The sequence below is a fragment of the Salmo salar genome, chromosome ssa13, assembly GCF_905237065.1.
Source record: "Salmo salar chromosome ssa13, Ssal_v3.1, whole genome shotgun sequence".
Taxonomy (NCBI): Eukaryota; Metazoa; Chordata; class Actinopteri; order Salmoniformes; family Salmonidae; genus Salmo; species Salmo salar.
The window spans coordinates 81,493,448-81,564,866 of NC_059454.1; the positions used below are offsets into that span (position 1 = coordinate 81,493,448).

The 71,419-nt window shown below is 42.6% G+C and overlaps 3 protein-coding genes and 2 long non-coding RNA genes across 10 annotated transcripts in view; 2 read left to right on the top strand and 3 right to left on the bottom strand.

Annotated features, from left to right (window-relative positions):
- Positions 1 to 3,846: 3,846 nt before the first annotated feature.
- On the top strand, positions 3,847 to 12,655 carry LOC106567915 (uncharacterized). Of its 2 annotated transcripts, XR_001320194.2 has the most exons (5): positions 3,852 to 4,090; positions 9,337 to 9,489; positions 9,621 to 10,030; positions 10,679 to 10,749; positions 11,022 to 12,652. It is a non-coding gene; the product is annotated as an uncharacterized lncRNA (long non-coding RNA). The 2 variants fall into 2 exon arrangements; XR_001320193.2 differs by having other exon boundaries at positions 3,847 to 4,090; positions 9,621 to 10,749; positions 11,022 to 12,655.
- Positions 12,656 to 15,028: 2,373 nt separating this feature from the next.
- On the top strand, positions 15,029 to 30,071 carry LOC106567911 (mitochondrial intermediate peptidase). 4 transcript variants are annotated; one of them, XM_045692252.1, is made up of 19 exons: positions 15,029 to 16,047; positions 16,287 to 16,460; positions 16,572 to 16,660; positions 16,769 to 16,855; positions 17,105 to 17,168; positions 17,358 to 17,540; positions 17,688 to 17,844; positions 17,969 to 18,035; positions 18,164 to 18,224; positions 18,340 to 18,392; positions 18,644 to 18,797; positions 18,978 to 19,055; positions 19,148 to 19,352; positions 19,655 to 19,764; positions 20,250 to 20,324; positions 20,403 to 20,519; positions 22,039 to 22,160; positions 24,093 to 24,166; positions 24,349 to 24,467. In XM_045692252.1, exons 1-19 carry the CDS (start codon positions 15,910 to 15,912, stop codon positions 24,351 to 24,353), a joined length of 2,013 nt encoding a protein of 670 aa, XP_045548208.1. In that variant the 5' UTR covers positions 15,029 to 15,909; the 3' UTR covers positions 24,354 to 24,467. The 4 variants fall into 4 exon arrangements, with proteins under 4 accessions (XP_045548208.1, XP_045548209.1, XP_045548207.1 ...); XM_045692251.1 differs by lacking the exon at positions 24,349 to 24,467 and adding an exon at positions 29,720 to 30,071 and having other exon boundaries at positions 15,030 to 16,047; XM_014137795.2 differs by lacking the exon at positions 24,349 to 24,467 and adding an exon at positions 29,720 to 30,071 and having other exon boundaries at positions 15,033 to 16,047; positions 17,987 to 18,035.
- Positions 30,072 to 30,507: 436 nt separating this feature from the next.
- On the bottom strand, positions 30,508 to 41,114 carry LOC106567912 (tumor necrosis factor receptor superfamily member 19). Its single transcript, XM_014137799.2, has 7 exons — positions 40,799 to 41,114; positions 40,603 to 40,713; positions 39,944 to 40,122; positions 39,765 to 39,850; positions 31,719 to 31,880; positions 31,433 to 31,540; positions 30,508 to 31,270 (listed from the first exon to the last, which is right to left on the bottom strand). Exons 1-7 carry the CDS (start codon positions 40,859 to 40,861, stop codon positions 30,996 to 30,998), a joined length of 984 nt encoding a protein of 327 aa, XP_013993274.2. The 5' UTR covers positions 40,862 to 41,114; the 3' UTR covers positions 30,508 to 30,995.
- A 91-nt stretch (positions 41,115 to 41,205) lies between these two features.
- On the bottom strand, positions 41,206 to 58,374 carry LOC106567913 (gamma-sarcoglycan). Its single transcript, XM_014137801.2, has 7 exons — positions 57,960 to 58,374; positions 57,436 to 57,537; positions 48,156 to 48,246; positions 43,554 to 43,673; positions 43,284 to 43,356; positions 42,131 to 42,254; positions 41,206 to 41,927 (listed from the first exon to the last, which is right to left on the bottom strand). The coding sequence occupies exons 1-7, from the start codon at positions 58,155 to 58,157 to the stop codon at positions 41,754 to 41,756; spliced, it is 882 nt and encodes a 293-aa protein (XP_013993276.2). The 5' UTR covers positions 58,158 to 58,374; the 3' UTR covers positions 41,206 to 41,753.
- A 12,121-nt stretch (positions 58,375 to 70,495) lies between these two features.
- Positions 70,496 to 71,419, bottom strand: part of LOC106567910 (uncharacterized) — a 2,956-nt gene continuing 2,032 nt past the window's right edge. For both annotated transcript variants that reach the window (XR_006758357.1, XR_001320192.2), the window contains exon 3: positions 70,496 to 71,151. This is a non-coding gene — a long non-coding RNA (uncharacterized lncRNA). The remainder of the gene's footprint in view (positions 71,152 to 71,419) is intronic.

Below are 71,419 nucleotides of genomic sequence, written 5' to 3' on the forward strand. Positions count from 1 at the left end.
CAATAGAAAAATCTATATACAGTGTGTGCAAATGGAGTAAGGAGGTAAGGCAATAAATAGGCCATAGTAGCGAAGTAATTACAATTTATAAAATTAACACTGAAGAGATAGATGTGCAGATGATGATGTGCAAGTAGAAATACTGGAGCAAAAAAGTAAATAAAAACAATATGGGGATGAGGTAGTAGTTGGGTGGGCTATTTGCAGATGGGCTATGTACAGCTGCAGCTATTGGTAAGTTGCTCAGATAGCTGATGCTTAAAGTTAGTTAGGGAGATATAAGTCTTCAACTTCAGCTATTTTTGCAATTAGTTTCAGTCATTGGCAGCAGAGAACTGGAAGGAAAGGCCGCCAAAGTGGGTGTTAGCTTTGGGGATGACCAGTGAAATATACCTGCTGGAGCCCGAGCTACAGGTGGGTGTTGTTTTGGTGACCAGGGAGCTGAGATAAGGCGGAGCTTTACCCAGAAAACACTTATAGATGACCTGGAGCCAGTGGGTCTGGCGACGAATATGTAGCGAGGGCCAGCCGACGAGAGCATACAGGTCGCAGTGGTGGGTGGTATATGGGGCTTTGGTTACAAAACGGATGGCACTGTGATAGACTGCATCCAGTTTAGTGAGTAGAGTGTTGGAGGCTATTTTGTAAATGACATCGCCGAAGTTAAGGATCGGTAGGATAATCAGTTTAACGAGGGTATCTTTGTCAGCATGTGTGAAGGAGGCTTTGTTGCGAAATAGGAAGCCGATTCTAGATTTCATTTTGGACTGGAGATGCTTAATGTGAGTCTGGAAGGAGAGTTTGCAGTCTAGCCAGACACCTAGGTATTTGTAGTTGTCCACATATTCTAAGTCAGAACCGTCCAGAGTAGTGATGCTAGTCGGGCGGGCGGGTGCGGGCAGCGATCGGTTGAAGAGCATGCATTTAATTTTACTATGGTTTAAGAGCAGTTGGAGTCCACGGAAGGAGTGTTGTATGGCATTGACGCTCTTGTATACAGAATGGTGTCGTCTGCGTAGAGGTGGATCAAGGAATCACCCGCAGCAAAAGCGACATCATTGATATATACAGAGAAAAGAGTTGGCCCGAGAATTGAACCCTGTGTTACCCCCATAGAGACTGCCAGAGTTCCGGACAACAGGCCCACCGATTTGACACACTGAACTCTATCTGAGAAGTAGTTGGTGAACCAGGCGAGGCAGTCATTTGAGAAACCAAGGCTGTTGAGTCTGCCGATAAGAATACGGTGATTGACAGAGTCGAAAGCCTTGACCAGGTCGATGAAGACGGCTGCACAGTATTGTCTTTTATCGATGGCGGTTATGATATTGTGTAGGACCTTGAGCATGGCTGAGGTGCACCCGTGATCAGCTCAGAAACCAGATTGCACAGCGGAGAAGGTATGGTGGGATTCGAAATGGTCAGTGATCTGTTTGTTAACTTGGCTTTCGAAGACTTTAGAAAGGCAGGGCAGGATGGATATAGGTCTGTAACAGTTTGGGTCTAGCGTGTCTCCGCCTTTGAAGAGGGGGATGACCGCAGCAGCTTTCCAATCTTTAGGAATCTCGGACGATACGAAAGAGAGGTTGAACATACTAGTAATAGGGGTTGCAACAATGGCGGCGGATAATTTTAGAAAGAGAGGGTCCAGATTATCTAGCCCAGCTGATTTGTATTGGTCCAGGTTTTGCAGCTCTTTCAGAACATCTGCTATCTGGATTTGGGTGAAGGAGAAGCTGGGGAGGCTTGGGCAAGTAGCTGTGGGGGGTGTGGAGCTGTTGGTCGGGGTTGGGGTAGCCAGGAGGAAAGCATGGCCAGCCGTAGAGAAATGCTTATTGAAATTCTTGATTATCGTGGATTTATCGGTGGTGACAGGTGTTTACTAGCCTCAGTGCAGTGGGCAGCTGGGAGGAGGTGCTCTTATTCTCGATGGACTTTATAGTGTGTGGAGGTATGACTTAAAGATTGCTGTACACCAGCGGAACCCATCCAACTTGAAGGAGCTGGAGCAGTTTTGCCTTGAAGAATGGGCAAAAATCCCAGTGTTTAGATGTGCCAAATTTATAGGCATACCCCAAAAAACGATGGCTCCACAAAGTATTGACTTTTTTTTTTGGGGGGGGGGGGGGTGAATAGTTATGCACGCTCAAGTTTTCAGTTTTTTTGTCTTATTTCTTGTTTGTTTCACCAAAAAATATATTTTACATCTTCAAAGTGGTAGGCATGTTGTGTAAATCAAATGATACAACTCCCCCCCAAATCAATTTTAATTACAGGTTGTAAGGCAACAAAATAGTAAAAATGCCAAAGGGGGTGAATACTTTACATCTCGTGTCTGAGCAGTTGAATTGCAACTCCACCTTGTCCCTGTACCGGCATTTCCCTTTGTTGATTGCCTTGCGGAGGGAATAACTGCACTGTTTATATTCAGCCATATTTCCAGACCTCTTTCCATGGTTAAATGCGGTGGATCGTGCTTTCAGTTTTGCGCGAATGCCGCCATCCATCCACGGTTTCTGGTTAGGGTAGGCTTTAATAGTCACAATGGGTACAACATCCCCAATTCACTTCTTTATAAACTCACTCACCGAGTCAGCATATAGGTTGATGTTGTTCTCTGAGGCTGACCGGAACATATTCCAGTCCGTGTGATCAAAATAATAGTGAAGCGTTGCTTCTGATTGGTCATACCAGCTTTGAATGGTTCTCGTCACTGGTACATCCTGTTTAAGTTTCTGCCTATAAGACGGTACAATCAAGATAGCGTCGTGGTCAGATTTGCCGAAGGGAGGTCGAGGGAGGGCTTTGTATGCATCACGGAAGTTAGAGTAGCTATGGTCAAGAGTATTACCCTTGCGCTTCGTGCAATCAATATGCTGATAGAATTTAGGCAGCCTTTTTCTCAATTTTACTTTGTTAAAATCCCCAGCTACAATAAATACAGCCTCCTGATATATAGTTTCCAGTTTACATAGAGTCCAGTGAAGTTCCTTGACGGCCGGTCTTGGTGTCTGCTTGAGGGGGAATGTACACAGCTGTGTCTATAACTAACATTCAATGAGCTTTCCATTTTCATTGTTTTTTTTTGTTGCCTAAAAACCTTCAGGCCTACCAGAACTGCATTTCTGCCCAGCCAGGAAAGAGTGGCCAAAAGGGTGTTTAGCATCACCAGTGTCTCTGCAATTGTGGAGAGTGTATTCTCCGCTGCTGGCCTGCTCTTTATACACCATCGCACAAGCCTGAAGTCACAGACTGGTCAAACTCGTGTTTCTAAAAATGAATTCCAAGTAATTTTTCATATAATTTGTATTTAATTCTAAGTAACACACAGCCTATATGCACAATTTATAGACTATAATGATTTAATACAATGAAATGTTTTTTAAATGCTGAGCTCTTTATGTTCCTACCAGCCTATTGTGTCACACTCACAAATGTTTCACAATGTGTTTCTTTGTAGGCTATAGTCTTGAAATAATTGAAATAATATAGCTTAAATAATATATTTTTGTTCCTTCTTAGGCTCCCTGTCTAGCTCCTGACCTATTTAGAGTGTTTATATGCTGTTTAATATGACATGTAGCCTATTTGAAATTATGTGCGCTTCTTACATTCACCTTTCATGTTCATAGTCAATACTTTTCATTCAAATCCATATGGTTTGGTTTCAATACTTCCAAACCAAATGGTGTGTCCAGAAAGTCACACAAATCAATGGCTGTTGGTTAAATTGTGATTTTAATGAATGGAGCGAATTTGGAGCGGCCGTTTTTTTCCTGTGAGCGTGGACCTGTTTTTAGCTGACGGCCCATGTACACCAGCACAAGATGCTGCTTCCCATTCATTTCAATGGAAGGAGAGTGGTGAGAAGCGGAGAGGGCGGGAGACCTTTGGGTGGTGCGAAGATGGCGTGGGAGGCGGTGAAAAATATGAACTTTTCCCAACTTTATGCAAATCACCAGCAGCGACCGCTGGGCGATGACCAATCATATCGAGAGATTCCCATGACGAATTTGACACTATGCGACCCAAGGCTGGAGACTTTCTTTCAGCAAAGATGGCTGACAAAAATACTAGGATTGAAGCAAATGTAAGTCATTATAATGTCATAACGAATCATGCAAAAAATTTTACAGTTGACAGGAATAGCTAACGTAGAGACAAACAATTATGCATATTTTTTTGTCATAAAGTTAATTTACGAAAATCGCGATTTAATAAGCTAGCTGACTAGCTAAAATTAGCCAGCTAGCTGGCTAGCTTTACGGGTGTTGTGACATGAGTATGACATTGTAATTCTGATTGTTTAATGTTTTAGGGGCTCCTGAAACAACCAGCAAACCAGGCTGTTGTCTTGTGAAACAGTGGATGTAAAGAATATAGCTAGCTAAAGCATTTACTGCAAATTGAATGTACAATTGTGTAAGCTTGCCTTGCTGATATTTGCCATGTGATGCAGATGAAATAACTTAGCTAGCTAACTAACTATTTTCTTGCTTACTGTGTGTAACCGATGTGAAATGGCTAGTTAGTTAGCGGTGGTGCGCGCTAATAGCGTTTCAATCGGTGACGTCACTCGCTCTGAGACTTGAAGTAGGGTTGCCCCTTGCGTTGCAAGGGCCGTGGCTCTTGTGGCGCGATGGGTAACGATGCTTCGGTGGGTGTCAGTTGTTGATGCGTGCAAGGGTCCCTGGTTCGAGCCCAGGTTGGGGCGAAGAGAGGGACGGAACCTACACTGTTACATGTGCAGTGGAGGATAAAAATACCTGTTTTCCAAAATACCGTTTGGAAAACATATTAGTTCAGAACCTAGCTATGAACCTCAGCAACTTCAAAACAGTCTGAATGACATTATCGCTCAACTACCCTCACATGCTCTGCACTGACCAAAGCACCCACTGATGGGACCCACTGATCCTTATTGTCTTTGTATTGTATTGTTGTTGTTTTAATGATAATACAAATAAAAATAATAACATTACATAGTTAATCCAGAGATTATTACCTTTGCCTCGATTCAGCAGTCTCGTCCAGATTATCATGGCCCTGGTGAGTGATGTGAAGCTTGAGAGGCATTTGTAGTTTTGTATGATAGAAAGCTAGTATGAGGGTTTGCGTTCAGGCTAGGATGAAAGGCGGCAGGTGCTTGGGAGAGAAAAGAATATCTGAAGAATTCAAAAAGTACTCACTCTAAACCATGAAAAGGGTTAGCCCAAGGAGGCCGAGATGCAAAAATAATATAAAGTATAAAAAATAAAAAAGGAACGGAGCATATGTTTTGGCCTTATGCCTTCATCAGTGCTGTCATGAGGTGAAACATATGCTCTGTTCCTTTTTTATTTTTTCTATAGCATCTTTCACTTTTTTGTATTATTTAGAGCATGGATTAAATTAATTATATAATTTTTGTACCTCAGCCACCTTGGGTTATTCCTTTTCATGGTTTTGAGTGCGAGTACTTTTGAACTCTGTAGTTCTGTATGATAGCCACATTAGCAGCTAATGAGCGTTTCATTTGGGGGGGGGGGGTAATTACAGGCGATTATATATTGATCAAAGTTACCTTGACCGAGAAAGATTTACACAGTTATCAAAACGTCACGCGGTAAGCCTATACAAAACACAGCCCTTATTTTAAGGGTTTCTACACTGAACAAAAATATAAATGCAACATGAAACAATTTCAAAGATTTTACTGAGTTACAATAAGAAACTCAGTCTATTGAAAAAATATATTAGGCCCTAATGTATGGATTTCACATGACTAGGCAAGGGCGCAGTCCTGGGTGGGCCTGGGAAGGCATAGGCCCACCTACTTGGGAGCCAGGCCCAGCCAATCAGAATGAGTTTTCCCCCACAAAAGGGCTTTATTACAGACAGAAATACTCAGTTTCATCAGCTGTCCGGGTGTCTGGATTCAGACGATCCCGCAGGTGAAGAAGCCGGATGTGGAGATCCTGGGCTTGGGTGGTTATACGTGGTCTGCCTTTGTGAGGCTGGTTGGACGTACTGCCAAATTATCTAAAACGACGTTGGAGGTGGCTTATGATAGAGAAATTTAAATTAAATTAAACAGCTCTGGTGGACATTCTTGCAGTTAGTATGTCAAGTGTACGCTCCCTCAAAACTTGAGACATCTGTGGCATTGTGTTGTGTGACAAAACTGTACATTTTAGAGTGGCCTTTTATTCTCCCCAGCAGAAGGTGCACCTGTGTAATGATCATGCTGTTTAATCAGCTTCATGATATGCCACATCTGTCAGATGGATGGATTATCTTGGCAAAGGAGAAATGCTCACTAACAGGGATGCAAACAAATTTATGCAAAACATTTGAGAGAAATATGCTTTTTGTGCATATGGAACATTTCTGGGATTTTTTTTATTTCAGCTCATGAAACATGGCAACAACACTATTCGTGTTGCATTTATATTTCTGTTTAGTATAAAATCCCCTATGGGAAAACATTTCAACCATTTTCCTGTTTGACCGCTACATTTTATGGGTCTTATGACTCATACTGTGGTACTCTATTGAGTCTTCACATAGGAATGATTGGTGTCACGTGACCGATGGCTTTGTCCATTCATAGATACAGTCATTGGTCTGGTGTGTGTAGAAGGATGTGAGTGCTTGTGAAGAATTTATATTGCCGGATTGGGTGTGAAGCTAGCTAGCTGTGAGTTCTTTGGTTTTGTTTTTGTAGCTAGCTAACGTTTATGGTGAGAACTGAGAAGCTATCTACAACAGCAGATTGTTACGTTCCCCAGTTTCTGTGTTGTGGTTTGTATATTTTCATGTAGGTATTTCAGGAAATGGCTTCCTGAAGTTCTCCAAGCAGCTGATTGGTCAGCCCCATTGCTGATTGGAGAGCTGACCCCGCCCCCTCGTCAGGACGCAGCTGTCTCCAATTACCAACCCCACCTTAAGCTATATAAGCCAGTGTTTTGTTGCTCAGAGAGAGAGATGATTGCTGAGAGAGGAGGCTAATGGCTTAGGGTTATAGCATGTTGGCTGTTACTAAGAATTTTGCTATGTACTGTGTTCGTTGTTGCTGAGGGAGCTGATTGGTTGTCTGTGTCAATAGGATGCAGTGTTTTGATTATTGAACATCTGTGATATTCTGTTTCATTTGTTCCCAGGGGGGAGGGGAAGGCACCTAGGGAGTGCTTAGGCAAGAGGCCTGCGGGCATACATAACCCGTAGTAGTTTATTGTCTATGCACACTAGGAAAGACCTGGGCGGACCATCCCCTGTATTTTGGTTAGTGCACCGGGTGGTGTTAGTTAAGTAGTGGGTAGGTAGGTAAGAGAGGGGGCTTTAATATTTACTTTCTTTGCTTTGGTTCCGTGCAGCCCCTTTTCCCCCAAACTTACCGTGCGAAGGAATAAATTCCCTGTAAATGGTATTCTCTGCCTTTTTGTCATCCTTACTCACACCTACAGTCCATACCTCTTTCACACCACGGAGAGTTGAGTTGTAGCAGGGTGTTGCGTTCCCTCTTACTCGAGGCGTGCGTAACACAGATTAAGACGGGTAAGTAGTATGTTAGGCCAGAACTCAAGATATGACTGTCAACAGTTTTTTCTTTTGACCCGCACATTTCTCCCATAGACATCAAAAACAGTAGATAGCGCTAGCATCATCCACGTTTCATATGGAAAACTCCCGATGACGCCGAAAGAATTTGAAGAGTGCCATATTGCTGAACGGGGCTGAATGACACCAAAAAAATCGCTAAGGATCACGGTGAAAGTGGCCATAACTAGCGAAGGATCATGGTCAATGTAGTCGTTATCATCCTGCCTGAGAGAGTCAACAGGGAGCAGCCTCATAGGCCCATGATTGGTCTGTGTCTGTACGTGGTCCTGTGTGACTACATATGTAGTAGTCAGAATGGATCACTATTTAATTAAATAGCTCGAGTTGTAGCGAACTTTAAATTAATTCACCATGGGCATCGTACTTGATCATAATAAAGTTTAGAGCCAAAAACGCTGTCTACAATTTTATGTAATTTACATAGGCTTTCTAGGGCAGAACAGGGCTTTTTCCACTGCTAGATTGCTATGCATTAGCCGACCAGCAGAGCTGAGGAGTCCCTAAGTGAATGCCTAGGCTTTACTCAGTGGGTAAACAACAATGTATTGTGGTGCATAGATTCGAATCCTGATCTATCACATTCTCAAGCTCTGCACAGTAATCAGAGCAGGATGGGCTCTGCTCTGAGTGTCAGACTTGTGCTTCTGCGCAGGTTCTGTCCATGGTGCTGAATGTAGTGGGTCCCTCTGTAAAACTATACCCCTCTGTTTACTGGGATCCTACACATAACATCGAGGTATAGAGTGAAATCTTCCCAAAATATGAATCTACGGTCAGTTGCTTTTTAGGTCAGGAAAGGTGAAAGGTCAAATCCATATCTGCTCCTATGGTCAACTGCCTGGAGTATCTACCTCAGCTAGATCAACATGATTGAATGTGCTGGCCTATTGTTCCTTCCTTGCAGCTCTACTTATGTATTTGTTCTGTGTCAGCTCCCTCACAGGAGTGTCAAACTCATTCCATGGAGGGCCGGCGAGTGTTTGCTGTTTTTATTTCCATTCAATTTGTGTCCAATCCAATTAAGAAATAAACATGAGTTTCTTGCTAATCAGTGACCTTAATTTATCAATTAAGTACAAGGGAGGAGTGAAAACCTGCAGACACTCGGCCCTCCATGGAATGAGTTTGACACCTGTCTTGAAAGGGGGGCGGAACTTCCTGATTTCAGCTTGATCGTTAAGAAATGCAGCAGCCATGACTGAAGCCAAACGAGAGTTGTCTTTGGGGGGTGGTTTAATGTGGGTGTCCACACGGGAACAGGGGTGTCCCTTACAAAAATGAATTTGTTGCGGCAAACTTCCCGCCAACTAAATAGTGTGGGAAATAGTTGGCCCAAGTTTTTCTTTCTGGAAAACAATTCTATCAAGATTGTGTTTGAATCTGTGGCAACAACATTTATTGCCACCAGTGGAAAACAGTTTAACAGAAGCCGTTTCTGATGAACACATAAGTTCCAAGACTAGTAACTGTTGAAATCTGTTGGAAAATTGAAACCAAACTATATACACTAGCTAATGTTAGGTATCATATTTTTGCATAGTTAATATCATAGGTGACTATTGACTTGCCTGAACATTTATATTTTTAGGTGAATACGTTGCTGTATTTTAATACCAATATGCATGTCAATATGTTAATGTCACAGTGCAGCAGCATGTTAGCTAGCACAACAGCTAAGGTAGCTAACAACAATATGAGTTGATTTGACATCAAAGCAAAACTTCACTTTTGCAGATGGATACTATACCCTTTTCCCTACCCGTGGTGTTGGAAGAGGTTGTATTGGGAGGAGGATGCATCAACACCCTGGAGATATGTTTGTGGTGCACTCACTCATAACACTTTCTTTTAGTAACGAATGAGTGTAATGTCTTCATGATTGATAATGTAAGAAAATACATGTTTTATTCTCATAAATGTAGCCCATACATTCATTCTTTGTAACAATTAGATCTTTCATTGCTTTAAACTAGCAACTAGCTCATCTTGATCATGTGTTGTTCCTTCTCTCTTTCTAGAACCAATCAGTTACAAGGCAAAAATACAGATTGAAGCCTTCAATTAAACTGAGTGAGGACAGCGAAAATATGTATACATCAGACCAGTCAAGGCTTCTTCCATGCATGGGTTTGAGATGTAAGTTACATGCTAAAAAATGCTGGGTTGTTTGGATGACCCAATTGCTGTGTGCTTTTCTATAAAAACAGCAAGATTGGGTTGCTGGTGCTGGGTTATTAAGGTTGGGTTATGGATATTTGACCCAGCCAGGGGGTTAATTCCCCCGCCACCAGCCTGTGAAGTCCTCCAGAATGTGAGCAAATGGCGAGACGTGGCAACTTGCAAGACTTTTAGTGTGACTGAGTGGAAAACGGCTAACGTTATTTTGACAGACTAAGGGTGTTTTGGCTGACAGAAAACCGTGAAAATGGTAAGTAACAAACATTCCGAATTATGAATTTGATGGTCATTCAGGTTAAATATGTTGGTTGTCCTATCATCATTTGGTAGCTAGCTAACGTTAGCTTAAGCGTTAACTAACGACCATAAGCTAGCTAGCCATTTTCTGTGCTAATGTTCGCGACACTAGCTTACTGAAGTGTTGTTGCGGAATACAGCACAGCTAAATGTATGTTTTTTTTGTCAACGTTTAGCTAGCTAGTTAACTTGGTCAGTGTCTAACGGTAGCTGGCTAATTATCTAACTAGTTAGCTGCAGCACCTTAACTAGCTAAGTTTGACACTTCTTCTGGACTGTCTTAGACACTGTTTCACTCGTTAGCTAACATTAGTTAAGTTACCATATCTAGATTTTACTTCTTAATCAAGGTTAATTTAATCAAGCTATTTGGCAGGTTGATCTCATGCTTGCATGGTGATTGAGTGAGTTACTGTACTGGTTTTCAATGGTTTCTGACAGTGGCAGCTTTAGTCAGACGTGTGAGGTTGAGGATGGATGCAAATTCTGTAAGCTAGCTGACGTTAGAGTTTACCGTATGTTTGATGTAGTCAACTTAGTATATCTAGCTAACTATGTTTCTAACATTAATTCATTTCTGTAATGAAATACAAACGTCAAGGCCAATGGACAGCTTTGAAAAGGATATGATGAATGAGTGGAACCTGGCCTCTTTGATTCCAAAGTTTGAGGGTAAGTAAAACTAAGAAATTCATTTTTGAGAGTGGGGACAGAGCTTTGGGGGGGAAACACTGATTTTCATTGACCCTTGTGTTAAACAGAATCTAAGTCTTCCACATAGTACTATTGGTTATCAATGACAATCTTAATAGAAACCTGAAGGACTTAACTTCACCAGAGCATCTTAGAACCATGCAGCAACTTTGGGACTAGATACTGTACATTACATGCACAGCTACCATAGATAGTCTGGCCTTCATTTTACCATACTTGCTTTATTACAGATATTCTGTCACAGTGACCAACCTGACATACAACACACACATCACAGGCTGGGAGCAGCTGATGGGCACTTAGGGGTAAAGTGCCTTGCTCAAGGGCACAACAGCAGTATGTAGTATACAGAGATATTGTAGCTGGTAACCCTCTGACTGCCGGATCACTTGCTGCAGATCTCCCTGCAGGAAGCTAGGGGTTCGAACCGATAACTCGCCAGAATCAACCTGCCTTTCTGGAATCGGCCTGCCTTACTGTTTTATTTCTCCTCAATTTCATGGTATCCAATTGGTAGTTAGTCCTGTCTCATCGCTGCAACCCCCGTAAGGACTCGGGAGAGGCGAAGGTCGAGAGCCGAGCATCCTCTGAAACACAACCCAGCCAAGCAGCACTGTTTTTTGACACAATGCCTGCTTAACCCAGAAGCCAGCTGCACCAATGTGTCGGAGGAAACACCGTACACCTAGCAACCGTGTCAGCGTGCATTGCGCCCGGCACAGGAGTCGCTAGAGCGCGATGGGACAAGAACATCTCTGCCGGCCAAACCCTCCCCTAACCCGGACGGCGCTGGGCCAATTGTGCCCCGCCCCATGGGTCTTCCGGTCGCGGCCGGCTGCGACAGAGCCTGGACTCGAACCAGGATCTCTAGTGGCACAGCTAGCACTGCGATGCAGTGCCTTAGACCACTGCGCCACTCAGGAGGCCTGGCCTGCCTTGGAGGCTGTTTGTTAATGCAATATTCACTCATAAATTGTGCAACAGTGTTTGATTGGTTCTCTGAAATTAGAAAAAAATTGAGTTGAGATTTTTGGGATTTGAAAATCCAACTTTTGTAATAGTGGGCGGCGCTTGGGGTCTGGGTGTGGCAGTGCGTGTGCAGGGGCGATTTTAGCATGTAAATCTTGGTGGGGCAAACTCCCCTCGAAAATGTTAGATGTATGCCAGCAAAGCCACTACACAACACTAAACAATACATGAATTGCACTACAACGGTGCCCACAAACTGTTATGCCTAACATAAAGCTGTCCCAACAACAGAGCTTTCTTTTCAGCACCATGGAGTGAATCCTTACAACCGCTACACCTGGCTATCAGCAGAGCCTTGTCTGGGAGCAAAACAGTTAATTCAGCCTCATTTACTGCCTTTAACAAAGTCAAAGAGGTCTCTTTCAGAAATATCCATAAGTATTACCCTGAAGGAACCCAAAATAGACATGAACAGTAACTGTACATTTTGTGTTGAGCATCCAGAAACAGTTTTGTATTCATTTTGGCTTTGTCTACATGCAAAGAAATGATGTCAAGATATTTATAGTTTTATAATTGTTAATATTCTTGATGACTTTTGTTTATTATGGGAGAATGTGCTGCTCGGTTTCCTTAACTATAATAAGGATAAAGAAAAACTATTTTACATCTTAAACCTCTTACATCTAGATGTTCCGCTAGCGGAACACCGCTCCAATATCCAATGATAGGGCATGGCGCGAATTACAAATTCCTCAAAAATCCAAAACCTTCCATTTTTCAAACATATGACTATTTTACACCATTTTAAAGACAAGACTCTCCTTTATCTAACCACATTGTCCGATTTCAAAAAGGCTTTACAACGAAAGCAAAACATTAGATTATGTCAGGAGAGTACCCAGCCAGAAATAATCACACACCCATTTTTCAAGCTTGCATATAATGTCACAAAAACCAAAACCACAGCTAAATGCAGCACTAACCTTTGATGATCTTCATCAGATGACACTCCTAGGACATTATGTTATACAATACATGCATGTTTTGTTCAATCAAGTTCATATATATATCAAAAACCAGCTTTTTACATTAGCATGTGACGTTCAGAACTAGCATACCCACCGAACACTTCCGGTGAATTTACTAAATTACTCACGATAAACGTTCACAAAAAACATAACAATTATAGATACAGAACTCCTTTATGCAATCGCGGTGTCCGATTTTAAAATAGCTTTTCGATGAAAGCACATTTTGCAATATTCTGAGTAGATAGCCCGGACATCACAGGCTAGCTATTTTGACACCCACCAAGTTTGGCACTCACCAAACTCAGATTTACTATAAGAAAAATTTGATTACCTTTGCTGTTCTTCGTCAGAATGCACTCCCAGGACTTCTACTTCCTCACCAATGTTGTTTTTGTTCCAAATAATCCATAGTTATATCCAAATAGCGGTGTTTTGTTCTTGCGTTCAATACACTATCCGAAGGGTGACGCGCCGGCGCGTATCGTGACAAAAAAATTCTAAATATTCCATTACCGTACTTCGAAGCATGTCAAACGCTGTTTAAAATCAATTTTTATGCGATTTTTCTCGTAAAATAGCGATAATATTCCGACCGGGATACGTCGTTTTCGTTCAAAGACTGAAAATGTAAAATGGACTCTTCAAGTGCACGCGCCACCCGTTTTCATTGTTCTCAGATCGACCACTATCCAAATGCGCTACTGTTTTTCAGCCAGGGACTGCAGAGTCATCATTCCCCGTTCTGGCGCCTTTTGAGAGCCTATGGGAGCCTTAGAAAATGTCACGTTACAGCAGAGATCCTCTATTTTCCATAAAGAGGCTAAAGAAGGCCAAGAAATGGTCAGAGAGGGCACTTCCTGTATGCAATCTTCTCAGGTTTTGGCCTGCCATATGAGTTCTGTTATACTCACAGACACCATTCAAACAGTTTTAGAAACGTTAGGGTGTTTTCTATCCAAATCAAACAATTATATGCATATTCTAGTTTCTGGGCAGGAGTAATAACCAGATAAAATCGGGTTTACGTTTTTTATCCGGCCGTGAAAATCCTGCCCCGTATCCTAAACAGGTTAAATCTAATTGTGCTAATGGAAAACTGTCATATTCATAAATGTAAATTCACTAATAAAAAACCACTAGTCCATGTTTTCTTTAAGAAGTTCAAGCAGTACATTAAGACCATTCTACATTCTTCCAATAAGAAAGCTGTTAAAATAATCAATACATGTGTGTCTTTTAAGGTCTTTGTATAATCTGTAATTTGTTGTACCCCCTAGCATATGTTATCACTGTCTATTTGTATACTTATTGTATGTATACTGATGTTTTGCAATAAATAAATGAAATAATAATAAACATTTTAAAAAGGAGTTGAAACATGGTAGGTGTGGTAGGGTTCAAAATATTCAGTATATTATGTATCCATGTGTTTCAGTATCCATATTTATTTATTTTTATTTTACCATTATTTTAGCAGGTAAGTTGACTGAGAACACATTCTCATTTACAGCAACGACCTGGGGAATAGTTTCAGGGGAGAGGAGGGGGATGAATGAGCTAGTTGTAAACTTGGGATGATTAGATGGCCGTGATGGTATGAGGGCCAGATTGGGAATTTAGCCAGGACACCGGGGTTAACACCCCTATTCTTACGATAAGTGCAATGGGATCTTTAATGACCTCAGAGAGTCAGGACACCCGTTTAACATCCCATCCGAAAGACGGCACCCTACACATATGACCGATTCTGTTGGACCAAACCTCATATGCAATTAGCGAGTTGAAACCGTTTGTCAGAGAGGGAGAAGTAATCTCTCATCTTTATTGTTGTGAGTGGTAGGGGGAGGAATTGGGTGAAAGAGGCAAAGCGACAGACTTTGGCAAGGTTTCACTCTCGCCAAAATCTGTCAAAAATAATCTTAATGCGTTACTATGCAATTATTTTGAACCTAAGCTTGCCGCCTGCCTTCCCGTCTTTGGGACAACGACTCCCATTGTTAGGGCGGAGACATGAGCATCTCGTTATTATATACAGATCTCTGGTGTAAATGGGAAGGTGGGTTTCCAGGGTTAGAGTAGTGCAGAAGTTGTCATATGCTGAGGCTGTGAAGAAAGTAGAGGAAGATGGGTCAAGGTGGGGTAACCTGAGAGGAGTGGTGTGAGTAGTAGATCTGTACCAGTACAGAGGGATAGGCCAACAAGTGATATATTTCAGTAAGATTGGATTTTTAGCAATGGTTATCAACTGTACTGCAGGGATGGAACGTAAGTCACAGAAAATTGAGGTTGTGGTGGCAGCTGCAGAGAGGTATTTGGATGTGCAAGACTTGACATCAGAAGTTACAGGGTGTGTTAAGTGGTGGTGTCCCATCCTTTCAGGTTGTTGGCCTGAAGTAGTACTAACTAGATTTAAATAGTGGAATAGGGTGGTGTTTTTTGTGAGTGTAGTGTTAGATGGTAGGGTATTTGTAAAATAATAATAACAATAATAATTAAGCAAAGTATAAGGGAGTTGTACTCCAATCTAGTAGGTTGCGGTAATGAAACAATTATTGGATGCCAACCGCCGTTAAACCTCATCGAAGAAGAAATGAGAAGGCGCACATCACAGAAGAAGCGAACGAGACCAAAAAGACAACATGAGAACAAGCGGACATGAACGCTCATAACGAAAAAAAAAAACTAGATTATGTGATACATGCATTTGGAATATCGCGCAAAAACTTACATTTGAAATAATCGATTTAATTCGATATATCGCCCAGCCCTATGGATAGGGTCTAGTCGCGAAAGTGCAGACACGAAACATCGGGAACCATTTTGAGAATTGTAAACATTCGTCATGGATGCTTGGCAGTGCTCGTTTTAGCTCAATTCTCAATGGCAGTGGTGGGCTACTAGCTAGAATAATTATAGAGAGACAGTGAAATAAAGACTAATTTAAAATCCAATACGTTTTTGGTATAATGAAAGTATCAGCATGGATGCAAAGCAAAAGCTAGAAACGTGCTTGCTTATCATAGAGATAATCATTTAGCGCGAGCCAACTTACTCCCCACAGAATTTCCTCTTTGACCGACCTTTCTTTTTCTTTCCACAACAATCATTTGAAGTTATGATGTTGGCGTGTCAACTATTTGTGAGTGTAGTGAGGAACTCAAGGACACTATCACGACATGTCACTACTTGGTCTCCGGTTGGAGCAGCATTCAATGCCCAGCAGAGGAAAGTTGATTTGTTTCAGAAGAACGTGGTAAGTCAGCTAACGTTTGCGGACCGCCATAATAACAGAGAAGAAGTTAACTAGCTCCATAAAATCCCAACCTATATTAAATGTCCTCATTGTCAAAATCACCCATAATTGTATTCACTAGAAAATACTTGCTCTTTTATAAATGTGTCAGTTGGGGTTGTTGTAACGATCAACCTTGAAAACCAAGAGTTGGCCACACAGACTTTTGACATGGCATTGTACGTGCTATATTTGCACAGGGATTATTCGGGGTTCCAGGGTTAAGTACTCCGGCTGGTTTCGAGGTGGCTCAGCAACGAGCGCTCAGGGAAACAGAACAGCTGGTAGAAACAGCCTGTAATAACCCACCAGGCGCCCTGACTGTGGAGACCTTCGATCAACTTTCTGACAGCCTTTGCAAAGTGGCAGATTTGGTAATGGCTCACAGTCACACTCAGAGATCATTGGCATCATTGTTGTTGTCAAGCCAAACTCCTCCCTGTTGAATATGAAACACTCTTGATGTTGTATTTCTTTTCTTGCAGGCAGATTTTGTCAAAGTTGGCCATCCAGACCCTGCCTTTCGGGATGCTGCTGAGAAGGCATGCATAAACATTGGCACAGTAGTAGAAAGGTATGAACCCTCTTCCGTAGTTTCTCTAGTAAAGTATTACATGATGTCAAGCAAAACACTTTTTTAATACATTCTTTCTTTGATGTTTTCTCTTTTTTGCCCTGATAGGCTGAACACTAATGTCGAACTGTGTAGGAGTCTCAAGAACCTACTAGATAACAAAGAGGTTCTGGATTCTTTGGACCCAGATACAAGGCATGTACTATTATCTTGTCTTTATTTTCAGTTCAATCATTTTTTTATCTTCCTGTTTGTACGATGAGTAGCAGTGCATTTTGTCTTTTGCCTGACGACTCAAACTGAATTCTTCCGCTGCTCAATGTTTGCTACATATTTCATTGCAGAGAAGAAACTAATGTCCGTGGGCGTAGAGTTTGGCCGGAGCAATGAGGTTGGGTAGACAGGCAATCTTGTTTTACTGATATTTCGCAATACATTTTGCAGGAGAGTAGCAGAACTGTTCATGTTTGATTTTGAGATCAGTGGCATTCATCTGGATGAATCAAAGGTTAGTGATGTGATATAAATGACATTACTAGCCTATCACTTACACTTCATGGAATATATTTTTTAATCAATAATTGTCATGTACACATTGATTATTAGCCTACTAAGCCACATCCTCAGGGAAGTATCACCACAATGTGAGCTTAACCTAAACAGCACCTCTGTTTCAATGTATAAATCTTTTTCCCAGAGAGGGAAGGCGGTGAGCCTCAATGTCAACCTGCTGGATCTGAACAATGAATTTCTAAATGGCACCCACCTGCCCAATAGGATAGAGAAGACGGCCCTACCAGAACACATCCGACACTGCTTCTCCATAGACGGCAACTCCATCCAGATTGGAGGTCTCCATGCAGATTCTCCTGATGAACTGGTGTGTGTGTGTGTGCAACCCAGAGGTTTATCTCTATACATAAATAGTGGTCTTCCAGCTACCATCCCATGGTAGGAAATGGTATTGGGCATGTTGGTTTGTTGTGCATTAGCCTATAGATATTATATGCTTGTCCTTTTCTCTTAGGTGCGGGAGGCTGCTTATAAAATCTTTCTCTTCCCGAATTCAAGTCTGCTGCTTTGTCTGGATGACCTGTTGACTTGTAGGAATGAGCTAGCCAAATTAGTGGGCTATGAATCTTTTGCACACAGGGCTTTAAATGGAACTATGGCCAAGACTCCAGGTAAAGTACTCTGGCTGTTTACCTAATTTCTTTGTGCTCTGCTGCTTGGAAGAAATATTTAATTGATTTTATGATTTTTCAAACAGAGAAGTGTGTACTATGCTGTGTTGACCAGTGTGTTTAGTATGTTTTTGTTTTGCAGAGACTGTCATGAAATTCCTTGAATTGCTGACAGACAAACTCTCGGACAGGTATGGTAGGAGTCAGTGAGCCAGACACTGGCATGAACACTGTACAACACATCAATGTTTTGCCCATCTCAAACATACTGTAAATGTAGCACATGCTCACACATTAATGTCCCTATTCTTCAATCCAGAACTGCCAAAGATTTTAACCTGATGAGGGATATGAAGATGAAAATGAACTCAAGAAGCACCGTGAGTCATCTTATAAATCTGTTTAAGTAGCTCTCATGGTTCTGACATCCATGTGTAGGAGATCATGACAATCCTTCTGCTGTTTGATGTTTCAATGGTTTTTTTTTTATCTAAGGAACTCATGCCATGGGACCACTCCTACTTCAGCAGCGCTGTGCGGGCAGAGAGGTAAGATACCTATACAAAGGTATACAGTACTGTAAACCTATGTGTATATTCTAAGTGGAAATAATATAACTTGTCAACAAGGAATTGTTGGTAATCTCCTAAAGAAACTATTGAAAGGTTGACGGGAGTACCTGAGCTTTATTTTCTACTAAAAGGCCTCTAGAGGGGGCTTGTGTATTGCTTAACATTATTCGGGAAACGGTCTGTAATAACATAGCCTTACGAGTGTCTGTGTATGTTTGTGTGTGCAGGTATAAGATCGATCCCAGCCTGTACAGTCCTTACTTCTCCTTAGGGGCCTGCATGGAGGGCCTCAACATGCTGTTCAGCCAGCTGCTGGGAGTCTCCTTCCAGAATGAACAGCCCATGGCAGGAGAGGTGTGGAGTGAAGAAGTACGCAAGCTGGTGAGAGAACAGTCTCTGTCTGTATGACACTCAACACCAATTTCTGGGGGCTCCTTTGAGTGAACCAGCAGAAAATGTAATAGTTGCTGCTTGGCTTTTTGTCATTTTAAGGCCCATCGTTTCTGTTGGGGATGGATTTTATTTTAAGCCGTCCTAAATGTCAGTTGGTTCTCTTAACAGGCTGTTGTCCATGAGACCGAGGGTCTTCTGGGATACATCTACTGTGACTTCTTCCGAAGGCCTGACAAACCACACCAGGTAAGACAAGCTGCTGCAGAAATACTGCCTAAAGCCCCTGCGAAAGTAAGATACCAATGCTGATCATATCAAGGCTTTCTCTGTGCTCCCAGGATTGCCACTTCACCATCCAAGGGGGGCGTCTTAAGGAGGATGGGAAGTACCAACATCCTGTGGTGGTGCTGATGCTGAGCCTGCCCCCTCCCACACGTAGCACCCCAACACTGCTCAACCCCGGCATGATGGAGAACCTGTTCCACGAGATGGGCCACGCCATGCATTCCATGCTGGGACGCACGCGTTACCAACATGTCACAGGTAACCTGAGTCCAGGCCAGAGCCCACTGCTTTAGGAGGGATTTCCCCTGTCTCTCATTATTGCATTGCATATGTTGCACATTTGCTTAGCAGATACATTTATTTGCTTAGTGGACACATTTATTTGCTTAGCAGACACATTTAGTGAACTACCATATGATTAATAGGCCTACAGTCTTGTATTTGTATGACCTATGATACAGTGCTAGCATGGCATGCTATCGTGAAACATTTTATGACATAGTACAGTTGGTAAACAATCTCTTTTGTGAGAGACTCATCTTCTGACTGGTCTTTTCCAGGTACTAGATGCTCTACTGACTTTGCTGAAGTCCCCTCCATCCTCATGGAGTTCTTTGCCACAGACTATCGGGTGGTAAATCAGTTTGCACGGCACTATCAGACCGGACAGGTGGGCAGCACAAGTTCATACCTGTCCTCTGTAACTTTCCCTCACACACAACACAGCCATTCTTAAGATTATGTCATCTATATGGAGTAGCAGTAGTTCTTGAGCTGTTTGTCTACTGCTGTGGTCCACAGATACAGCAGTGTCCTAAGCTGTCCTATCAGACTGTCTGTTATAATAATGTAGACTTTGGCAGCCCTTCTTTTGCCCCTTTGGTATGATAATAGTTCTGAGACGCATCACTAGCTCTGCATAAGCTCTGAACCAAATGCTCTCGGCTGCACTTGAACACACGTTGGTTTTGTGTGAAGTCTTTCGTCATGATTTTGAATCAGACTGAAAGTCTGTTGATTTGAGACTACAAACAGTCAAGCTAATAGAAAACTATTTATTTAGCCAAATACTGAAGATAGCAGAGGTTCACCATACAGAAGACTCGATAGATGGGTGTGTTTTGTTTTTCTCAGAAATATTTTGTTCTATTTCAGCCCCTGCCCAAGAGCATGGTCTCTCGCCTTTGTGAATCCAAGAGAATCTGTGGGGCTGCTGACACTCAGCTTCAGGTATAGCCACAGTGGCAGTTTGTGTGTCTTTTCAGTACTTATTAAATAAAATGATTGGTGTGTTTTATTTTTTCCTAGGTTTTTTATGCTGCTTTGGATCAAGTGTATCATGGCAAGCCACAAAATCGGTCAACGACAGACATTCTAAAAAAGATGCAAGAGAAATTCTATGGACTACCTTACGTTCCAAATACTGTAAGTGCCTAGATATCTTAGTGAGTCTCATAGTACTGAAACGGTGGACGATGTACTGATCTGTGAATGTCAAATCCTTTGGGGCTAAATAGTAATTAGACTATTCTCTCTACCGGATATAAACCATCTGGTTTGTACCCCCCTTACTGTGTGAGAGAGAATTTATATCCACAGAGAAACATAAAACAGAATAGAACAACCCAGAGGCTATTTCTTCTCAACTGTAATTACAGTTGTGGGGAAAATGTGGACAATAATGATTTTCTCCCTGAATTGGCTTACCACCACAGCGAACAAATATCTACTCCGTGAGCCCATTTTATAGTAATTTTACATTAGTTTGTTGCCAAATAGCAGAGCTCAATTTTTCCCTGGGGTATGATAAAAGTCGTTTCCCAAATGTGAAAAGACCAATTTAGGTCGGAATGAAAAATGATGCTGTACTTCTGACTGCTTCTGATCCTTTTTTTATTTACAGTTGCAAAATGTGGTGTTTTAATTTCAGATGCAATTTAAGTTAGTGACTGGCCATACAAACCAAACTGCATTTGTTGACTGCAGTGATCATATGGAGCCACTTTCAACCCGGTCTTAGTTTAGAACATGTTTGGAACTGTGACACTCAGCAAGTCTTTTGATAGGTCCTTATCCGTCATTGACCGTGAGAAGCAAAGGGGAGGTTTCCCACTGGATTTGGATTAAAACAAGTCACCACACAGACAGCCGAGCTCTTATCATTAAAATAAGACTGTGTAGGAGTTAGAAACAACTGGCCAGAGAGAGAGAATACACAGAAGCAGCATCATTCCGAAGAGAAGATGGGTACTGCACGTCTCACTTATGTTCTGTAGCCAATTTAGTCATCTTCTATAAGGTGGGTGGCACGTGGGAGAGAGGTTTGAAAAAATATTTTCAGATTGACAATGTTGCTTTAATACAAAATATATTCAATCGAAAATATGGAAGTGTCTTTCAGTGCTGGGGTTAATTCCACAAATGCAATTCAAATAAAATACCCTCCCTGTAAATTCCATTTAATTCAATTCCAGTTCAGTTTTTGAATTGAGGTAATTCAATTCCTCTCAATTACAATGTTATATAAATTCCAATAATACAATTCCCAATTCAATATTATCCCCAACAATTCAACAAATTCAAATTGAATTCAATTCCCTCAGGCTTTCATGCTGATCATGTCACTCACTGTTCAGACAGCCTAGCTATACTGGAAATATATAAAAAGAAGTTGAAATGATTTAAAACAAATCCTACAGGCCATTTTTTATAATAACTACATGAATTCCATTCACTGGAATTTAATTGGAATTCAATATTTGAACATTTCCGAAAGATAAAAACAACATTAATTCCAAAACTTGAAGATTGTTGAAATTCGAATTGAAGTCAACGTAAATTCTCTACTTAATGTGTGAATTCAAGAACTGAATTGGAATTTCAAATTAAATTGGAATTGACCAATTTTTAGATAAAGATGGGTAACTGGTATTCTTGTCCCTAGGCCTGGCAGCTGAGATTCAGCCACCTCATTGGGTACGGTGCTAAGTACTACTCATACCTCATGTCGCGCGCCATAGCCTCCATGGTGTGGAGGCAGTGCTTTCAAAAAGACCCCTTCAACAGGTGAGAGAAACTCACCTGACCCATGTTGTAAATGCAGATGTTTTATTTTCTCAAAAGTTCTTTCGTCTGCCATGTGAAGTCTCTATTTTTTTATTTAACCAGGTAGGCCAGTTGAGAACAAGTTCTCATTGACAACTGCGACCTGGCCAAGATAAAGCAAAGCAGTGCGACACAAACAACACAGTTACACATGGCATAAACAAACGTGCAGTCAACACAATAGAAAAATCTATATACAGGGTTTGCAAATGTAGTAAGATTAGGGAGGTAAAATAATTACATTTTATCAATTAAACACTGGAGTGATAGATGTGCAGAAGATGCATGTGCAGAGATACTGGGGTACAATTCATTTTACAATTCATTCCAGTAATTGGCAGCAGAGAACTGGAAGGAAAGGCGGCCAAAGGAGTTGGCTTTGGGGATGACCAGTGAAATATACCTGCTGGAGCGTGTGCTACGGGTGGGTGCTGCTATGATGACCAGTGAGCTGAGATAAGGCAGGGCTTTACTTAGCAAAGACTTATAGATGACCTGGAGCCAGTGGGTTTGGCAACGACTATGAAGCGAGGGCCAGCCAACGAGAGCATACAGGTCGCAGTGGTGGGTAGTATATGGGGCTTTGGTGACAAAACGGATGGCACTGTGATAGACTGCATCCAATTTGCTGAGTAGTGTGTTGGGAGGCTATTTTGTAAATGACATCGCCAAAGTCAAGGATCAGTAGGATAGTCAGTTTTACTAGGGTATGTTTGGCAGCATGAGTGAAGGAGGCTTTGTTGCGAAATAGGAAGCCAATTCTAGATTTCATTTTGGATTGGAGATGCTTAATGTGAGTCTGGAAGGAGAGTTTACAGTCTAACCAGACACCTAGGTATTTGTAGTTGTCCACATATTCTAAGTCAGAACCGTCCAGAGTAGTGATGCTAGACGGGCGGGCAGGTGCGGGCAGCGATCGGTTGAAGAGCATGCATTTAGTTTTACTTGCATTTAAGAGCAGTTGGAGGCCACGGAAGGACTGTTGTATGGCATAGAAGCTCGTCTGGAGGTTTGTTAACACAGTGTCCAAAGAAGGGCCGGAAGTATACAGAATGGTGTTGTCTGCATAGAGGTGGATCAGAGAATCACCAGTAGCAAGAGCGACATCATTGATGTATACAGAGAAAAGAGTCAGCCCGAGAATTGAACCCTGTGGCACCCCCATAGAGACTTCCAGAGGTCCGGACAACAGGCCCTCCGATTTGACACACTGAACTCTATCTGAGAAGTAGTTGGGGAACCAGGCGAGGGAGTCATTTGAGAAACCAAGGCTGTTGAGTCTGCCGATAAGTATGCTGTGATTGACAGAGTTGAAAGCCTTGGCCAGGTCGATGAAGACGGTTGCACAGTATTGTCTTTTATCAATGGCGGTTATGATATCATTTAGGACCTTGAGCGTGGCTGAGGTGCACACATGACCAGCTCGGAAACCAGATTACATAGCGGAGAAGGTACGGTGGGATTTGAAATGGTCGGTGATCTGTTTGTTAATAACTTGACTTTCGAAGATTTTACTTTAGGGAACTCTCTACTAGCTGGATTCACTCACACTAGTCTGAACATGAGTGACAAAAAAATGACCAAACACCCACATCACAGACATCACTGTGATATCAGGGGATTTGTGTTTAGAAATGGAGGATTGTTTTGCCTGGGGTGTTATGTTTTTTTCAGAGCTGTGTTTTTCTCTCTGCTCTTTGTGTCTCTGTGATGGGGGCTTGTAGAGTGGCAGACTACAGTCAGTGGCAGTGAAAGCACAGCTCAACCCAGAGGAAAACCAAGCCAGTACAGTTTTCAGACATATCCTTATCTCTCTGACATAAACCCCAATCCTATCTCTCTCTACCTCTCTGTCTCTGCCTATTCAACCCTCCATTTAATGTCCCCACACAGGGACATGGGAGAGCGATATAGAAGGGAGATGCTAGCTCATGGAGGTAGTAAGGAGCCCATGCTTATGGTGCAAGGTAAGGAGCTCACACTCAGTCACTATTTTTCTTGGCCGCTACCGTCCTCCCTTTCTTTAGGGTTCTTGAACTCTTTTTATCCTATTAGTTCCTTCCCCAGGTCACCACTCCTGTATGTATAGTACAGTGCCTTCAGAAAGTATTCACAACCCTTGACGTTTTCCACTTTTTTTGTGTTACAGCCTGAATTTGAAATTGATTAAATGTTTAATGGTCACTGGCCAACAACACACACTATCCCATAATGTCAAAGTGGAATTATGTTTTTCAAAATGTTAATAAATCAATTAAAAAGCTGAAATGTCTTGAGTCAATAAGTATTCAATCCTTTTGTTATGGCAAGCATAAATAAGTTCAGGAGTAGAAATGTGCTTAACCAGTCACATAGGTTGCATGCAATAATAGTACTTAACATGATTTTTGAATGACTACCTCATGTATGTACCCCACACATACAATTATCTGTAAGGTTCCTCAGTCGAACACTGAATTTCAAACACGGACCACAAAGACCAGGGAGGTTTTCTAATGCCTCGTGAAGAAGGGCACCTATTGGTTGATGCGTAAAAATAAAAAAAGCAGACATTGATATCCCTTTGAACATGGTGAAGTTATTAATTACACTTTGGATGGTGTATCAAAACACCCAGTCACTACAAAGATACAGGTGTACTTCTTCAGGGATTTCACCATGATGGCAATGTTGACTTTAAAACAGTTACAGAGTTTAATGGCTGTGACAGGAGAACTGAGGATGGATGAACATTGTAGTTACTCCACAATACTAACCTAATTGACAGAGTGAAAAGAAGGACACTTGAAGAGAATACAAATATTCCAAAACATGCATCCGTTTTGCAACAAGGCACTAAAGTAATTCTGCAAGAAAATGTGGCAAAGCAACTACATTTTTGTCCTGAATACAAAGTGTTAAGTTTGGGGAAAATCCAATACAACACATTACCGAGTACCACTTCCCATTTTTTGAGCATAGTGGTGGCTGCATCATGTTATGGGTATGCTTGTAATCGTTAAGGACTGGGGAGTTGTTCAGGATAAAAAAGAAATGGAATGGAGCTAAGCACAGGCAAAATCCTAGAGGAAAACCTGGTTCAGTCTGCTTTCTAACAGACACTGGGAGATAAGTTCACCTTTCAGCAAGACAATAACCTAAAACACAAGGCCTAATCTACACGACTTGATTACCAAGAAGACAGCGAATGTTCCTGAGTAGCTGAGTTAGTTTTTCCAAGTAGATTTAAGTAAAAACTATGGCAAGACCTGAAACTGTTTGTCTAGCTATGATCAACAACCAATTAGACAGAGCTTAAAGAATGTTTGGTAAGTGTTGCACAATCCAGGTGTGGATAGCTCTTAGAGACTTAGCCAGAAAGACTCACAGCTATAATCATTGCCAAAGGTGCTTCTATAAAGTATTGACTCAGGTGTGAATACTTATGTAAATTAAATATTTCTGTATTTCATTTTCAATAAATTTGTACATTTCTAAACACGTTTCACTTTGTCATTATGGGGTATTGTGTGTCGATGGGTGAGAGAAAAAAAAAAATGTCATCCATTTTGGTTTCAGGCTGTAACACAACAAAATGTGGAATAAGTCAAGGGGATAGAATACTTTCTGAAGGCACTGTATATTATCAACTTATATCATTTTGGCAAAGCCATCGATGCATAGTTTGTTTTGCTAGTGTATATGCCTGAGGCGCAGGCTTTGGCTACTTCAAACTCTTAATTATAGCTGTGTGATGATGGCAGTTGCTTTGCTTTTCCCTGGGTTTGGAAACAGGTAAGGGCTGCTACTATGCATCATGGCCCTCTGATGTCTCCCAGGTTATCCTGAAACCACCATAAATCTCAAGACAGGAAGCTTTATTTGTGTTTAAAGGAAAGATTCACCCATTCCCCAGGAATTGATTGAATCAAATGTTATTTGTCACATACACCGAATACAACAGGTGTAGACCTTGCAGTGAAATGCTTACTTTCAAGCTCTTAACCAACAATGCAGTTTTAAGAAAATACCCCAAAAATATGTAAGCGATTAACAAATGATTAAAGAGCACCAGTAAATAACAATAGCGGGGCTATATACAGGGGGCACCGGTGTCGAGGTAATTGAGGTAATATGTACATAGAATTATTAAAGTGACTATGCATAGATAACTGAGTAGCAGCAGTGTTCCGGGGGGGGCAATGCATTTAGTCTGGGTAGACATTTTATTAGCTGTTCAGGAGTCTTATGGCTCGGGGTAGAAGCTATTTAGGAGCCTCTTGGACCTAGACTTGGCGCTCCGGTACCGCTTTCTGTGCGGTAGCAGAGAGAACAGTCTATTGGCCCCGGTGATGTACTGGGCCGTACGCACTACCCTCTGTAGTGCATTGCGTTCGGAGGCCGAGCAGTTGCCATACCAGGCAGTGATGCAACCCGTCAGGATGCTCTCGATGGTGCAGCTGTAAAACTTTTGAGGATCCGAGGACCCATGCCAAATCTTTTCTGTCTCCAGATGGAGGTGTTTAGTCCCAGGATTCTTAGCTTATTGATGAGCTTTGAGGGCACTATGGTGTTGAACGCTGAGCTGTAGTCAATGAATAGCATTCTCAGATAGGTCTTCCTTTTGTCCAGGTGGGAAAGGGCAGTGTGGAGTGCAATAGAGATTGCGTCATCTGTGGATCTGTTGGTATTGTATGCAAATTGGAGTGGGCCTAGGGTTTCTGGGATAATGGTGTTGATGTGAGCCATGACCAGCCTTTCAAAGCATTTCATGGCTACAGACGTGAGTGCTACGGGTCGGTAGTCATTTAGGCAGGTTACCTTAGTGTTTTTGAGCACAGGGACTATGGCGGTCTGCTTGAAACATGTTGGTATTACAGACTCCGACAGGGAGAGGTTAAAATGTCAGTGAAGACACTTGCCAGTTGGTCAGCGCATGTTTGGAGTACACTTTCTGGTAATCCATCTGGCCCTGCAGCCTTGTAAATGTTGGCCTGTTTCAAGGTGTTGTTCACATCTGCTGCTGTGAGCGTGATCACACAATCGTCTGGAACAGCTGATGCTCTCATGCATGTTTCAGTGTTACTTGCCTCGAAGCGAGCATAGAAGTTATTTAGCTTGTCTGGTATTCTCGTGTCACTGGGCAGCTCTCAGCTGTGCTTCCCTTTGTAGTCTGTAATGGTTTGCAGGCTCTGCCACATCCGATGAGCGTCGGAGCCGGTGTAGTACGATTCCATCTTAGTCCTGCATTTGATGCTTTACCTGATTGATGGTTCTTCGGAGGGCGTAGCGGGATTTCTTATAATCTTCTGGGTTAGAGACCCGCTCCTTGAAAGCGGCAGCTCTACCCTTTAGCTCAGTGCGAATGTTGCCTGTAATACATGGCTTCTGGTTGGGGTTATGTACGTACAGTCACTGTGGGGACGACGTCCTCGATGCACTTATTGATAAAGCCAGTGACTGATGTGGGGTATTCCTCAATGCCATCGGAAGAATCCCGGAACATATTCCAGTCTGTGCTAGCAAAACAGTCCTGTAGTTTAGCATCTGCTTCATCTGACCACTTTTTTTATACACCGAGTCACTGGTGCTTCCTGCTTTAGTTTTTGCTTGTAGGCAGGAATCAGGAGGATAGAATTATGGTCAGATTTGCCAAATGGAGGGCGAGTGAGAGCTTTGTACGCGTCTCTGTGTGTGGGGTACAGGTGGTCTAGAGTGCTTTCCCCTCTGGTTGCATGTTTAACATGCTGATAGAAATTTGGTAAAAACAGATTTAAGTTTTCCTGCATTAAAGTCCCCGGCCACTTGGAGTGCCGCCTCTGGATGAGCGTTTTCCTGTTTGCTTATGGCGGTATACAGCTCATTGAGTGAGGTTTTAGTGACAGCATCAGTTTGTGGTGATATGTAGACAGCTACGAAGAATATAGATGAGAACTCTCTAGGTAGATAGTGTGGTCTACAGCTTATCGTGAGATACTCTACATCAGGCGAGCAAAACCTTGAGACTTCCTTAGATATTGTGCAAAAGTTGTTGTTTACATAAATGCATAGGTCCCCACTCTGTGTCTTACCAGAGGGTGCTGTTCTGTCCTGCCGATAGTGTATAACCCACCAGCTATATGTTCTTAATGTCGTTGTTCAGCCACTACTCAGTGAAACATGAGAGATTACAGTTTTTAATGTTCCATTGGTAGGATAAACGTGCTTTCAGCTCGTCCCATTTATTTTCCAGTGATTGAATGTTAGCTAGCAGGACGGAAGAGAAGGGCAGATTAACCACTCCTCGCCTGATCCTTACAAGGCACCCTGATCTCTTTCCGCGAAACCTCAGTTTCCTTCTCCAGCGAATAACGGGGATCTGGGCCTGGTCGGGTTTCTGTATTATATCCCTCCCATCTGACTCATTGAATAAGAACTCTTTGTCCAGTTTGAGGTGAGCAATCGCAGTTCTGATGCCCAGAAGCTCTTTTTGGTCATAAGAGATGGTAGCAGCAACATTATGTACAAAACAAATTACGAACAACGCAAAAAAACAGCATGGCTGGTTAAGAGCCGATAAGACGGCAGCCTTCCCCTCCGGCGCTATCTTGGAACATTGCTCAGAAATGCACAAAAATGAGAGCGTTCAAAATGGGTGAATATTTCCTTTAATTTGCACACTTAATTCAAAGCCCTATTTATGGTGATACTTTGTGGAAACTCTCCAGATAGATTTTTACATCCATTTAGCAAATGTTGAAACTAGATGTTATTCCATCCACTCACACCCAAAAAGCTAAACCCACTCTCATTAACATTCCCTGGAGTCACTCAGAATTTTGGCACTGGCTCTTGTTTTTCATAGCCACAGTTGCAGTGGGGCTCCTATTGTCTCAGTGGAAAGATGGGCTGACATTCATGATTTGTCGGTATTTGAAGAAGATCAAATACATTAACCAATGGCATTACTCTCCCATAGGGCCAAAGTGAGGTGTACATGGCTTTCATTTTCAATTGCTGTGTTAACTCGATCAGGTTCTGAGAGTTGACATGCATCCCTGGTAATTAACCTCTTAGTAGCTGTCAACATGACATGAGTACAGCCAAAGCTGAGTTGTTACAATACAGAACCAGCACAGATAATCAGTGGTGTATTACAGGCCAATTTGACATGGACCTGGTTGGATCTAGTTTAATTTCTGTACTTATGAATGAACTCAAACACAACGAATCCAGGTTAAAACAATAGCTCAATAGATACATTTTAGTAATTTAGCAGACGCTCTTATCCAGAGCGACTTACAGTAGTGAGTGCATACATTTCATACATTTTTTGTTGTTTTTTCCCCGTACTGGTCCCCCGTGGGAATCGAACCCACAACCCTGGCGTTGCAAACACCATGCTCTACCTACTGAGCCACACGGGATCCTGGTAGAGCACTACAAATAAAATATCAAGATTTTCTTTCCCCCGGACAAGTTTCAAATTTGTCATTGATGTCCTTATAAGTCCTTTATCTAAATCTGTCCCCCTCTCTCCTGGCCTGTTCCATGGTTTGCAGGCATGCTTCAGAGCTCCCCTACCATTGAAGAATTAGTGGACGCTCTAGTAGCTGACCTGGACACAGACTCTGTAACCTGCCGTGATGATTCCTCATAAGCAGATTGTACTTTTTTTTTTTATCTACTGTGAATTACCACTGGAAATTAGGGGCAGGGCCCCTCCCCACTTACCTCATCCTACGCTTGGCGATGTTGAATTTAAAAATTGATAATAATCTGCAGTGGCCTGATGAGTATGAGGGAATGAAAATATGAAGTGTGTATAATATTGTATTTGACTTGTGATGCATCCTTGTCCCATTGTGAATTATGAACCCTTATAAAATCCCCATGTTGCCAGTGCCAACCCTATATTGTCTTGTCTACAATTTTTTTGTTGTCATCTGAACGACTAGTGTTCTCTTACTTGGCTTTCACTCTCTAAATCTCTAGCTACAGGTTTCAGCTATTGAATGAATCACTCTTGAATGCTCATTTTTGTGAGATAGACAGTCAGCAGCCTGATTACTGAAACAAGTGAAAGAGCTGTGGGCCTGCCACTGTTCTGACATAGAGAATAAGGGGACGGTGGATGTCTGAAGGGCTGCAGATAAATGTCAGACTCACTAGAGCAATACGAGGGATATGGTCCGTGCTGGCCTCTGGGAAGAGCTCTGCTTTATTCTCTGGTTTTCCTTCATACTAAACGACAACCATTAAAATATTGTTTAACACTTTACGAGCAGGGTGTCAAGCAACGGCTTCATAACAATGTCGAAAACAAAGTATTGAAAAACGGGTGCCATCCATCTTTTTGAGATGTTTTATTATTTGTTAAACAATCTTTTTCTAAGCAATTGTACTACTATAAAATACAATAGCTCAGAACTTGTATTATTTTATAGTCTTTTTTTGCTCATCTTTATCAAAGGTGCCAATAATTTTGGATGTGACTGTAAATTACAAGATTTTGAAATGTATTTACATACATGGTACATATTATTTAAAAAAAGAAATCCAAGAGAATTGGTTAAATTTAAACTTGTACTATATCAGACATTGGCACACACATATTTGGTAATGGCAATGAGATGAGCTCTGGAAAATAACAGAAGCAGAAAATACAGGTTTGAATGGCTTTGAAACCAGCAAGTCACGTTTCTGTCAGCAGTTGCAATGTCTTTCACATAACCACAAGTCTGTTATGATGACAGTCAATATATCAAAGGTTATCCTCATGAAGAAATGGTCCCTGCTTTTAGGCCTACTCAGTACAGTTTAGTGAATCCCAGATCTTTAGTTTAATACAGCATGGGTCCACGTCTTCTCTCCTGTCAATGTTTCATCATCCTCTAAGGAAAATTCCTCATCAGACACTTCCACATCAGTTTGGTAGAGGTCATGGTTCTCCTCACTGGGCAGTGTGTTCTCTAGTGGTCTTCTCTGTGACTCCCAGGCAGGATATATGGCCATTCCATTGTTGTTCTGAGAACAGTGGAGACGGAAGCCACTGCTGTTCTCCATGCTGCAAGGTTCCTCAGAGAACGGATAGGGGAAAAGCTTCACTGGACCTTAGGACAGGAAAATGCCGTTTTATAGATGTTGATGGGACATGTCAAGTGCAGAAATTCAAGTTATGCACTCTTCTCAAATGTGGATTTGGCGCCATGTGCATTTGGTAAAGAATGACATGAAAAGGTTATTTGCAAGCCCAGGCTAACAGAACAACATACCACAAGTTATGCCCGTGCCATGGTAGCAGTTTGAGGTGATCTGATGGACCTGAATATTCTCAAAGCTGGGGAACTCTGCATCATAGCAGCTACCACCCTGGCATGGCTCTGATTAGTGCAAAAACAACAGTTTTATTTACTTTTTACATGAACACAAGTGTTTATATCAATAAATATTTGACATGGTATAAATACAGCATATCTGAATTAAACATTGTTTGACATGATTACAATCTTAGTCGGGACAAGAGGGATGAGTGAGAATCTGTGATTCAGGCAGGGTTACCATGAGGTTTCTTCTCCAGCTGTCTTTTGCAGTAGATGGCACAGAAAAGCATTAGGGCCAGTAGGACAGAAGTCAGAGCGATGCAGATGACTACAGCCAGGACAGTGTCCCTGGGGCTTGCCACAACGGACGAAAGGGGCACCAGGTTCACCCTGCTACTGCCTACAAGGTAAACATGCATAAACACACATGCATGTGCACAAATATCACTACAGCTGTTTATCCTTAGGTGCAATACAGCACACCCACAAACATGCATTTAATTATAGAACAGTTGTTATGACACCCACTTTCTCAAAGTACACTGCTCAAAAAAATAAAGGGAACACTAAAACAACACATCCTAGATCTGAATGAATGAAATAATCTTATGAAATACTTTTTTCTTTACATAGTTGAATGTGCTGACAACAAAATCACACAAAAATAATCAATGGAAATCCAATTTATCAACCCATGGAGGTCTGGATTTGGAGTCACACTCAAAATTAAAGTGGAAAACCACACTACAGGCTGATCCAACTTTGATGTAATGTCCTTAAAACAAGTCAAAATGAGGCTCAGTAGTGTGTGTGGCCTCCACATGCCTGTATGACCTCCCTACAACGCCTGGGCATGCTGATGAAGTGGCGAATGGTCTCCTGAGGGATCTCCTCCCAGACCTGGACTAAAGCATCCGCCAACTCCTGGACAGTCTGTGGTGCAATGTGGCGTTGGTGGATGGAGCGAGACATGATGTCCCAGATGTGCTCAATTGGATTCAGGTCTGGGGAACAGGCGGGCCATTCCATAGCATCAATGCCTTCCTCTTGCAGGAACTGCAGACACACTCCAGCCACATGAGGTCTAGCATTGTCTTGCATTAGGAGGAACCCAGGGCCAACCGCACCAGCATATGGTCTCACAAGGGGTCTGAGGATCTCATCTCGGTACCTAATGGCAGTCAGGCTACCTCTGGCGAGCACATGAAGGGCTGTGCGGCCCCCCAAAGAAATGCCACCCCACACCATGACTGACCCACCGCCAAACCGGTCATGCTGGAGGATGTTGCAGCAGCAGAACGTTCTCCACGGCGTCTCCAGACTCTGTCACGTCTGTCACATGTGCTCAGTGTGAACCTTGCTTTCATCTGTGAAGAGCACAGGGCGCCAGTGGCGAATTTGCCAATCTTGGTGTTCTCTGGCAAATGCCAAACGTCCTGCTTGGTGTTGGGCTGTAAGCACAACCCCCACCTGTGGACGTCGGGCCCTCATACCACCCTCATGGAGTCTGTTTCTGACCGTTTGAGCAGACACATGCACATTTGTGGCCTGCTGGAGGTCATTTTGCAGGGCTCTGGCAGTGCTCCTCCTGCTCCTCCTTGCACAAAGGCGGAGGTAGCGGTCCTGCTGCTGGGTTGTTGCCCTCCTACGGCCTCCTCCACGTCTCCTGATGTACTGGCCTGTCTCCTGGTAGCGCCTCCATGCTCTGGACACTACGCTGACAGACACAGCAAACCTTCTTGCCACAGCTCGCATTGATGTGCCATCCTGGATGAGCTGCACTACCTGAGCCACTTGTGTGGGTTGTAGACTCCATCTCATGCTACCACTAGTGTGAAAGCACCGCCAGCATTCAAAAGTGACCAAAACATCAGCCAGGAAGCATAGGAACTGAGAAGTGGTCTGTGGTCACCACCTGCAGAACCACTCCTTTATTGGGGGTGTCTTGCTAATTGCCTATAATTTCCACCTGTTGTCTATTCCATTTGCACAACAGCATGTGAAATGTATTGTCAATCAGTGTTGCTTCCTAAGTGGACAGTTTGATTTCACAGAAGTGTGATTGACTTGGAGTTACATTGTGTTGTTTAAGTGTTCCTTTTATTTTTTTGAGCAGTGTATTTTTAAGTGTGGGAAAATTCCGATTTGTAATTGAGTGTGGGTGCAGTGTATGTTTGTTGGCTACTGTGTGTGTTGGCATGTGGATATTTTGTTTTTCAGTAAGGCAGTGAATGCTATCTCATATGTCCTCTTTGGTAGTGGCTTCTCAAATCCAAAGACGCAGCACATTGCGTCTGGTTGTTTTTGTGTCTCCCCAAATCTTTCCTGCTTATCAGTTCAGATAGAGGACAATCCACTGAAACAAATTTACATGCTGATCTAATCATAACACTGTTCTGTGTCAAAACCCTTTCGTTTGATAACCAAACCGAACATACCCCTGGGCCATCATCAAACTGAACCACCAGAACAGAGATGTCTAAAAGGTGTCAGGAAATCAAAAACAAGCACCTATTAAGTTTTTTCAAGCCTATTTTCTGAAGAAAGTGATTGGAAGTACAAACTACGGTAAGATCCTTCAGTTGAAAGGATATGCAAGAACTTACTTGTGCTGGTCTACACTTTGTTTTTGTTTTATAAAAGTCACTATGAATGAAATGCTGCTCCATCACAACTGGAGGCATGTAGTGAGAGATGGGGAGAAGACACTTGGAGAGCACTGTCACTCTGGGATACAACAACCTATTTGTCTCATAAGAATTTCACATTTCAACTACAAGAGTTCTCAGATGGACTTCAAATAAGTTTTTGTAATCTCAAAATCATCTGAATGAGTATTTTACATCTGAATATGGCTTTTATGGTATCAAAGTGTGCTTCAATACCAGGAGTATTTTTCCATACCTAACATCTAACAGTAGGTTGTAACATCTGGGAAATGTGTTCTTATTTCAACCCCATTTGACTGCCAAGTTAAACACAGAAAGAGACGGAAGTTCAACAGCCAGCTAGCTCACACTCCACTACAAAATAGTGGTGGGCATGATTTGATCTTCCAAGAATTTCATTTGAGGCTGGTACATAGTGGATATGTGTGTGCAAACAATCCCAGAAAGATGGTTAAACAGACAGACATCAGTAAAGCACATTTCACATGTTCCCTGGAAATATTTTCTTAAATTATTCTAAAAGTGGTACAGTAACATTAAGCGTGCTTATAGTATATGGACTGAAGCACAATCTTGCCTATGGGAAATCAAAATCAAATAAAATGTTATTTGTCACATGCACTGAATATAACAGCCGTAGACTTTTCCCATGAAATGCTTACTTATGAGCCCTTTCCCAACAGTGCAGTTAAAAAGTAAGAAAAAAATCATTAGTAAATAAGAAATGAAAGGGAATAGTAACATAATAAAATAATAACGAGGCTATATACAAGGAATACCGCTACCGAGTCAATGTGCAGGACTGCGATTACTCACCATGGACTGGCAGAATCCTTTTTTTCCTTTAACTAGTCCGACGAGGCCGACGCAAACTATATACTGCTTTCTCTGGAACAGACCCCGATCCCTGTGACTTGCATGAAGAGGAGGCAGAGAAAAAGGGGCCGGAGGGCGTGCTGCCTTCTGAGAATTTGTGGGCGATCGAATAAACCCCCACCTCCTTCCATTCTGCTAGCAAACGTGCAATCTTTGGACAATAAACTAGATGACCTACGCGGAAGATTAAACTACCAACAGGACATTAAAAACTGTAATATCTTATGCTTTACGGAAACGTGGCTGAAAGACCACACTATCAACATACAGCTGGCTGGATATATGCTGCACCGGAAGGATAGAACAGCGGCGTCTGGTAAGACAAGTGGCGGCGGACTATGTATTTTTGTAAATAACAGCTGGTGCACGATATCTAAGGAAGTCTCGAGCTATTGCTCGCCTGAGATGGTGTATCTCATGATAAACTGTAGACCACACTACCTACCTAGAGAGTTTTCATCTCTATGTTTCGTAGCTGTTTACATACCACCACAGTCAGAGGTTGGCACTAAGACAGCATTGAATGAGCTGTATTCCACCATAAGCAAACAAGAAAACGCTCACCCAGTGGCGGCGCTCCTAGTAGCAGGGGACTTTAATGCAGGGAAACTTAAATCCATTTTACCAAATTTCTATCAACATGTTAAATATGCAACCAGAGGGAAAAAAAACTACGGACCACCTTTACTCCACAGAGACGCATACAAAGCTGTCCCTCGCCATTGATGGGGTCAAATGGGGTCATGATAGGGGCTGCACCAAATGTTTGACGTATAATAATAATTGATTATTCTTATGTTGTATTAATAGAAGGGGAGGGGCTATGGGACCCCTCCTCCTCTACATTTATAGGGTCCTAGACTACAGATTAACAATATAGATATTCATTGTAAGATTTTAGAATTGTTCCAATCTTTTCTAAGTCTCTGCCTCATAAAGAAATGGGGTCTGTGAGAAAGCATTTCAAAGATAAACAAAGAGCCCTGCAGGGGAGTAGAAGAGATGAGGCTAGTCAGACATACCTCTGTAAATCAACTCAGGGGAGTGGAGATTTACTGCTGAGGCCTTAGAAAACACTGGAACTATTGTATCTCTTGCAAGTTAGTATAGCTGTGTATGCATGGACTTGGTCTGAGGAGTAGCAAGTAATGACGTATACAGTGACATCACAGGGGGTTGACTACAAGCATGATAAAAGCAACTTGGGACTTTTTCTATGGGGCAGACCTCATGAGACATAAGTTGTATGTGTGATGTTTGATCTTTGACTTCTGTCTACAGCTGTATTTTGATTAAAATTGTTATGATTTATAAGTGCACATTGAGTGTTCCATATTTATTCAGTAAATAAAACGGAGCACAGAAAAACGGAACCAACACCCTCCATTTGGCAGATCTGACCATAATTCTATCCTCCTGATTCCTGCTTACAAGCAAAAATTAAAGCAGGAAGCACCAGTGACTAGATCAATAAAAAAGTGGTCAGATGAAGCAGATGCTAAGCTACAGGACTGTTTTGCTAGCACAGACTGGAATATGTTCCAGGATCCCTCCGATGGCATTGAGGAGTACACCACATCAGTCATTGGCTTCATCAATAAGTGCATCGATGACGTCATACCTACAGTGACCGTACATACAGTTGAAGTCGGAAGTTTACATACACCTTAGCCAAATACATTTAAACTCAGTTTTTCACAATTCCTGACATTTAATCCTAGTAAAAGAATCCCTGTCTTAGGTCAGTTAGGATCACCACTTTATTTTAAGAATGTGAAATGTCAGAATAATAGAGATAATGATTTATTTCAGCTTTTATTTCTTTCATCACATTCCCAGTGGGTCAGAAGTTTACATACACTAAACTAGTATTTGGTAGCATTGCCTTTAAATTGTTTAACTTGGGTCAAACATTTTGGGTAGCCTTCCACAAGCTTGGGTGAATTTTGGCCCATTCCTCCTGACAGAGCTGGTGTAACTGAGTCTTCTGATAGGCGAATTGACATAATTGGAGGTGTACCTGTGGATGCATTTCAAGGCCTACCTTCAAACTCAGTGCCTCTTTGCTTGGCATCATGGGAAAATCAAAAGAAATCAGCCAAGACCTCAGAAAAAATTGTAGACCTCCAATTTCCAAACGCCTGAAGGTACCACATTCATCTGTACAAACAATAGCATGCAAGTATAAACACCATGGGACCACGCAGCCGTCATACCGCTCAGGAAGGAGGCGTGTTCTGTCTCCTAGAAATTAACGTACTTTGGTGCGAAAAGTGCAAATCAATCCCAGAACAACAGCAAAGGACCTTGTGAAGATGTTGGAGGAAACGGGTACAAAATCATCTATATCCATAGTAAAACGAGTCCTATATCGACATAACCTGAAAGGCCGCTCAGCTCCAAAACCATCTTAAAAAAGCCAGACTACGGTTTGCAACTGCACATGGGGACAAAGATCATACTTTTTGGAGAAAACAAAAATAGAACTGTTTGGCCATAATGACCACCGTTATGTTTGGAGGAAAAAGGGGGAGGCTTGCAAGCCGAAGAACACCATCCCAACCGTGAAGCACAGGGGTGGCAGCATCATGTTGTGGGGGTGCTTTGCTGCAGGAGGGACTGGTGCACTTCACAAAATAGATGGCATTATGAAGAAGGAAAATTATGTGAATATATTGAAGCAACATCTCAAGACATCAGTCAGGAAGTTGAAGCTTGGTCGCAAATGGGTCTTCCAAATGGACAAATACCCCAAGCATACTTCCAAAGTTGTGGCAAAATGGCTTAGGTACAACAAAGTCAAAGTATTGGAGTGGCCGTCACAAAGCCCTGACCTCAATCCTATAGAAAATTTGTGGGCAGAACTGAAAAAGCGTGTGCGAGCAAGAAGGCCTAAAAACCTGACTCAGCTACACCAGCTCTGTCAGGAGGAATGGGGCAAAATTCACCCAACTTGTTGTGGGAAGCTTGTGGAAGGCTACCCGAAACGTTTGACCCAAGTTAAACAATTTAAAGGCAATGCTACCAAATACTTATTGAGTGTATGTAAACTTCTGACCCACTGGGAATGTGATGAAATAATTAAAAGCTGAAATAAATCATTCTCTCTACTATTATTCTGACATTTCACATTCTTAAAATAAAGTGGTGATCCAACTGACCTAAGACAGGGTCTTTTGACAACGATTAAATGTCAGGAATTGTGAAAAACTTTAGTTTAAATGTATTTGGCTAAGGTGTATGTAAACTTCCAACTTCAACTGTATGTAAAAATGCTGTTCATTGACTACAGCTCAGCATTCAACACCATGGTACCCTCCAAACTCATTTAAGCTTGAGACCCTGGGTCTCGACCCCGCCATGTGCAACTGGGTCCTGGACATCCTGAAGGGCCGCCCCCAGGTGTTGAAAGTAGGAAACAACATCTCCACTCCGCTGATCCTCAACACTGGGGCCCCACAAGGGTGTGTTCTCAGCCCCCTCCTATACTCCCTGTTCACCCACCACTACGTGGCCATGCACGCCTCCAGCCATGCACGCCTCCAACTCAATCAAGTTTGCAGATGACACAACAGTGGTAGGCTTATTTACCAACAATGACGAGACAGTCTACAGGGAGGAGGTGAGGGCCCACGGAGTATGGTGTCAGGAAAATAACCTCTCACTCAATGTCAGAAAAACAAAAGAGATGATCGTGGACTTCAGGAAACAGCAAAGGGGGCACCCCTCTATCCACATCGACGGGATAGCAGTGGAGAAGGTGCAAAGTTTTAAGTTCCTCGGTGTACATATCACTGACAAACTGAAATTGTCCACGCACACAGACAGTGTGGTGAAGAAGGCACAACAGCGCCTCTTCAACCTCAGGAGGCTGAAAAAATGTGGCTTGTCACCAAAAACCCTCACTAACTTTTACAGGTGCACTGTATCACCGCCTGGAATGGCAACTGCACCGCCCACAACCGCAAGGCTCTCCAGAGGGTAGTGCGGTCTGCACAACGCATCACAGGGGGCAAACTACCTGCCCTCCAGGACACCTACAACATCCGATGTCACTGGAAAGCAAAAAATATCATCAAGGACAATAACCACCCGAGCCACTGCCTGTTCACCCCGCTTCCATCCTGAAGGTGAGGTCAGTACAGGTGCATCAAAGCTGGGACAGAGATTGAAAAACAGCTTCTATCTTAAGGCCATCAGATTGTTATACAGACACCACTAGCACAGAGAAGCGGCTGCCTACCTACAGACTTGATATCATTGGACACTTTACTAAATGGAACACTAGTCACTTTAATAATGCCACTTCAAGAATGTTTACATATCCTGCATTACTCATTTCATATGTATATAAAAAATACTGTGTCCTTCACTATCCATTCTTTACTATCTATTGCATCTTAGCCGCTCTGTCACTGCTCATCCATATATTTTATACTGATATATTCTTATCCCATTCCTTTACTAGATTGTGTGTATTAGGTTGTGTTGTGGAATTTGTTAGATATTAGGTTTTGTTGTGGAATTTGTTAGATATTACCTGTTAGATACTGCTGCACTGTCAGAACCAGAAGCATAAGCATTTCGCTACACTTGCAATAACATCTGCTAACCATGTGTATGTGACAAATACAATTGGTGTCTATGTGTGAGTGTGGCATCAATATGCATGTCTGTGAGAGTATGTAGTGTGTGTGAGTGTGCATAGATCATTTGTATTGATGAAAAGGCCTACTCACAGAGAGGCTCATAGGCATGAGGAGGGTCTCCACAGGGTACACAGTCCATGTCCTGAAACCCACTCAGCTTGGTTTTCCTATAGAACCTGTAATACAACAACAACAGCATATGTGGAAGAAAATGGAAAATGGAGACACTTCGGAGATAATTGGGAGGATGAGAAAGCAGCTGTCCTCACCCGGGCAGACAGTCTCCACACACGGCGTTTCCTGTGGTGGTGCAGTTGGCTCTATGGAGGCGGCTGGTGTGGGCACATGATAGACACGGCTTGCATTTCTGCCCTCCTGCTTCCTCTTTGTAGCGGCCAGGTCTGCAGGGTGCACAGCGAGCACCCGCCCCATAGCCAAAGCCACATTCCTGAGGGATTTAACACACACACACAAACACACACAGGAGACCCAGTTGATGGTGAGGTGTGGTGGGGGTTGGGAGTTTGTGAAGGAACAGCAAGCAGAGGTCCCTGACAGTGGTTGAGAGAGAAAGAGACAACTTGCATAGTAACATTTGTGTAAAATGTTTCATATGTCAACAAAGTATGTGACAGGAAATACATTACATTTTAGTCATTTAACAGATGTTCTTATCCAAGGCGACTTACAGGAGCAATTAGGGTTAAATGCCTTGCTCAGGGTCAGATTGACAAATTTTTCACCTAGTCGTCTCGGGTTTCGAACCAGCGATTTGTATTATTATCTTATAGGGGAACCTTTCTTACTGGCCCAAAGCTCTTAACCGCTAGTCTACTTCCGGTAGGCACATTAATTATATTCTTACAATGGCATGACTGGTTGTATCAATCATTTTGACAGGAGGGAATACGTTTGATAGACTACTCACCGTGGATAACTCCTGCCCAGATCCACACTGTCTGCAGGCGACACAGTCCCCTGCTTCATCCCTGTACTCCTGCTCCCTGCATTCTCTATTCTCCACTGCAGTTCCATGAACCTGACCAAGAGCATCACTCATAGACTTCACATACACTACAACAAATGAAAAACTCCATGCGTAATTGAAAAACGTTATGCCTTACCATATAGCTCCAAAAAAACAGCTCCAGTAAAAGCGACAGCATCTTCTTTAGCTTCCACCCCATGTCAACTATTTTGTCTTAGTTTTAAAATGTCTGCCAATACCTGGATGGGAATCAATGAGCTAATACTTTTATACCACCCACGCTCATAATAATGCGATTAAATGGTCCATCTTCTGATACAGTACGTCCAATGTTAATTGACATAAGAAGCTATTAAGTACAGTAATATAAGTAGATATCTAGCGGACCTGACATATGATGCTACCATAGGCAAGATCTGGCAACAGCGTTTATTCCGTAACAGGTTCCTAGAAAATACCGCGCCCCACTCCTAAATACCCAGTCAGAAGTGTAGTTCGCAGACACGGCTATTGGGTAGGCTACTTTTTCAACAAATAATGTTGCCGCCTGCCAGATACTAGCGCATCAAGCTCCCCCTGAACATGATGAAAAATCTTCAATCACATATGTACACTGTATCTTCAGGGCAATAGGTAGGATTTGGAAAATGCATTTGTTTCCCTCCGTTTAGTATGATATATTACCCTACAATAGGTTACGTTATGGATGGAATAGCGGTCGTACAATATCATATAGGACGTATAGTATCATACATGTTGTCCGGTTGTACAATATCATAACCAACATCTGTTTACTGTGAAAGGGATGAAAATATACACAAATATAATTAATGAAACTATTCCCAGACAAAACAGGTAACGCAGTTGGTGCCACTAGAGTAGAACACCTTGCATGTACATCTTTTAGATATAATGCTGTGAAAAAAACGATTCAAATATATAAATATTTTCTGAACTTTAATATTTTTCTAAAATGCACTTTGCATAACTTTCAGGCAAGACACGACTGACTGCATATCTATGATGATGTCCTGTATGTATAAAGATGATCCCAGGTCAATACAAATCTCAAGATAATAGAGTGTGGTCTTTTAACAATCGTGCCTGTTGTCATGGCAGGTGGAGGTGTGACCAGCTTTGGACAGGTACAGTCTTCCATCAGGACACACACACACTTCATACAACTGCTCCCCAGGACTCCCTTTCTCTCCCTCTCCACTCAGAGGTAACCTGGGCAGCTGCACCCTCTCAGCATCCAGAATCAACTGCAGAAAGAGAGGAAAATAATATGATGCTATATTCATTATTTGTTTTTGCTAACAATAAGAAATATATTTGGAAACATGACAGTGTCCTTATTCCAATGCAAATGAATTTGTAAACAGTGTATTAAGTATTGTAATCAAGACACTGAAGTAAAAAGTGTTGCCATGTGTGCTATCCTAGATTTAGTGGTGCCTCTTCTTACCACTCCGTCCATAGAGAGTAGAGAGATGTCCATGCTGGACACGGCCTGGCCGCTGCCGGACACTGCTTTGATATGGACTCCCTTTGGAGCATCCAGGTGGAGGGAACGGGTGGGGGCCTCTAGCCTGACCACACAGAAAGACAGAGTATACGGTAAAGGATATTAGATAATAAGAGAATGGACACAAGTGGTGCATACTTTACACTTAGAATGCCGAATTGGACTTGAATTAAGCCTATAGGTGGCAGAAAATCCATACATTACCAGTTTAGCACATTTATTCAGTCTACATTCAAATGTATTTAGTCATGTTATCAATTCGAATTCAGAACATATTTGAATTTCATTTGTTGGAAATCGGCAGAGACTGAAAGAACTGTGGACAAATTCACTGGGGGTTTTCACCGAGCAATATGAGCCAATGACATTAATATTTATGCACACCATCTCCAAGCTGTTGCTATGAGACCCCTTGATCCATCCAAATCAGAAATTAGCTTAATACCTCTTATCTTAATTAAACATGTAAATTGGATTTGCATATTTCCACAAAAGCATCTCTTTACATTGACAGTAAAGCCCCTGAATACATAAGTCCCAACTTATAGGTCTGCCCACTCATGTACACAAAAGACGAGGTCTCTACTCCCACCCACTGGCAGTACATGGAGTGTGTGGCATTAGGATTAGGATTCGTTAAGGTAGGACACTTTGTATGCTGAGGGAGAGAGAGTGAGCAGAGCACTGTGCATTCTGAGGGCCACACACTGGGGAAACCAAGATGGAGGGAGAGATAACAATGGCACAGGAAACACACGCTGCTCCGAACCCCAGAGCGGGGGACTGTTGTGCCTGTTACATCTGTGCTGCAGCCTGCACTACACCACTGCGGACACTGCTGTTGATGGGACATTTATATTGAAGAGAGAAGATGTCTGGGAAATGTTGCCCTGCTGTGTGATACATATGTTGACTGTAAGACAACAAATTATGTTTAATCGTTATATTGTTTACCCAAGGTGGGATTATTTCTGTCACAAGAAATGGAGAGAAAATTATCAAAACTCATATTTAACAATACAAGAAAAGCAAAGGCCTCTCTCCCCTATGATCAGATAAAAACTGCCATAAGGTGTCAACATTTTAAAGTTACCTCAAGTCCATGGAATGCTCTGCCCTGACCAGGGATGTCTCTATGGAATGTTCACACTGAGCACCATCAGACCCTGTAGAACACAAATGTAGGAGCGCTGCCCAGTTTAGATTCTATTCTTATAGTAACATCATGTGAATCAGTATGCAGATACTGTATGTATTACCATATCCCTGACAGTTACAGTATATCAGACAAAACTAGCAAAGGATGTTTCATGATTCAACAAAGTTGGACTGTCTCTCTGAATAGTGTGAAATGCCCACATACCTGTAATGGTTAGCTTATCCGCTCCAACAACTACCTGTTCTGTACCAGCAGAAAATAACAATTTCCCAGTGCTTGTCATCACCTCAAAATGTTTTCCTACGCTTTCCATGGATTGTGGACCTAAATACAAATAATAAATTATATTACCAAAGTGATTAAAACACAGTAGACATTTAATTAACACTTAAGTGAATGGATGCACACAGTGGGTTGAGTTCAAATGTTACAAACACATCTACCCACACAGCAATAACTGTGTGTGGAGAGTGTTTTGATTTAGCAGAACAGCTATTTTCTATCTCCATGTACACATACAGTAGGTAGTGGGTGATGCGAGTTAACCCCAATATTGAAAAACGCTTAGATTCTAAAATGAAAGGTGCTTCATAAATGGGATCCATTGAGTTGCCTAATGAGGGTCATTACCGAAACACATTACCGAGTCATTAAAACTTGTTTTTCAACCACTCCACAAATTTCTTGTTACCAAACTATAGTTTCGGCAAGTCGGTTAGGACATCTACTTTGTGCATGACACAAGTCATTTTTCCAACAATTGTTTACAGACAGATTATTTCACTTATAATTCACTGTATTACAATTCCAGTGGGTCAGAAGTTTACATACACTAAGTTGACTGTGCCTTTAAACAGCTTGGAAAATTTCAGAAAATGATGTCATGGCTTTAGAAGCTTCTGATAGGCGAATTGACATCATTTGAGTCAATTGGAAGTGTACCTGTGGATGTATTTCAAGGCCTACCTTCAAAGTCAGTGCCTCTTTGCTTGACATCATGGGTAAATCAAAAGAAATCAGCCAAGACCTCAGAAAAAAAATTGTAGACCTCCACAAGTCTGGTTCATCCTTGGGAGCAATTTCCAAACGCCTGAAGGTACCACGTTCATCTGTACAAACAATAGTACGCAAGTATAAACACCATGGGACCACGCAGTCGTCATACCGCTCAGGAAGGAGACGCATTCTGTCTCCTAGAGATGAACGTACTTTGGTGCGAAAAGTGCAAATCAATCCCAGAACAACAGCAAAGGACCTTGTGAAGATGCTGGAGGAAACGGGTACAAAAATATCTATATCCACAGTAAAACGAGTCATATATTGACATAACCTGAAAGGCCGCTCAGCAAGGAAGAAGCCATTGCTCCAAAACCGCCATAAAAAAGCCAGACTACGGTTTGTAACTGCACATGGGGACAAAGATCATACTTTTTGTAGAAATGTCCTCTGGTCTGATGAAACTAAAATAGAACTGTTTGGCCATAATGACCATTGTTATGTTTGGAGGAAAAAGGGGGAGGCTTGCAAGCCGAAGAACACCATCCCAACCGTGAAGCACGGGGGTGGCAGTATAATGTTGTGTTGGTGCTTTGCTGCAGGAGGGACTGGTGCACTTCTCAAAATAGATGGCATTGTGAGGAAGGAAAATGATGTGGATATATTGAAGCAACACCTCAAGACATCGGTCAGGAAGTTAAAGGTTGGACGCAAATGGGTCTTCCAAATGGACAATGACCCTAAGCTTTCAAAGTTGTGGCAAAATGGCTTAAGGACAACAAAGTCAAGGTATTGGAGTAGCCATCACAAAGCCTTGACCTCAATCCTATAGAAAATGTGTGGGCAGAACTGAAAAAGCGTGTGCGAGCAAGGAGGCCTACAAACCTGACTCCGTTACACCAGCTCTGTCAGGAGGAATGGGCCAAAATTCACCCAACTTGTTGTGGGAAGCTTGTGGAAGGCTACCCAAAACGTTTGACCAAAGTTAAACACCTTAAAGGCAATGCTACCAAATACTAATTGAGTGTATGTAAACTTCTGACCCACTGGGAATGTGATGAAAGAAATAAAAGCTGAAATAAATCATTCTCTCTACTATTATTCTGACATTTCAAATTCTTAAAATAAAGTGGTGATCCTAACTGACCTAAGAAAGGGCATTTCTACTAGAATTAAATGTCAGGAATTGTGAAAAACGGAGTTTAAATGTATTTGGCTAAGGCGTAGGTAAACCTGCGACTTCAACTGTAGTACATGGAGAGGACACAGCCATTTTAAAGAGCATTGAGCATGAATGCATTAAGTTGGGAGATAATTAATGTTGATATCCGCTCTCACCCTCATTATGTTATAACCTGTCACACCCTTATCTGTTTCACCTGTTTTTGTGATTGTCTCCACCCCCCTTCAAGTGTCGCCCATTTTCCCCTGTGTATTTATACCTGTGTTCTCTGTTGGTCTCTTGCAAGTTCGTCTTGTTTGTCAAGTCAACCAACGTTTGTCTCAGCTCCTGCTTTTACCAGTCTCCCTTTGTCTCGCCCTCTTGGTTTTGACCCTAGCCTGTCCTGACTCTGAGCCCGCCTGCCTGACCACTCTTCCTGAGCCTGCCTGCCATCCGGTACCGTTGCCCCACCTCTGCTTTACTGACCCCTGCCTGCCTTGACCTGTCTTTTGCCTACCCCTGTTGGATTATTAAACCATTGTTAATTCGACATTGTCTGCATCTGGGTCTTACCTTCATACCTAATATAACCCAGAACAGTCTAAGTCGTGGGAGCGAGTACTTCTAAACTATATAGAATTATTTTAAGAAGGTGATACCAAGGATAATTAGCTATTTGATTTAGAATTAAGACCGCTTGAAGTTTCCCCCAAAATATATAAATAAAACACTTTCATGAAAAATTGGCCTTAATGCTATTAGCCTAAAAAAACATATTAAATACAAGATTTACCACATGGACCAACAGATTGTGCCACACCAACCCAAAGAACGAGACGGCCGAGTGCTGAAGCACGTAAAAATGGTCTGTCCTCAGTTGCAACACTCACTACCCAGTTCCAAACTGCCTCTGGAAGCAACACCAACACAAGAACCGTTCATCGGGAGCTTCATTAAATGGTTTTCCATGGCCGGGCAGCCGCACACAAGCCTAAGATCACCATGCGCAATGCCAAGCATCAGCTGGAGTGATGTAAAGCGCTCCACCATTGGACTCTGGAGCAGTGGAAACGCGTTCTCTGGAGTGATGAATCACGCTTCACTGTCTGGCAACCTGCCCGACTGCATAGTGCCAACTGTAAAGTTTGGTGGAGGATGAATAATGGTCTGAGGCTATTTTTCATGGTTTGAGCTAGGCCCCTTAGTTCCAGCAAAAGGAAATCTTAATGCTACAGCATACATTACAATCAAGATGATTCTTTGCTTCCAACTTTGTGGCAACAGTTTGGAGAAGGCCCTTTCCTGTTTCAGCATAACAATGTCCCATGCACAAAGCGATACAGAGATCGGTGTTGAAGGACTTGACTGGCATGCACAGAGCCCTGACCTCAACCCTATCGAATACCTTTGGGATGAATTGGAATGCTGACTGCGAGCCAGGCCTAATCGCCCAACATCAGTGCCCGACCTCACTAATGCTCTTGTGGCTGAATGGAAGCAAGTCCCCGCAGCAATGTTCCAACATCTAGTGGAAAGCCTTCCCAGAAGATTGGAAGCAGTTCTAGCAGCAAAGGGGGGACCAACTCCATATTAATGCCCATGATTTTGGAATGAGATATTTAACGAGCAGCTGTCCACATACTTTTGGTCATGTAGTGTATAAGAATGATCAGGAACCTTAATTTTTTACTTGTATTTAACCCCTTATTTTTGGCACTAAACAGTCTCCATATACTGTACTTCCATAAATGCTTTCAAATGGTAACAGCGGACCTTCAGACGAGTCTTGTGGGGCCTGTGGGCGTCCTAGAGCAACACAACTGACATGTATGTGTTCGTGAGAGTCATTAGCGTGTACCCCGAACTGTTTGGATGCTACAGACAGAAATTGGCAGATGGGACTCGTCTGAAGTCGGTACAGCCTAAGACACTAGTGGGGGTCGTACAGCATCTTTCCATAGAGGGGTCATAATAGTTTGTAGGCCAAACTGTTCGGACGCTACAGACTATTTTGTGAGAAGACCGATTTCTGGGATGTCTCATGGTCTGACAAACACCGCTCTAGCTCTGTCACCTTTCACCGCAGATGCAGAAGTGCGACATCGGTGAATGCGGTGGATTGAAACGCATCCAATGCAAAAAACATATCTCTAGCTTAAACGGACGGATTTTGGGGGGGTTTATTATGCTTATTCGATTTCAGCGGGGGCATGGACATCTACTTAGGTAAACACCCACAGGCTATTTATATTAGCCATCAAATGTAGGGATATATCATATATAAAATACATATATATATATATATATATATATGGGAATAATATATTTCAGAGCTCATGTGGAGGCATCCCATCTATGGCATTTTGATTTGAATACATTAAAGCCATTCTTTCTGATTATTCAGAGTTGCACCTAGCTTTTTTTGACATCTCCATTTCTCATAAATCTATTTAGTCCAGTAGGTCTGCATCTTATCAGTGCTACAGAGAAACTAATAGATACATCAGCATGAGTTCATTACACAACATCAAGTGTATTTTAAAAAATACTAGTTTTGAATTTGATTCCTTAGAAGCACGTTTTGAGTCATAATAGCACTATATATCACATTCTTAATAAAGATGAAGCTAGCAAAGATGGACTCTTACCCAGGTTAAGGCTACCTAACACACCTCCTTTCCCATTGCAGGCTTGGAGCGTGACATTCTGGGACTCCGAGTGGATAAGAAGGGAGGTGTCCTGTGAAGCAAGAGAACAGTGTTTGAGTGTAGTGTCACCAGTGATGCCAATTTAGCAATTTTGTTGCTAGATTTAGCATCTTTTCAGACTACCCTGGCAACTTCTTTTTTCAAACAGCACCTAGCAACAAATGTAGCTACTTTTAAACATTTCTTTGGAACTTTTAGCAACTTTTGAAAAGTGACTCAAACGCTAAAATGCACGCATTTTCCCTATAAATGACAAAAAAATGATTTTCTCTGTCACAACACAGGTGCCTGACTGCAAAAGTGCATTGTGAGTGACGTCAGCAGCAGGCGCTCAGCTCGTGCACAGGCAGCAGCAGGTCAGCAGCAATTTCAGTAAATTGCAAATCATCATTGGATGACTGCAGCGTTCGACGAGATAAACCCAATGAATATAGTTGGTCACGAATGTTTCATTTTGAACAGAACTTACAACATCAAACAACATGTCTCAATCAAAATTGTACAGCCAGAAGTACAGAAAAGAGTGGGAGTCTGTACCTGAATTTAAAGGGTGGCTGAAGCCAGTAATTGGGGATGATTTTCGGGCATACTGTGCATACTGCAAATCAGATATGCTTGCAAAAATGTATGACATCAAAAAACATTGTGCTACAGCAAAGCAAATAAATAAATCAAAACCGTACAACTCCGCAACGCAGTCTACATTACGTTAAGAAAGTGGATAACTGGCAAAAGCGCAGAAGCTACTATGGCAATGGCCATTGCAGAGCATTGTTCACTGCTAGCATGCGACCATTTAGGTATGGCTTGCAAAGCTGCTTTTTCAGAATCCGTGGCAGCAACAAACTTGCAAATGCACCGCACCAAGTGCACAGAAATTATTAGGGGAGTATATACCTGGGTGTGGTGTTTCGGTATTTCAGTGCTAAAAAAATAACTGTTGTGTCCACATTTCTCGGGCTGGTTGAATTGGAGGGGGGCAATGCCAGATCAATAGCAAAGGCGGTCATTGAGTTTCTTCAGAAGTGTAACTTTAAAAAAGATAATCTTCAGGGTATTGGCACTGATCTTTTTTTTCACCTTTATTTAACCAGGTAGGCGAGTTGAGAACAAGTTCTCATTTACAACTGAGACCTGGCCGAGATAAAGCAAAGCAGTGCAACACAAACAACACAGAGTTACACATGGGGTAGACAAACATACAGTCAATAACACAATAGAAAAATCTATATATAGTGTGTGCAAATGTAGTAAGATAAGGGAGGTAAGACCATAAATAGGCCATAGTGGTGAAATAATTACAATTTAGCATTAACACTGGAGTGATAGATGTGCAGAAGATGAATGTGCAAGTAGAAATACTGGGGTGCAAAGGAGCAACAAAAAAAATGACAATATGGGGATGAGGTAGTTGGGTGGGCTATTTACAGATGGGCTGTGTACAGGTGCAGTGATCGGTAAGCTGCTCTGACAGCTGATGCTTAAAGTTCGTGAGGAAGATATAAGACTCCAGCTTCAGAGATTTTTGCAATTGGTTCCAGTCATTGGCAGCAGAGAACTGGAAGGAAAGGCGGCCAAAGGAGGAGTTGGCTTTGGGGGTGACCAGTGAAATATACCTGCTGGAGTGCGTGCTACAGGTGGGTGCAGCTATGGTGACCAGTGAGCTGAGATAAGGCGGGGCTTTACCTAGCAAATACTTATAGATGACCTGGAGCCAGTGGGTTTGGCGACGAATATGTAGCGAGGGCCAGCCAACGAGAGCATACAGGTCTTGATTAGTGTTATGTTAGCTAGCTACATAGTTGCCTTTGTACCATGATAAAGGTGTAGTACTGAAACTATCGAGGTTACCTAGCCAGCTACACTTTCAAACAAAGTCAACAACGCAGCCACTGCTAGCTAGCCTACTTCACCAGCCAGCAGTACTGAATCATTTTAGTCATTTTAGTCAATAAGATTTTTGCACCGTAAGCTTAACTTTCTGAACATTCGAGACGTGTAGTCCACTTGTCATTCCAATCTCCTTTGCATTAGCGTAGCCTCTTCTGTAGCCTGTCAACTATGTGTCTGTCTATCCCTGTTCTCTCCCCTCTGCACAGGCCTTACAAACGCTTCACACCGCGTGGCCGCTGCCACTCTAACCTGGTGGTCCCAGCGCACACGACCCACGTGGAGTTCCAGCCTCTGGAACTGCCGGTCTGCGGCCAACAAGGCAGAGTTCATCTCAGCCTATGCTACCCTCCAGTCCCTCGACTTCTTGGCGCTGACGGAAACATGGATTACCACAGATAACACTGCTACTCCTACTGCTCTCTCCTTGTCTGCCCACGTGTTCTCGCATACCCCGAGAGCATCTGGCCAGCGGGGTGGTGGCACTGGAATCCTCATCTCTCCCAAGTGGACATTCTCTCTTTCTCCCCTGACCCATCTGTCTATCACCTCCTTTGAATTCCATGCTGTCACAGTTACCAGCCCTTTCAAGCTTAACATCCTTATCATTTACCGCCCTCCAGGTTCCCTTGGAGAGTTCATCAATGAGCTTGACGCCTTGATAAGTTCCTTTCCTGAGGATGGCTCACCTCTCACAGTTCTGGGTGACTTTAACCTCCCCACGTCTACCTTTGACTCATTCCTCTCAGCCTCCTTCTTTCCACTCCTCTCCTCTTTTGACCTCACCCTCTCACCTTCCCCCCTACTCACAAGGCAGGCAATTCGCTTGACCTCATCTTTACTAGATGCTGTTCTTCCACTAATCTCATTGCAATTCCCCTCCAAGTCTCCGACCACTACCTTGTATCCTTTTCCCTCTCGCTCTCCTCCAACACTTCTCACTCTGCCCCTACTCGGATGGTATTGCGCCGTCGCAACCTTCGCTCTCTCTCTCCCGCTACTCTCTCCTCTTCCATCCTATCATCTCTGCTCAAACCTTCTCCAACCTATCTCCTGATTCTGCCTCCTCAACCCTCCTCTCCTCCCTTTCTGCATCCTTTGACTCTCTATGTCCCCTATCCTCCAGGCCGGCTCGGTCCTCCCCTCCTGCTCCGTGGCTCGACGACTCATTGCGAGCTCACAGAACAGGGCTCCGGGCAGCCGAGCGGAAATGGAGGAAAACTCGCCTCCCTGCGGACCTGGCATCCTTTCACTCCCTCCTCTACATTTTCCTCTTCTGTTTCTGCTGCTAAAGCCACTTTCTACCACTCTAAATTCCAAGCATCTGCCTCTAACCCTAGGAAGCTCTTTGCCACCTTCTCCCTCCTCCTGAATCCTCCTCCCCCTCCCCCCCCTCCTCCCTCTCTGCGGATGACTTCGCCAACCATTTTTAAAAGAAGGTCGACGACATCCGATCGTCGTTTGTTAAGTCAAACGACACCGCTGGTCCTGCTCACACTGCCCTACCCTGTGCTTTGACCTCTTTCTCCCCTCTCTCTCCAGATGAAATCTCGCGTCTTGTGACGGCCGGCCGCCCAACAACCTGCCCGCTTGACCCTATCCCCTCCTCTCTTCTCCAGACCATTTTCGGAGACCTTCTCCCTTACCTCACCTCGCTCATCAACTCATCCTTGACCGCTGGCTACGTCCCTTCCGTCTTCAAGAGAGCGAGAGTTGCACCCCTTCTGAAAAACCTACACTCGATCCCTCTGATGTCAACAACTACAGACCAGTATCCCTTCTTTCTTTTCTCTCCAAAACTCTTGAACGTGCCGTCCTTGGCGAGCTCTCTTGCTATCTCTCTCAGAATGACCTTCTTGATCCAAATCAGTCAGGTTTCAAGACTGGTCATTCAACTGAGACTGCTCTTCTCTGTGTCATGGAGACTCTCCGCACTGCTAAAGCTAAATCTCTCTCCTCTGCTCTCATCCTTCTAGACCTATCTGCTGCCTTTGATACTGTGAACCACCAGATCCTCCTTTCCACCCTCTCCGAGTTTGGCATCTCCGGCGCGGCCCACGCTTGGATTGCGTCCTACCTGACAGGTCGCTCCTACCAGGTGGCGTGGCGAGAATCTGCCTGTGTGAGGCAGGGTCGCAGAGTACGACCCTGCCTCACACAGGTAGCGGCGCAGGTCCTAATCCAGGCACTTGTCATCTCCCGTCTGGATTACTGCAACTCGCTGTTGGCTGGGCTCCCTGCCTGTGCCATTAAACCCCTACAACTCATCCAGAACGCCGCAGCCCGTCTGGTGTTCAACCTTCCCAAGTTCTCTCACGTCACCCCGCTCCTCCGCTCTCTCCACTGGCTTCCAGTTGAAGCTCGCATCCGCTACAAGACCATGGTGCTTGCCTACGGAGCCGTGAGGGGAACGGCACCTCCGTACCTTCAGGCTCTGATCAGTCCCTACACCCAAACGAGGGCACTGCGCTCAGCCACCTCTGGCCTGCTGGCCCCCCTACCTCTCAGGAAGCACAGTTCCCGCTCAGCCCAGTCAAAACTGTTCGCTGCTCTGGCACCCATATGGTGGAACAAGCTGCCGATAAGAATGCGGTGATTGACAGAGTCAAAAGCCTTGGCCAGGTCGATGAAGATGGCTGTACAGTATTGTCTTTTATCGATGGAGGTTATGATATCGTTTAGGACCTTGAGCGTGGCTGAGGTGCACCCATGACCAGCTCGGAAACCAGATAATGTGTCCATGATGACTGGGGTGCACAACGGGGTGCACAAGATTTTAAAGGAAGAAGGTGCATTGCCCAATTTGGTGCTCATCTGCTGTGTGTGCCATTCTGTACAATTGGCTGTCAGTGCAGCATCCAAAGAAACCATCCCTAGGAGTGTTGAGTACTTAATCAAAGCAACCTACAACTGGTTTTCGATTTCCCAAAAAAGGTGCGAGGCGTACAAAGCAGTATATGCCACCATTAATTGTGGCCAGAAACCCCTGCAGATCACCAAAACGTGTGCCACATGTTGGCTATCGATTGAGCCTGCGGTAACTCGTAAATTGAGCCAGTGGGAAGAACTGAAACTCCACTCTGAGTTGACCAACGCCAGTGAGTGCTCCACTCCATGTACATGGACAAGACCATCTACGTCTACCTGACATACTTGAAATCAATACTGTCCAATGCACAAGTTGCAGTGAAGTCATTTGAGGGAGAGCAAACAGATCCTGTCAAGCTTTTGGACATTCTGGTACACCTCTTAACATAAATTTGCAGAAGAGTAGTCAACCCTGTGGCAAAAATGGATGTCCTGAAGGATGCCATTGATGGACATCTCAGTACATCACTGTATCTTGGCTACCTTTTCGAGAGCATGGTGTACCAACTCAGTCTTGCACCAGAGGACGAAAAGGTCATTTGGAGACAGTGCATCAACTACATTGTTGCTTTAAGCAAGGAGCTGCAAGCAAGGCTCCCAGACAACCTAGAAGCCTTGCGAAACATGGCCTTGTTCAGTGTTAAGGAAATGCTAAAGCACAATAAAGGCACCACTGAAATTATTAAAATAGCTGAGCTACTGGGGTACCAGCCCCAAACAGTTGATAAAATTGTTTCCCAATGGAGAAACATCCATCCGTTTAGGTGGGACTCAACTGAAAATACAGTCGAGTTTTGGAGTGAAGTGTATAACTACACGGACTCTTCCGGGTCAAATCCATTTGAAGAACTGTGCAAAGCTGCACTCACTGCCCTCTCCTTGCCACACTCAAATGCGGAGGTTGAACGGCTGTTCAGCCAAATGAGTGTGGTCAAGTCAAAGTTAAGAAATAGAATGTCACTGCACACTCTCAACTCCATACTCCTGGTGCGGTATGGACTGAAACTGGCTGGTGATACCTGTTACCAGTATAAACTACCAAGTGATGTTCTGCAGCAGTTTGGCACCACAGCAGCATACAGCTTTAAGGCCACTCCATCCTCTTCTGCTGGTTCCAGCTCCGTGACAATGCAGTTGGACAGTGAAGATGAAGTGAATTTCCTTCAATCTATGATTTATGATATTTAGTACGCATGCAAGGAGTGGACTTTCTGGAACTGGCGGAGACACAGCTGATAGTGGCAGTGTGTACTGCAGTGTAGGGGAGAACAGTGGCAATATCTGGAGGAACACATTGAGCAGCTAGCCAGCCAAGCAGCACAACAACCCGGAGAGAGCTGGAGAGAGATGCCTAGCGCACACATCATTATTTGAGTTAAGGTTCTTGTTCAATAAGATAGCATATATACCTTGCTATTAGCGTGTACCGAGAATTGTTGATCAGTTAGGTTGCATGTTACCTAACTACCAAACACTGCTTAAAACTGAACTCAGCAAAAAAAGAAACGTCCTTTCACTGTCAACTACATTTATTTTCAGAACACTTAACATGTGTAAATATTTGTAGGAACATAACAAGATTCAACAACTGAGACATAAACTGAACAAGTTCCACAGACATGTGACTAACAGAAATTGAACAATGTGTCCCTGAACAAAGGGGCGGTAAAAATCTAAAGTCACAGTCAGTATCTGGTGTGGCCACCAGCTGCATTAAGTACTGCAGTGCATCTCCTCCTCATGGACTGCACCATATTTGCCAGTTCTTGCTGTGAGATGTTACCCCACTCTTCCACCAAGGCACCTGCAAGTTCCCAGACATTTCTGGGGGGAATGGCCCTAGCCCTCACCCTCCGATCCAACAGGTCCCAGACGTGCTCAATAGGATTGAGATCCGGGCTCTTCGCTGGCCATGGCAGAACACTAATATTCCTGTCTTGCAGGAAATCACGCACAGAATGAGCAGTATAACTGGTGGCATTGTCATGCTAGAGGGTCATGTCAGGATGAACCTGCAGGAAGGGTACCACATGAGGGAGGATGTCTTTCCTGTAACGCACAGCGTTGAGATTGCTTGCAATGACAACAAGCTCAGTCCGATGATGCTGTGACACACCGCCCAGACCATGACGGACCCTCCACCTCCAAATCGATCCCGCTCCAGAGTACAGGCCTCGGTGTAACGCTCATTCCTTCGACGATAAACGCGAATCCGTCCATCACCCCTGGTGAGACAAAACCGTGACTCGTCAGTGAAGAGCACTTTTTTCCAGTCGTGTCTGGTCCAGCGACAGTGGGTTTGAGCCCATAGGCGACGTTGTTGCCGGTGATGTCTGGTGAGGACCTGCCTTACAACAGGCCTACAAGCCCTCAGTCCAGCCTCACTCAGCCTATTGCGTACAGTCTGAGCACTGATGGAGGGATTGTGAGTTCCTGGTGTCACTCGGGCAGCTGTTGTTGCCATCCTATACCTGTCCCGCAGGTGTGATGTTCGGATGTACTGATCCTGTGCAGGTGTTGTTACACGTGGTCTGCCACTGCGAGGACAATCAACTGTCTGTCCTGTCTCCCTGTAGCGTTGTCTTAGGCGTCTCACAGTATGGACATTGCAATTTATTGCCCTGGCCACATCTGCAGTCCTCATGCCTCCTTGCAGCATGCCTAAGGCACATTCACGCAGATGAGCAGGGACCCTGGGCATCTTTCTTTTGGTGTTTTTCAGAGTCAGTAGAAAGGCCTCTTTAGTGTCCTAAGTTTTCATAACTGTGACCTTAATTGCCTACCGTCTGTAAGCTGTTAGTGTCTTAATGACCGTTCCACAGGTGCATGTTCATGAATTGTTTATGGTTCATTGAACAAGCATGGGAAACAGTGTTAAAACCCTTAACAATGAAGATCAGTGAAGTTATTTGGATTTTTACGATTTATCTTTGAAAGACAGGGTCCTGAAAAAGGGACGTTTCTTTTTTTGCTGAGTTTATAATTGTTCAGAATGTGTAGGTTTACTAGTTAAAAAGAAAATAAATTAAATGTAATTGTTCAATATTGTGTAATGTGTAATTGTTCAATAAAATAAAAATATCTGATCATATAAAATGTGTTGTGTTTGTATTACTTTTACAAATAAAAATATGTGATAATAAACAACAAATCTGAACTAGCAAATGTCAAATCATATTTTTTGCAGAGATGGCCAGTCAATTTGAGTAACATTATTGCATTATTGCGTATTCTACGTAATGACGCGGGTTTACCTAATTACGTCATCACGCAGAGACATCACAACGTCATTTAGCATTGACCTGCCTCGGGCAACTTCCCCTGAAAATTAGTTGGCAACACTGAGTGTCACTCTGATCAGAGGGCTATACTACAATTAAAGTTATATCTACTCAGGGTTTTCTGAAATTAGCCAGCTTCAGTTAGCTTCACATTCCAGCTCAGGCTTCATTCATTTACGGTGATACGGCCTCTGCAGAAGGCAGGGCAGGCCATTCATGTGTTGCTCTTCGCAGAGCAGCGCAGAGCTGTTGTGAAGGATGTTGTCAAGAATGTGAGTTTGTATTTATACCGGACCTTCAGCCCCACCTACAGTCAACCAATCATGTCAATGCGTAGCTATACAGAGTCCTCCGCATTGTTACAAAATGTGTGCGCTGCATGCCTCTGAAGGCTCCGCAATTGCGCCGCCGACCACATTTACAGATCAAGCATGAATTGGTTTTTACTAGCTAGTCAAACGCCAAACTCTTCATTGAGACAATGCTGAAACGTCAATCCATGGGCGAGTCAGTGCCACATTTTCATTTGTGGCGAAATCAAAATTATAAAAGTTATTTTGCCAATCAATCAGGCTACGGTGTGAAACAGGCTTGTTGAACTGCCGTCTTTATTCTATAACTTATTGTTAATGCTGTCTTTGGTGTGCTTATCAATGCACAACCACCTCCCCCCACTCCTATCAATAAAATAATTGTATAAAAAGTCATACAAAACTTTTACTGTGGATGAAGTTTGAAATGCATCCTGTCATTACTAAATGTGATAGTAACATAGGTATTTCAATCTTTTTACACAAAAACATTTGATGAATAAAATATTTAATCCATGGTGAAAGGGATGATGATGCAATCTTTGCAAGAAGGAGGGAATATGATTTCATTGGTCCTCAACTCAAGGCTCAGACACATCATTCAGTATAAGTGGAGTTAGCACTGAATTAGCCTGCCCAGGAGCAGGTTAGTTAGCCTGCCCAGGAGCAGGTTGGTTCTGAAGGATTCGTTACCTGGCTAAAAAGTGAGCCACTTTCATGGTACCGGTAATCCCGAGTTGAACACAGAGTTGACTAAAGTTACCTTGCTAACTCCTCAAATCACATACATAGTATAGGGCTGTGATCAGAACATTGAGGGAAACAGGAGGATATGTAAATGTTCAATGTAAAGAACTTCAATTAGTTTACCTGTTTGGAGTGTATCTCTTGGGCGTAGAGAGAGAAGAGGAACTCGGACACTCCATCAAGCCTCACCCGATCTGATGTTATTCTCAGCTGCCCCATTCCTTCCTGAAACAGTCAGGAGGAAATCAACTTTTAATACAAACTCTGTTTGGTCATTCTTGCTCTTGTAATATGCTGATATTCTCCTCCAGAAGAATTAAAGTCATCTTATCGTACATCTGAAGTGTTTTGTGAGACTGCCGACATGCCTCGATGGTCTTTAACTAGACAAATGTGTACAAATGACTTCCCTGTTTTATTATAGATAAACCTATTTCAAGATAGGCTATCTCATCCAGGATGTCTAGTAATAAGCAACTGTCACTGATAAATACTGAACTGAGCAAACTAGACTGAGCATGTACTCTGTGTGAATCTCAAAAGTATTTAATTTGATTTCAGGCATCCTTCTCCTGGCCACCTACTCAAAATTGTTAGAGGGAACCTCATAGCAAGCGAGAAGAGAAATACTGTTGAAATGCACTCACTGTGTTGAGACAGGTGACCCTGAGGATCCAGATGGTCAGGGCAATGTTGACCAGCAGGGTGGAGAGCAGGAGAAGCACCAGCAGATAGAGGCAGCGCTTCCTCCAGCCATAGATCCCCAGCCTGTGATCATCATTCTGCTCCTCTGTGTCCGGGCCTTCAGCACCCTCTGCTGGCGGGGGGTATTGCTGCAAAACCATCAGCTGAGAAGGACAGTTATAGCACGGATGCAGAATAGGCTACCTACAACCTTGGGGAACATAGCATAAATATGGAGCATCACAATGAAAAATGTTCATACAACATATGTGTACAAGTCATACAAATTTGAAGTAAAGATGCAATAATGTGCTGCTATATGTGTGACCACATTGCATTGAAGTCATGTAATCTGCTGTTGCATTACTTTATTTAGATAAACAATTATTATACAGTACCTTGTTTAGAAACTTGTCAGAAAACTGAATGCTTCAAAAGTGGTGATAGTGAAATTATCCTTTTGAGCAGAAGTCCAGTCAATTTGAATCTTGGATGTTTAGAAGCCTTTAATTTATGGCATCTCTTCAGTATGAGGAAATTATTTTTAGAGTGGATATGAGACCCAAAATCCTAAATGTATTTGTGAACTGTACATTTCTCAATCTATACATAACATGCTTTAAATAACTGATAGGATCAAGATGAGATGGATATGATAACTTTGCCTCCAAAAGGGTGAACAGCACTGAACACTAATGAGATCTTGTTTTGAAGAACCCCTTAAAAAGAAAAAACAGGAACTCCTCTGCTAAATCTCCCCAGTAATTACATGTCAGTTAAGTTCCTGTTCAAAGCATCCTAATGAGCTGTTCAGTATTCCCCCACTGAAACAGGGGAACAATGTATGGGAATAAGTGGTGTGATGGTTAAAAATGAACATAACTTTAAGCGATTGCTGGTTTTTACATCATCTGACTCATGTTCAGGGAATGTATTACACATTTTTATACCATAGCGACAAAAATAGTTCTGATCTTGAAATATTGAAATATGCTACTTAAAAATACATTTAATTCATATGGCATGCAAGATGCAACATGATAAACAATAGGGCAGAATCTTCAGACTACTAGCTTATTCCTAAACCAATGACAGACAAATCAATGACAATAAGCATCTCTTACCAAAGTCTCAGAGAGAAAGTTTCCCTCCTTTGCAGAGGCAATGGGGCTTTTGTATGGAGCTCAGACCCATGGACCTGGCATTTACCAGCAAGATGCCATGAATCACGCTCCGAATCGGCACTGACTGAGTGATGCTTAGCATCCCTCCTCATGAGGACTTTGGCTCGCTCTCCTGCATTATATGGTCTACATTAGGTACCCACATTTCTCTGCCTGCCTCACTTCTCCATTCTCTTTGTTCAGCCTAAATTATGGGTATCCATTGGAGGTGAAAAACCATGTAATTATTCTCTGTCCAAAACTTTTTTGCAGAATAGTAGAAAAAAAGCCCAGTCAGGTATATGAGATAAAAGAGACATAAGAGATACAGTATTTCAGTCTCATTAGAAAATAAAGGTGTTTTCAGTACAGCATTCTGCTAAAGGGTTGCTGATATTATTTCAGAATTACCTATAGATTTTTGTAATAATATTAATAACCATTGCATATGATTCATTATGCATATTGAATGTTGATATTATTAATTAAAACGTGCTGTTGACAAACAATCAGCACCAAGGACAGGTTTCATAATATCATCATTTTTTATAATTCAGTCATTCATAATTTAACACTACAGAAAGATTGTACCTAAATATTCGCTCAAAGTGGAGATGCTGTGAACGAACATATCCTAAACTGTACGAATGAACACGAGTCATCACGTTTCCTTTCCGCATGCGATTCTGTCTGTCCGTCAGTGCATCGCTCTATTCAAATCCTCCTCATTGTAAACAAAAATACCTCAATGTCTTACCGACTTGACAGACAGCACGACTAGAAAACTCGTCTCCGGCATGTTGGTGTTGGATTTACAGGCGTAAAACCAGATATTCATGGCAAAGAAAGTCGTTTAAAATGAGTGATTGTCTGATACCAATATTACCTTGTTGCGATAGCGCCAATCCTGAAACTCAGATTGTCGCAAATTCTTAAAGGTGTGACGGTGCCACAGCTTTAGATATTTGGATATTAAAAAAAGACCCCCGACCCTGTCAACTCAACATCTCTGGACTGGAACTCCACTCCAGAATGAGTGACATGATGCCTTTATGCAATGTTGTGTTAATAATGGGCTGCTTATTCTAATTCCCTGTGGGAGCGTTATCACTACAAACATGCCACTCCAGTGCGCCTGGGCGCCATCACGCAAGGACAGGTTTGTTGATTTGGAGTTTACACATCCCAGTGCGCACACATAATTAATTCAGAACTTTAAATCACATTTTGGAAAGTAATTTTCACAGCTGTTTGTTAAGTATACACACATTTTAATGAGCCACTTGAAGACCAATACATGCATTACCAATGTTTTGATTTAGTCCTAAACCTACACCGACGAATCTCCCTACAGGTAAAGTTACAATGTTTCACCATTAAAATCACCATGGTACCAATGATGAAATAAGACACATGGAATCCTGTAGTAACCAGAAAAGTGTTAAACAAATCAAAATATATTTTATATTTGAGATTCTTCAAAGTAGCCACCCTTTGCCTTGATGACAGCTTTGCACACGCTTGGCATTCTCTCAACCAGCTTTACCTGGAATGCTTTTCCAACAGTCTTGAAGGAGTTCCCACATATGCTGAGCACTTGTTGGATGCTTTTCCTTCACTCTGTGGTCCAACTCATCCCAAACCATCTCAATTGGGTTGAGGTTGGGTGATTGTGGAGGCCAAGTCATCTGATGCAGCTCTCCATCACTCTCCTTCTTGGTCAAATAGCCAACCAGGTTTCAGCTAAAATGCCCTGGTACTGGATAAAGTTCATGATGCCGTTTAACCTTAACAAGGGCCCCAGGACCAGTGGAAGAAACATTGCCCCATAACATCAAAGATCCACCACCATTTTTACAGTAGGTATGGGGTTGTTTTCTGCTCATGCATTCTCATTTCAACTCTTAAACCACCACTGTTATGGGTAGCCAAAGAGCTCTATTTTCATGTCATCCAACAGATGGTATTGCTAAATATTGTTGGCACTTGGATTGGAACCGGTGTTTTGGTGAGATGACATGAAAATAGAGCTCTTTGGCCACACACACCAGTGGTGGTTTTGGCGTGGAAATGAGAATGCATAAGAGGGGCGGCAGGTATCCTAATGGTTTAAGAGCGTTGGGCCAGTAACTGAAAGGTCACTGGTTCGGATCCCCAAGCCAACTGGGTGAAAAATCTGCCAATTGCCCTTGAGCAAGGCACTTTACCCTCCTGTTAGTCGCTCTGTGCCCGGTTTCCCGATAGCGATGGAACTTAAGCTTATGAGTGTTTTAATGATGCATTCTAAAAAATAACTGCCAAAGATGTCACACCCGTTTCCCAAAACACCACGCAGTGCACTCGTTAAAAAATTAAACTTAACTGTGTAGTGACAGGTACTGTCCGGTGCTGAAAACAATATCAGAATATAGGCTAAGGAGTTCACTGTAGCTCTTAAATGATTGATGCCTATTCAAAGTCATCTTTATATATATATTGCCCCATAACTATTTTTTACAGAATACAGTTTTCACACCAAGAGAAAAAATGTTCTGTAGCCTATCATGTATTCAAGTGTTTGTATTTGTGTTATCTATTCTAAGTGTTTTCTCGTGCTATTTTGAATGCAATGTTTGATTATTTAAATTCAGATTTTTTTCAGTTTGTGTAAACTGTGAGCAATAATTAATAAAGCTGAAGTCAAAGTCGCTCGTTCGCTATAACTAATATAAATTTGACCTAAAGATACTGTAGGATATGATGAAAAATGGTTTTCATAATTGCTCAACAGTAGCAATTTAAGCGACGTTGCCATAGACCCAAGGTTGACCTTTAGGTTATTGGTTAAGCTACAGTGAAATGCGTGAGCTTTTAGATAAAAGTAGCCTATAGGCCTAATGTATAGATACGAATATTGAAGCGGCTAAGATGTCGCCTAAAATGACATACCCAAATCTAACTGCCTGTAGCTCAGGCCCTGAAGCACGGATATGCATATTCTTGATACCATTTGAAAGGAAACACTTTGAAGTTTGTGGAAATGTGTATTGAATGTAGGAGAATATAACACAATAGATCTGGTAGAAGAAAATACAAATATCTTATTTTTCTACCACCATCTTTGGATTTTCTTTTACCAACATCTTTGAAATGCAACAGAAAGGTCCCAAATCTAGCCATCACTCTGGTTGTAATTCTGATGGTGTCCACAAGAGAGCAGCAGTGTATGTGCGAAGTTTCAGACTGATAACTTGAAGTATGAGCAAGCTACATGACATTTAGTGTGAAGTCACCCAGGTACATTTGGGCAAATCGTGAAGGATCCATTTTTCTGCAAGAATATCGTCAAATTTGTATACTTGGACTTTTATTGAGCTTTTCCAGTATTAGTAGCCGTATTGTAAGTTCAACATTTGCAAAACACCCAGTTTTCATAATTCATAACTCTCCATATTCTTGCAATTTTACTACACTCCTAATTTTACTACACTCGTAACTCTCCATATTCTTGCAATTTTACTACACTCCTAATGATATAGTGAAGTCTGGTTACGTTCTAGGATCTCTGAGGAATAAATACGAACGTAATTTGACTGGTTGAAACAACGTTTAGGGTTAGATTTTTACAGATTCCTTTCTTTACAAATTGAACGAGTGGAAATACAAAATCGATCGCGCATGGTATATGGACCTTTTCAGGATATGAAAAAGGATTTTATCTAACAAAACTACACATCATGTTATCGCTGGGATCCTTGGGATGATAAATCAGAGCAAGATTTAAGAATGTAAGTACACATTTCACCTTCAGAGGTGAATTTATCAAACCTATCGCAGTGAAAAAAGTGTTTTGTTGTTAGGAGCTCTCCTCAAACAATAGCATGGCATTTTTTCTAGGTAACAGCTACTGTAAATTGGACAGTGCAGTTATATTAACAAGAATTTAAGCTTTCAGGCGATATAAGACACTTATACTGTATGTACTGACATTTGTTGTTTCTCTAAAATCTATGATTGTGACACACGGTGCTGCATGATTCACAACTGCCCCATTGACGGGATGCCTATCCCTAAGAAGCTTAGGCTACTAGGTAGGTCTACCGATTGCACATGAAATTTGCTTGTGTTTTCCTTTTTTTAAAGTATCCTTGCTTCACTTGTTTATAACACAGCGAGCTTTTTAGGCTATTTATATTAATCTATTATGTTTTCGGTGGTCACAGAGAGTGGTGGTCATTCTATGTTTAGCTGAGATTTTCTGTGTTAAAGTGACGCGGGAGGACAAACGGTGATCTACACACAAGTGGCTCGCTTGTGGCTTTGCTGGCAGCATATAGCAGCACATTGTGCGTCAAGAATTCAGATTAGCAAGTTTGTATGAAGGTCTGGTTATTAAATGGGTAAATAGTTGATTACAGCTCAGCTTCGTGTTCTTAGGAAACTATGCAGTATTTCGTTCTTTTATGTATTATTTCTTACACTGTTACCCCAGGTAATCGTAAGTCTTATTACATACAGCCGGGAAGAACTATTGGATATAAGAGCAACGTCAACTTACCAACATTATGACCAGGAATACGACTTTCCCGAAGCGGATCCTCTGTTTGGACCAACACCCAGGACAATGGATTGGATCCCAGTAGGCAACCCAAAACAACGGCACCGCAGACGGAGGGGTCTTCTGGTCAGGCTCCGTAGATGGGCACATTGCTCACTGCTCCCGAGTATACTACTCGCCAATGTCCATTCTCTTGACAACAAGGCAGACAAAATTTGAGCAAGGGTTGCCTTCCAGAGAGACATCAGAGATTGTAACATTCTCTGTTTCACGGAAACATGGCTCACTCGGGATACCTTATCAGAGTCGGTAGAGCCACCTGGTTTCTTCACGCATTGCGCCGACAGAAACAAACATCTCTCTGGTAAGAAGAAGGGAGGGGGTGTATGTATGCCTTATGATTAACGAGTCGTGGTGTGATCATAACAACATACAGGAACTCAAGTCCTTTCGTTCACCTGACCTAGAATTCCTTACAATCAAATGCTGACCGCATTATCTACCAAGAGAATTCTCTTCGATTATAATCACAGCTGTGTATATCCCCCGCCCCCAAGCAGACACCTCGATGGCCCTGAAAGAACTTCATTGGACTCTATGTAAACTGGAAACCACATATCCTGAGGCTGCATTTATTGTAGCTGTGGATTTTAACAAGGCTAATCTGAAAACAAGGCTCCCTAAATTTTATCAGCATATCGAATGCGCGACCCAGGCTGGAAAAATTCTGGATCATTGCTACTCTAACTTCCGTGACGCATACAAAGCCCTCCCTCGCCCTCCTTTTGGCAAATCTGACCATGACTCCATTTTATTGATCCCAGCCTATAGACAGAAACTAAAACAGGAAACGCCCGTGCTCAGGTCTGTTCAACGCTGGTCCGACCAATCTGATTCCACGCTTCAAGAATGCTTCGATCACGTGGACTGGGATATGTTCCAGATAGCCTCAGACAACAACATTGATGTATACGCTGATTCAGTGAGAGAGTTTATTAGCAAGTGCATCGGTGATGTTATACCCACGGTGACTAGTAAAACCTTCCCCAACCAGAAACCGTGAATTGACGGCAGCATTCGCGCAAAACTGAAAGCGCAAACCACTGCTTGTAATCATGGCAAGGTGACCAGAAACATGACCAAATACAAACAGTGTAGCTATTCCCTCCGCAAGGCAATCAAATAAGCTAAGTGTCAGTATAGAGACAAAGTAGAGTCGCAATTCAATGGCTCAGACATGAGACATATGTGGCAGGGTCTACAGTCAATCATGGGCACTGACGTCTTGCTCCCAGACAAACTAAACAACTTCTTTGCTCGCTTGGAGGACAATACAGTGCCACTGACACAGCCCACTACCAAAACCTGCGGGCTCTCCTTCACCACAGCCAACGTGTTAACCCTCGCAAGGCTGCCGGCCCAGACGGCATCCCCAGCCGTGTCCTCAGAGCATGTGCAGCCCAGCTTGCTGGTGTGTTTACGGACATATTCAATCAATCCCTATCCCAGTCTGCTGTTCCCACATGCTTCAAGAGGGCCACCATTGTTCCTGTTCCCAAGAAAGCTAAGGTAAGTGCTTTGAGAGACTAGTCAAGGATCATATCACCTCCACCCTACCTGACACCCTAGACTCACTCCAATTTGCTTACCGCCCCAATAGGTCCACAGACGATGCAATCGCAATCACACTGCCCTAACCCATCTGGATGAGGAATACCTATGTAAGAATGCTGTTCATCGATTACAGCTCAGCATTAAACACCATAGTACCCTCCAAACTCGTCATTAAGCTCGAGACCCTGGGTCTCGACCCCGCCCTGTGCAACTGGGTCCTGAACTTTCTGACGGGCCGCCCCCAGGTGGTGAGGGTAGAAAACAACATCTCCACCCCGCTGATCCTCAACACTGGGGCCCCACAAGGGTGCGTTCTCAGCCCTCTCCTCTACTCCCTGTTCACCCATGACTGTGTGGCCATGCACGCCTCCAACTCAATCATCAAGTTTGCAGACGACACTACATTGGTAAGCTTGATTACCAACAACGACGAGACAGTCTACAGGGAGGAGGTGAGGGCCCTCAGAGTGTGGTGTCAGGAAAATAACCTCACACTCAATGTCAACAAAACAAAGGAGATGATCGTGGACTTCAGGAAACAGCAGAGGGAGCACCCCTATCCACATCGACAGGACAGTAGTGGAGAAGATGGAAAGTTTTAAGTTCTTCGGTGTACACATCACGGACAAACTGAAATGGTCCACCCACACAGGCAGCGTGGTGAAGAAAGCGCAACAGCGCCTCTTCAACCTCAGGAGGCTGAAGATATTTGGCTTGTCACCAAAAACACTCACAAACTTTTACAGATGCACAATCAAGAGCATCCTGTCGGGCTGTATCACCGCCTGGTACAGCAACTGCACCGCCCACAACCGTAAGGCTCTCCAGAGGGTAGTGAGGTCTGCACAACACATCACCGGGGGCAAACTACCTGCACTCCAGGACACCTACACCACCCGATGTCACAGGAAGGCAAAAAAGATAATCAAGGACAACAACCACCCGAGCTACTGCCTGTTCACTCCGCTATCATCCAGAAGGCGAGGTCAGTACATGTGCATCAAAGCTGGGACCTGAGAGACTGAAAAACAGCTTCTATCTCAAGGCCAACAGACTGTTAAACAGCCATCACTAACATTGAGTGACTGCTGCCAACATACTGACTCAAATCTCTAGCCACTTTAATAATTGAAAATTGGATGTAATAAATGTACCACTAGTCACTTTAAACAATGCCACTTTATATAATGTTTACATACCCTACATTACTCATCTCATATATATATATATATATATATACACTGTACTCTATACCATCTACTGCATCTTGCCTATCCCGTTCGGCCATCGCTCATCCATATATTTATATGTACATATTCTTATTCATTCCTTTACACTTGTGTGTATAAGGTAGTTGTGAAATTCTTAGATTACTTGTTAGATATTCCTGCATGGTCGGAACTAGAAGCACAAGCATTTCGCTACACTCGCATTAACATCTGCTAACCATGTGTATGTGACCAATAAAATTTTATTTGATTTAGTTTAATCCATTCTCCATTTAATGGATTTATTCACAGGTAAATAGTAATATGCTCTAAACTGCTCTGGTGACAAACTTTTCTGCCCTGTGTCCAATTGTCCACAAGTTAAAAAAAAAGGTGTATTATTAGCAAACTAGCTACAGGGCTGGCCAACTTTTACATACGATATAGCTAGCTAGATAAGTTAATTAAATATCACCAGCTACCTAACTTCATATTAGCTAGCTATCTTGGTGTATTTATCATTGTAAAAAAACAAACTCTAAATGCATCTGTATGTAGCTAGCTAACAGCCATGGCAGAGGGTGAAAGGAAAGCAGCCCAACTGTCGAAGTGAGAGAGTAGGCTATTCTGCATAGGGCAGGTGCTTTTGTGTAGTTCCTCTCCCAGTAAGCATGCTCATAGTAACATAATGCTCAGTGCTGTATAATTTGAGTATAATGAAGTCTGATTCTTCTGATGTTTTCTGTCCTCAGAAGCCTGTATGCAGATGAAGATGTCCCAATAAAGAACAGTGGTTCTCAGTCCTAGTCCTGGGGACTTAGCCCATACAACTACCTCTTCCCCTACTGTATTTATTTATTTATTTTGCTCCTTTGCACCCCATTATTTCTATTTTGCACTTTCTTCCACTACAAATCTACCATTCCAGTGTTTCACTTGCTATATTGCATTTACTTTGCCACCATGGCCTTTTTTGCCTTATCTCACCTCATTTGCTCACATTGTATATAGACTTATTTTTCTACTGTATTATTGACTGTATGTTTGTTTTACTCCATGTGTAACTCTGTGTTGTTGTATGTGTCAAACTGCTTTGCTTTATCTTGGCCAGGTCGCAATTGTAAATGAGAACTTGTTCTCAACTTGCCTACCTGGTTAAATAAACGTGAAATAAAAAAATAAAGCTTCAAGTGGTATTTATGTATTCATTTGTGATGCTATACTTGAAATGATCCTGCTGTTGTCACATGCTACACATGCATGTGTGTGCACATGCATCTATCCCAATGTTATCATGATTTGTTATAAGATATATTATACTTTAGTAATCCACAATGACATGGTGATGTAAACATCTAATAATGACATTATCTTCCATATTCCTACAGACACCTTGCAATTGGAGATTCCTTCAAAACGATTGCCTATAGTTACAAGTTTGGGCGACCAGGGCCATCTGGGACTGTCTCCTGGGGAATTCAGGAGTGTGAAGGCTACCTGTGTCCTGCATAACTTCATGAGAATGGACACGGGGACCAGGAGGGGATCTGCAGCTCGCCACCATATCCCAGAGCAGAAGTCTGCTGCTCTGCAGGATGTTTCAAGGATGGGGTCCAACAATCCAGCAAGAGAGGCAATCCGTGAGCAGGAGATCTTCACCTCCTACTTCTTCGAAGAGGGTGCTGTTCCCTGGCAACACTATAGACTACACTATGCACAACCAAAGGCTCTTTTAAGAGCCATCCACATTGCAATAACAGTATTCTTCCATTTACTTAGCTATGTCAACTAGAGTTATTCAATTCCCAATTTCTTTCCTTTTGATTTCTACTTCTCAGGTGAGGGTGCTGTTTAGGTAAAGGGGTGATGTCTGTACAAAAACAAAACAGGCTATTTTAAGTCACTCATATTGAAAAACAACAAATACACGCCCTAAAACCCACACTTACACACTCATGTATCAATCTGATCGATGGATTGTGTTGTGCAGTAAGCAGGTTCAGGTGTATAACTGTGGCTCCTTCTCCACCAAAGAATAGGTAAGAGGGCCTACGCTATATTGTTTGTCCTCGTGTGTCTGTGCATGTTTTTCAGTATAAAGTACTCTGAAGCCACAGTGTGGACACCAGGTGAGGCCACACACACAGATACCTGTTGAACACGGTCTCTTTAACTACCTTATTTTCTCAATAACAGTCTCTCTCCTTCCCTTCATCCCGCTCCCCCTTCTCCCTAAATCCTCTAGGTTATATCAGCTGTGTCGGTGAACCCCTCCTGCATCTGAACTGGCTACATAGAGGACACAGCAGGACCAGAGGTGAGAGGTCAGTTGGTCAGGTCAACAGGAAGTATTATCAAAGACATGCTTTACATTGAAATACAGATAGAGATGTCGTAGTCCCAGAGTTAATGATCCAAGGTCAGTTTTGTATTTCACCTCCTGATGATTATGATGACTGACAGTGTTAGCATGTTTAAGTCTTTACATCCACTGTTTCATAAGACAACAGCCTGGTTTGCTGGTTGTTTCAGGAGTCCCTAAAACATTAAACAACCAGAATTACAATTTCATACTCACCCATAAAGCTAGATGGCTAATGTTAGCTCGTCAGCTAGCTTGCTAAATAGTGATTTTCGTAAATGTACTTTATGACCAAAAAATATGCATAATCATTTTCTCAACATTAACATATTCTTCTCAACGTTTTTGCACGATTCATTATGTTATATTTACTTCCATTTGCTTCCATCCAAGTATTTTTGTCAGCCATCTTTGCTGAATAAAGTATCCTACCTTGTAATCGCATAGCGTCAAATTCATCATGGGAACCACTTGATATGATTGGTCATCGCCCAGTGGTCGCCAGTGGTCGCCACTGGTGATTTGCATGACGTTGGGAAATTAACTTTTTCACTGCCTCCCATGCCACTTTCGTGCCGCACAACGGTCCCCTGCCCTCTCCGCTTTCCTTCCATTGAAAATTAATGGGAAGCTGTGTTTCAACGCGCGGCACCGCGTGCTAGTGTACACTGGGCATTAGCTGATCAACTAGTGGTCTGAGGCAGGCATTACTATTAAAGGGTGATTTGTAGTTCATATACACAGAAACAATTTAAAAACAGTACACTACACTTCCAATGCATCATGTAAATACTCTAAAACCGGTCAATCTCAATATCTAATTTCCTTCATCTGCATTGATCTGAGGACACAGGATAGGTGTAGTATTTAAATGAGAGACTTAATTTCAATCAGAGAACGTGAAACGCTTTGAAAGAAGTTCATTATCCAAGTGTTATAAATACATAATACATGCATTATACATATTATTATTGTAATATTATAAATACAATTTCAATCTGTACTACAATGCACATCTGGTGTCCATTATAAAAATATAGGAAGAAAGAGGAGGTGGGGAGAGAGGTGTGAGAGTGTAAAAGACAGAAATGGAAAGAGGTAAGAACAGAGGAGCAGGGAAGACAGCATATGATTAATGAATTACAGTGCTACTAAACTTAAAATTCTCTCAGTTCATCACAATTACATAATAGTGTCTCTAGCGGTGTCTCCTAACCAGCCTTGGGCCCCCAGTTGGCCCAAAGTTTATCTTAAGAGCGGGTGAGGTGGCGATGATGGGACTGGGGGTTGGCATCCTCTCTCACATCAAAACATACCTGCAGACGAGAGACAGATGGAGAGAGTGACAGCATGATTAAGTAGTGTTTTTTTTATTCTAACACTGTTAGTCGTCATAATAATCAGGATGTGAAATACAAAACTGACCTTGGATCATTAACTCTGGGACTAGTACATCTCTCTGTATTTCAATGTAAAGCATCTCTTTAATAATACTTCCTGTTGACCCAACTAAGTGACCTCTCACCTCTGATAATGCTGTGCCCTCTATGTAGCCAGTTCAGATGCAGGAGGGGTTCACCGACACAGCTGATATAACCTAGAGGATTTAGGGAGAAGGGGGAGCGGGATGAAGTGAAGGAGAGAGACTGTTATTGAGAAAATAAGGGAATCTGTTTGTGTGGCCTCACCTGGTGTCCACATTAAGTGGCTGCAGAGTACTTTATACTGATAAACATGCACAGACACACAAGTACAAACAATATAGCGTAGTTATAGAAATAATGAAGTACTATTCTCTATGGTTGGTCGTCTTGCCTATTCTTTGAAGGTGGAAGGAGCAACAGTAATATACCTGAACAACACAATCCATCAATCAGATTGATACACAAGTGTGTAGGTGTGGGTTATAGGGTGTCTAATTGTTCCCAAAAAATTCTTAAAAGAGCCTGTTTTGTTTTTGTACAGACATCACCCTTACCTAAACAGCATCCTCACCTGAGAAGTAGAAATCAAAGGGAGAGAAACTGGGAATTCAATAACTGTGGTTGACATAGCTAAGTAAATGGAAAAATACTCTTATTGCAATGTGGATGGCTCTTACAAGAGCCTTTGGTTGTGTATAGTGTAGTCTATGATGTTACCAGGGAACAGCACTCTCTTCGAAGAAGTAGGAGGTGAAGATCTCCCACACACGGGAAACATCCTGCAGAGCAGCAGACCTCTCCTCTGGCACACGGCGGCAATCTACAGATCCCACCAGCTTGATCATACCTGTGGAAAGCAGATAGGAAGAATATGCTCGATAAGAATACACAGCACATTTAAGGGAGCACAGAGGCTATTAACAAATTACTTCCCGTGGGCTTCAATCTGCAGATTCATGGAGCAGAACATGTCCAATAGATGGGTCACATGTATGCAACCAATATACAAAGCTACATACTGATTAACCAAATTCATTCTTAACTTGGCAATTTGCTATGTTCCAATTCTCTACCCTTTCCCTCAGAATGTGCATTCATTCACTCCCCCTCAAGTA

Bases quoted from the DNA above. Each gene is read 5' to 3' on its own strand.
- LOC106567912 (XM_014137799.2), bottom strand. From the start codon at position 40,861: ATGGGGTGGAAGCTAAAGAAGATGCTGTCGCTTTTACTGGAGCTGTTT. The intron at 40,714-40,798 runs GTAAGGCATAAC...GCTCTTGGTCAG, and splicing joins TGTTTTTTTGGAGCTATATG to GTTCATGGAACTGCAGTGGA. The intron at 31,881-39,764 runs GTGAGTAGGCCT...TTTACCTTGTAG, and splicing joins TCATGCCTATGAGCCTCTCT to GCAGTAGCAGGGTGAACCTG.
- LOC106567911 (XM_045692251.1), top strand. From the start codon at position 15,910: ATGATGTTGGCGTGTCAACTATTTGTGAGTGTAGTGAGGAACTCAAGG. The intron at 19,765-20,249 runs GTGGGCAGCACA...GTTCTATTTCAG, and splicing joins GGCACTATCAGACCGGACAG to CCCCTGCCCAAGAGCATGGT. The intron at 22,161-24,092 runs GTGAGAGAAACT...GTCCCCACACAG, and splicing joins CAAAAAGACCCCTTCAACAG to GGACATGGGAGAGCGATATA.
- LOC106567913 (XM_014137801.2), bottom strand. From the start codon at position 58,157: ATGGTTTTGCAGCAATACCCCCCGCCAGCAGAGGGTGCTGAAGGCCCG. The intron at 43,674-48,155 runs GTAAGAGTCCAT...ATTTGTATTTAG, and splicing joins GTTAGGTAGCCTTAACCTGG to GTCCACAATCCATGGAAAGC. The intron at 41,928-42,130 runs GTAAGAAGAGGC...CTCTTTCTGCAG, and splicing joins TACTCTCTATGGACGGAGTG to TTGATTCTGGATGCTGAGAG.